The 60,310-nt window shown below is 47.1% G+C and overlaps 1 protein-coding gene across 2 annotated transcripts; it reads left to right on the top strand.

The window, feature by feature from the left end:
• The first annotated feature begins 6,280 nt into the window (after positions 1-6,280).
• On the top strand, positions 6,281-59,804 carry ARMH4 (armadillo like helical domain containing 4). Of its 2 annotated transcripts, XM_066321580.1 has the most exons (9): positions 6,281-6,298; positions 12,852-14,214; positions 15,085-15,297; positions 16,507-16,722; positions 27,142-27,396; positions 54,279-54,310; positions 55,424-55,528; positions 58,119-58,253; positions 58,445-59,804. In XM_066321580.1, the coding sequence occupies exons 2-9, from the start codon at positions 12,903-12,905 to the stop codon at positions 58,511-58,513; spliced, it is 2,337 nt and encodes a 778-aa protein (XP_066177677.1). In that variant the 5' UTR covers positions 6,281-6,298; positions 12,852-12,902; the 3' UTR covers positions 58,514-59,804. The 2 variants fall into 2 exon arrangements, with proteins under 2 accessions (XP_066177677.1, XP_066177678.1); XM_066321581.1 differs by lacking the exon at positions 55,424-55,528.
• The last annotated feature ends 506 nt before the right edge of the window (positions 59,805-60,310 follow it).

Here is a 60,310-nt window from a genome sequence, read left to right as displayed (position 1 = left end):
TTAATGTTGCTGCTCTTGAATAACTTTAGGTCCAAAAATTGGAGTAATTTAGATAATATATGATTAAAGTCTAAGTGTGATGTTTGCACGATCTGTTTTCATCCCCAGATCCCACCCATTTATGACATCTTATCGTAGTATAACTACATATTTACTGTACTGCTTATGTTTTTAATGTAATGTTTTATGTAAAATGACTGCTTAGATTTTTTTTTGCAAAAAATCAGGGGCCCTGCTTGAAATCCACAGCCCATGGCTTCCTCTTGAATGTATTATCCCTGGGTTAGAAATGATGAGTTTCCTGCTAATCACATCACCATCTTTATAGTCCATTGGAAATCTCCTCTTAAATTACATTAATCAATCACAGTTAACACAAATTCTGAAATGCAAGCTGCAGCTTAAAAGTGGCTTAATTTAATGGATGGGCTTTTCAGAGTTATTGATAATAGAAGCCAGAGAGTTAGAGATGTGCCAGGGTTTCATAACAAAATTCATCCACGCCGGGCTGGTTTAATCAAGGAAGCTGCTTGCATAACATGAAGAGCACTCACTCTCCCTCGAATATGTGACTGTTGAGGAAACAGATGGTGATGCTAACCCAAAAGAATCAGGCTATAAATACATTCAGGATAACAATATAAATGGAGATAATTATTCACAGTCTAAGGAGACGGTGGGACAATCAAGCCAGCTCGTAAGCAGAATGTCCAGCAGAGTGAAAAGCAGGATTTCCATAACATAATAAGAAATTATTCCCTGAGTGCAGCCAGTTCATGTAACTCTTGGGAGAGGTGCTCTCTCTGACAGGCAAGAAAGAGGTTGCATAAGGACATAAAAATACAAGAAATTAACAGCAGCCCATTGAAATCAGTGAAAACTCTTATATCATAAAATCATAGACTGGTCTGTGTTAGAAGGAAGATTAAAACTCACTTAATTCCACTCTCTGCCCTGGACAGGGACATCTTCCACTATCCCAGGTTGCTCCAAGCTCCATCCAACCTGGAGCACTGCCAGGGATCCAGGGGCAGCCACAGCCTCTCTGGGCAACCTGTGCCAGGACCTCACCACCCTCACGGCCAGGAATTTATTCCTAATAACCAATCTAAACCTACTCTCCCTCAGTCTGAAGCTGTTCCCCCTTGTCCCATCACTCCAGGCCCTGGTAAAAAGTCCCTCCCCAACTTTCTCTCGGCTGCCTTGAAGTAGTGGAAGGCCACAATTAGGTCACCCCAAAGCCTTCTCCTTTCTTTTCTGCCTGAGCAGTTTCAGTCCTTCCTCACAGCAGAGCAGCTCCATCCCTCTGCTCATCTCGGTGGCCTCCTCTGGACTCGCCCCAACAAAATTAAATTCGTAGCACAGTTCTTTTTGCCTAATGCAGTCCTTTTTCTCTCCCCCTTTTTTCAGGACTCTGTTGGTATTCAAGCCAGGGGCAGAAGAAAGCTCCCTTCTTTCGGGTGTCCTGCAGACACGTCATTGTCACAGCGCAGCGCTGCGCTCTGCTCCGGCGCTGCTGCCCCGAGGTGGCAGCTGCAGAACCCGCTCAGAGGGTTAACAGGGAACGTTTTTCATAAAGAAAATCACTTTTCTCTACTCGCCCCGAAACAGGCGGCTCTCAGCTGAATTAATCCCCGCGGAGCACTTGCAAACGCTGCGAACATAAAGGAATGTGTCCTGCAGCACAAACACTGCGCGGCGACAGCACGGAACCAGCACGCCCAGCTAGTACTCTGCTGCCTTGAAAGCCAAAATGCCTGCCTGGACCTCTGCAGAGACTCGGATTTCAGCTGGACCCAGGCAGAGTCCGACAGCAGAACATTATTTTTTTTTTAATTGGTCATAAAATAAACACTCTTTTGTGTCTCTGCATTGGCTGGCTTAGTCTGTGTACTCACTTCTGGGTCTCCCTAATCTCTACAGGCTGAGGCACGGACCCATCCCTTCCTCACAAAATCAGGGAATTGCTTACTTTGGGGCCAGCTTTAGACCTTCTGGAGATCACAGTGCTTCTTCACCTTTTCCCAGCACAGGGATTCAAGGGAATCCACATATCAGCTCTCTGAAAGGAGAAAAATGAGGAAAGCCCCCAGTTAGGGGTTCTGCTAACAGCTGAATTTGGTTCCCACAGAAAAATTTTGGCTTAATTGATTTGAATGTTTCCAAAACAAAAATGTGTATATTTCTCTGCTCTTAACCGTACTCAAGGGGAAAAATAAAAACACTGATGGTTTCTGGAGCATTGCTGTTTCACTCTAAAACACAGTACTCCTCCTGCGCAGGCATCCCAATTCCATGACCCCAAAAGTCTCTGTGGCCCCTCAGCCACTTTCAGCCCCTCTTTGCTATTTTAGAAAGGGAGGGATAGACTGGCAGTACTGACACTGAACTTCTTTAAAACCTGTAGATTTGATGGTTTAGTTTAATCTCAGGTTTTGAAAAGCAAAACAAAGCCGCAGTTTTTTAAGTCCCTCTGGGGTTTATGTGTGTAAATAACCATGTTTCTGACGATGTAGGCTGGACTCAATGATCTTGGAGATCTGTGTCTGATTCTCTGTTTCTGTGAATTTGTGAAGCTGAGGGTTTAATGTCAGAGCAGGGCTTGGGATCAGCCTGCTGTGGCGTGGTGGGTCCAGTGCTATTTTTTCTTGTCAGCCTAATTTTGTAGTGGAGTTTGTAGGATGGGGGGGGAAATACCCAAGAGAACTGACAGATGGTTCATGTTTTAGCTGAGACTCCAATATGCACATGAAGGGCTTCCTCAGCACTTTAACTCTGGGAAAATTGTAGTATGTGGTGTACCTTGGCATTAACTGCATTGATTTTGCTGAGGGATATGAAGAAGAGTGAGGACTGTGCAGTGATTCTGTTATGGATGTGAGCATTGGTCCTCCCGGGCTGCATTCCCAAAGCAACTGCAACGGATTCCAGTGACCTTGGGCCAGTCAGCAAAAGCCTGGTTCTACTCTGAAGAGTGAGTGTGTAAAAATGGCATTTCCTACTCAGCAGATCTGGGCTCTGTGTGCTCTCCAAGTCACATCTGCTGACTTTAGTGACAAAAATAAGTTCTTATGGCTTTCCTGCTCTGCGAGCACTTCAGAAACATGAGAGCTAGGAAGCAGAAGCTAGATCCTGTGCCTCCTTGTAGGACTGATTATTGTAAATCCCAGCCAGCAGTGGGGCTGTACTGGCACCATTTGGCCATGCCCAGCTTTCCTGTTAATGCCAGCAGGGAGATACATGGAAGAAAGGAACCCAAGTTGATTCTCCTGACTGAATTTTAACTGCAGTTGACATTTATCAGGCTTGCAGTTGGAGGAAGAAGAAATCTCTTCATCCATAACATGGTTACATTCAAAATAATTAATTGGTCAAAAACTTTTTCAAAGTGGAGTTGCTTTAAACAAACTTCCCTTTCTGTGGCAGGGGATGCTGTTCTCACTTTCCCTGAACTACTCATGGCTACTTCATGCCAGTGGCTGCTGTTCAACAGGAAGAGAGGGCCCCCTTAAAACAAATGCTACCAGCCGGTGTAAAGGTGAGTCTTGTGATGGAGATGTGCACTGATTTGTGTGCTGGATGTCCCCAATATTCAATTTGGGAAAGTCATTCAGCAGCAAAATTAACGGTAACTATTTTAAAATTGCCTTTACCTTCTGTGGCATGTCCTGACATACTTAGGATAGCTGATACATCTCCTCACAGGTGCCAGGAGTAGCATAAGATGCAGCATTCTGCTGTCAGGACAATGATTTTTTAGTTCATTCTATACAGGCAAAATATATTTCATATAAATTTTTATGTGACCTAGTCTCTTAATTAGGATGTGCTATTGGTACTTTTTGGGTTCTGCAATAAGGCTGAGACAGGAATATCACCTGTGAAACAAATCTGATGTATCATTACTTTGTACAACAGAGCTGGCCGCTATAATAGTACACAGATTTTATAAGAGGCTTTTACAAAAATTAGGTATTGTCATTTTACAGAAGTGGAGGCTGTGAGCAGTGAAATTCAGTTTTGAAAGTCCTCTAGAAAGGCAGAGCTGGGAATGAGACATGAGTCCCACTGTTTTCCAGCTATGCTGCCCGCATGGAAGAATGAGCCTGCTTACAAATTTAGTGTCTGAATTCACCTCAGGTGAGAAGTTCTGAAGGACAAGACCAATAGAGGATTGTACTGAAATGTCTCAACCCAGAGCAAGGGTGAGAGGGGAGAGGAATGGATGTTTCTTAACTTGCTGTGGAAGTGGGGCCAGTTTTGCTTGGTTACATGTATGCTCCATGGCATACTGATTTGAGTTAAAAATCAGTGTTTCCAACTAATAACCCTTGGAAAGGAATAACAAAAGAGTGCTCTCCGGTGATTTCTGCCTCTTTCATCATGCCTCCTTTTTTCAGTCTGCAGATATTTTTGTTGATAACGCAGAAGTCTCTGATTTTGGCAGGTTATGCGGGGTAGAGAAACTTGCAGTGTACAGGGAATGTGCAATTTTAGGCAAGGAAAAAAACCCAGATAACCAGCTATTTTGGTTCCAGTGCTTAGAAGTGAAATATTTAACCTTGAGAGGACACGGTGCCAATCTGGGTTCAGAGTTGATGGCAAGGGGGAAGTGAAAACCTCTCCAGTCTATTAAGTGCTCTGCATCCTTGGAGAACACTAAATCATCCCTTGCACACGCTTTACATTTTAAGCAACTTTCCCAGTAATTGTAAAGGTTAGATAGAAATGGGATTGAAAACACTATTATAGAATCACAGAGTGGTTTGTGTTAGAAGGAACCTTAAAAATCATCTCGTTCCAACCCCCTGCCACGGGCAGGGACACCTTCCACGTGAAGATCCCTTGTTCTGAATCCCAGGTCAGCTGTTAAGGGGGGGAACTGTGCAACTGCTGATGCCCAGCCCCTGGAATTATCCCTGAGGGCTCTGATTTCTGCTGGAGTGGTCCCTGTTTTCCTGCCCCTTTCCCTACACAGGGATGACTGAACAGCTTGGGAATCAATCCTAGACTCACCACAAGGTGCAGTGCTGCTCTTGAGAATTGATTTTGGTCTTCTGGAAAATTTGGCTCCCCATTAACTTGGGAGGTGGCATTTCCCGCATGGCTGAGCCACCCCCTCTTCTCAGCCAGAGTCCTTGGCCAAAATGAATTGGGCAGGACAGAAGTTGAACTTGTGAAGAGTTTTGAGTCTCTAATCTGGGAGTTAATGGTGTTTAAAATGGCATGAAAAATGCAGCCCTTGCCTCTTCTTTCCCTTCCTCCCCATCTCCCCTAGAGGAGAGAGGAAACATCCTTTCTTTTCACATATTTGTATTTTATTTATGAAGATACCACAGCACTAGAAATATTGATTAACGAATAATTTCCCCGGATTTTACAGTTTGGAGACGCAAAGCCAGAAGGGACTTTCCCCATCATTTTGAATGACCATTTCCTCCCCCAAGCCTAACTCTGAAGTTCTTTCTGATGCCTTTTGTCACTGGCTGTCTTTATTGCTGATACAGGCACTCTGATGCCTTATTTTCAACTCATGCAGGGGTTAGCAATATTTCCCTGACAAAAACTGCCCTAACTTGCAACAAATCTGTCTTTTGAAAGTTTTAATATTGGATGCACAGTACTACAACCAAATGAATTGGATTGGATTCAGTTTGGTTGAAATCCAGTAGAAAACACACTGTTTGTCTAAAATTAAACAGGCAAGACTTTGGGGTGTGTTTAGAGACACAAAGAGAGCAAATCACTAATATAAATGTTATTGCCAGTAGCACAGCAAACAGAAAAAATAATGAACAATTTGTTGATAAGGAATACCTCATTTTCTTCCACCAGTTAGGTTGTTTATTTAAAGAGCTGAGCGACCTGTGCCAGCAGGTTACATCTCACTTTGTGTGAAAAATAAGAAAAGTTTATTTTGTAGTTTGTTATCGTAACTGGACGATTCACTGATTTGCTTTATGTGGTAGGGCATATTTATTAGGAAGTCAAGATTTCAACTCCCCTCTCCTATACCTTCCCTCTAGCCCTTCCTAGCAATTCCCCCCCTCAAAAAATCTCCCCATTCCCAGTCATTGCCTCCTGTGAGAGATCATTATTTTTGGTCTCTCCTCACCTGTCTCTGCCCGGCTCGAACATCTCGCACCTGCTGCAGCCCTGCTCGGAATGAGTCAGTGCCCGAGGGGGCGTATAAAACCCTCTGTGTGCAGCGGAGACCTTGTCCTGTCCCTGACACTGGGCTTGGGGGGAGCAAGAAGAAGCTGAACTGCTCTCATCTTTTTTTGGGTTTGGAGTTGAGGTATGGGCTTTTGAGTTGCTCTTTGGCAAAGTGAATTGATGTGTGAGCCAGGACCTGATGGTCTAAAGCTTTTTCTTGTTAGTTATGGGGGTTTTATTGAAGAAAAAAAAAAAAAAAGGTGGGAGGAGGAAAGCACAAAGCAAGCTGTTTACCTTTCTCTGTACTGGCCAAATCGGTGCTTAAAACAAAGCATCAAAAAAGGGAAACTGAATAAAGCTCTTCTAATTTCGGAAGTTCTTATTTAAGAAGTTGCTCTCTTTTGTAGAGAGAGTGTTAGGGGAAGGTGACCTCTGCAGCTGAAAACACTGGAGGAGAATCTATAATAGATGGAAAACTACTAAAGGGTGCCGTAGGCCTTGTTTTTACAGCTCCTCGTAAGCAAAGAGCGGCAGCTCCTCGGGTCAGGCACTGAGGAAGAGTTGGGTGCGGCGGCCGAGCGCTCGGATGCTCAAACTTGCCTTTGGGAGAAGGAGCAAACAGCAAAGGCGGCTGCGGGCGGCCTCTCCCGGGGGCTGCGGCTGCCGGGGAGCACGAAGCCCACCGGAGGCAGGCGGGGGCCGGCGGTCGGGCGGAGCGGGCCGGCCCCCGACACCGCCCGCCGGTGGGCGGCCCGCTCCGCTCCGCCCGTGCGGCCGCGGGGCTGGGGGAGCGCGGCACCGGGCGGCGGCGGCGGCAGCCAGGTGAGGCCGGGACACACACGCACGCAGCCGGCATCGCACCCCGTGCTGCGGTTCCCCCGGGGTTACGCGTTTTGAATTGATTTGTGATTTGTTGGGGGTTTTTTATTTTTTTATTTTTTTTCTCCCGACGATGCTCGGCTGCCCGCGGGGCAGCGCATCCTCGGCGCGGCTCTTTGTTCCCGGCGAGCGGCTGGTCCCTGCAGCCCCGGGGATGGGGAGGGGGCAGCGGGGCGAGCGGGGGGTGCCGTCCCGCCGGGATGGGGGTCCCGGTGGGCTTCTTCGGAAAATCTTTGGGGGCGGGGGTGTGTTTGTCGCGGGGGTGGTTTGGGGGTGACCGCCGCTGTCCCTCTGTCCTGCGGCGGGCCTGTGCAGGAGGAATTCCCGAGCGGTTGTTCGCACTTGATCCCCTGCCCGCTGGGGTAAGAATGCACTTCTGGGGTGTAAAGTCACCTGTAAAATGACTAAGGAGGACGGGAGGATCGACCTGTGCCCGGCAAGCAGGCGTGCTGGGTGTAATCAAGCCTTGAGCCAGTCCTAATCCCATTCCCTAGACCCCACGCAGGTTTTCCCCACCCAAAAGGTGCGTTTAATCTGCTCTTAAACCTTCACCTGCAGGGACTTATGATCCTCCAGCTCTCCTGCGTGGTGCTGTCAGCGTTAGGTGAGGCGCTGGAATTGTGGAGCGTTTCTTGCTCTTTGGAATCCGAGTGTTATCCCTCTGCTCCCAGGCAGGCTGGGCAGCAGCGTTTCTGTCCTTCTGCCGCTTGAAAACTGCTATGCACCCTTTGGCCTCATTCTTAAACTCCCCCTCCTCCCTACCTTAATCCCTCAGGAATTTGGTGGACCTTAGACTTCTGTGGTGCTGGGGACCTGGCACGGGTCAGAAGCCACAGAGAACTATGCAGCTTTTACTTGCAAATCCAAATAGGGATTTCCATAGGAGGTCTGTGTGCTGTTCCGAACAAAGCCAGTGATCACTTGGTGGTTGGGGGGGGTAATGCCTGAAACATGTCATGTCTCTGGCTCCTCCAACAACTACAGCTGGAATGTCGAGGCTGGAAGTGGAGGTGATGTATTATGTATTAAGGTGCCTCACTGGGACTGGTGGGAAGCTGGCCTTACAGAATATTAATATCTCATTTGTTTGCTTTTAAGGATGTGTCCTCAAGGGTAGGTGAGGATGTTCCCCTCTGATGTGTGCTTGTCTCGACATCATTTTTCTCACCTGTGTTTGTGTTGGTGGCTGGTGTAGGGTCACTGCTGCGATCTCACTGAGCTGTTGGAGGTGCTCAAACTGGTCAAGGTCTGTTTTCCAGAAGCGTGTGCTGGGAGGGCATTAGCTCTCCAGTTCAATTGGTTGAACTGGGCAAGGATATAAAGCGAGATGAGATGAAGGCATTTTTCTGGGCTTGTGCACAAAAGTAGTTGGAGCTCTGCAGTGTATTATCTGCTGCCTTTTGTATTCAGTGCAAGTAATGAGGCTTGGATGGCATACATTAGGACCCTGTAACAGAGCACTTCATGGCTGGCAGGTGTTTAACTTGTATGTTTTGGCTAAATCTTCACATTAAAAGATTTGCAGCTTTTTTGTCTGGTTCCCTTATGAATTGTCAGGTGAATTGCAGAGCTTGAGCACAGCCAGGACTCTTCAGCCAGCCCAGCCTGATGCCAAGCTTGTGCTTGGAGGTGTGAGAAGGTCTTTTCAGAGACAAGAAGGGTTTGTCTGGGGCTGACCTGTTCATCTCCTGCTCTCTGGTTTATGGTGTATGCAGCCACTTCAGCGTGAGTGTTCTCCCTGTGTCAGAGGGATTGTTAGAGCAGAGTTATAAATTCAAGTGAGTTTAAAACTTGGTACTTTTGTCCTCATTGTTTGAACCATTTGGGTAGAATCATAGCTGTAACTTGCCAAAGACAGAAAATAACAGCTAGTCTTTTTTTTTGGTGGGGGGGTGGGGAGGGAGAGGGGGGTTGTTTTCTCTAGGTAAGCTGGCTGGGTGAAATGCTTAAAAAGCTCTGAGTGAGTAGCTGCACACAGCTGGGACAGAGGGGGAGCTTAATCCTTTGCAGCATGTCTCCACAAACCACTGGTCCATGCAAGGAACAGCTATTGAAGGAGAGACATCTGCTCTGCTCTGGTCCCCTGCAAGCCTGCCCTGCTGGAGTGACCATAACAGGCTGGGACTCCTTCTGAGCTGGCTTTTGTTGGGCCTCCCAAGAGCTGATCTCAAACAGGTCTCCAGACTTCACAGAGGTTAATGGTTTAATAACTACTGCAAGTGCTAATTGTATGGAGCAGGCAAGCAGCCTGGCTCAGAAAGATCCAACTGAGACTGCATCAGCTGGTGACCAATTTAGATTTATTGTCCCTCAGCTTCCTGACTTCCCCACTGGGGTAGGTGGTTCTTATTCTTGTGGGGAGCTCCTGGAGATGTCCAAGTTTGGCTGCTGTTTTCAGCCTAGCAGTCCTTTGTGTTATTTTCCAGCCTACCAGGTGTTAAAAGAAAAGTTATTATTTTCCATGCTAAAGATAAAGCTCCCTGGCTGCCTGCAGTTGCTCTGCCTTTGCGGCTGGAGGAACGGCATCTCCTGGGATTCGTTGTTATTAAGTGCAGGGGAAGTAGCTGGCACTGTCTCTTGCCCTCAGTGTGGGCTTCCTATTGGAAGCAAGGATTAGTTTTCCACGGAGAGCCTGGCCAGTGCTTGGCAGCTGCCTCCAGGGCTTCAGCTCTGAGGATGCCAGGTGAAATCTGGGGACGAGGAGTTCCTGCGGCATGAAATATTGAGTTGCTACCTTCGGGCTGGTAAGAGAAAAGCTCAGGCTTACTACAGGGGAGGTGCTTGGTTAGGGCAGTGTGCTCCAGCCTGCTGTTACAGCCTGGCTGGGGCTGGAGAGCAGGCTGACTATAAAAAATAGCCAGATGGGAGGATAAATGTGTAACTCAGTGTGGCTTGAGGAACAGACTGCTCTGCAGCCAGGTACCTGCAGCTTCTGCATTCAGTGGAAGTGCTTCAGCAAGGTGTCAAACTCTGCTTAAGGAGATAGCCAGGTCACTGCTGTTCATACACTCTCTAATCCAGCCTCTTCCTAAAGCTAAGTAGGTCTTAAGCCCTGACTAATCTTCTTTGAAGTGTGAACCTGTGCCATTATCCTGCAGCAAGCTCCGTGCCATTATCTCCTGCTTTAACAGAGTGTGAAGGTCTAGGTTAGTTTACATCTGGCTGTTGTGGATTGCCTGAGCAAATAACTCTCCAATATGATTTTTGCCCTATAGAAATGTAGGATTATGACCAGCAGGGCTTTTCAGACTGGTAGAAACAATATGAAGCTGCCTGAAGGAACCCAGGAGCTCTTATCTGGCTGGTATTGAGTGCCCATGTTATCTGCTACCCAGAAGGAGGAAAGGTTCTAGTAAAGATATGGAGTAAGCTTGTTGGGAGGAGATGGGCATTTTAGTTCTTCTCCTAGCCATATCCAGAGTGTCTTGGGCTATTTGAGAGCCTAGAGCTAGAAAGCTACAAAATATCTGTACAGATGTCTGTATACATTTGTATAATGTATATGACTGCAAGAGAAGTGCTGCTTTTCTAAGTTCAGCTGGAGTTCTGTTTGTTTAAGCACCGCTGGAAGCGTTTGTGCCACCTAAATGCTCCTGACTTCTTGAGAAGCTGTATTTAAAGTCAAACCATTTTATAAAAAGAAAAACCCAACTTCTTGTTTCAATATGCCTGCTCTTAACAGGTACTTGCTAAGGGGGTGTTGAGGTGAACATGATTTATATTCAGCTGCATGGTAAGGCAGATGCGTGTGGTTAGGCACTAACAATTTAACTTGTGTAATATATTCTTAGTGCTTTGTAATTACAAAAGTGCATAAGGATTTAGCCTGGAAGAAGAGCTAAAAACTGTCAGTTTTCAGCTATTTTTTGAGGGTGGGCAATAGAGAAAATAGATGGGTGGCCACCCATCTTCGGAGATAGAAGATGCAAAAAGTAAAGTGGAAGATATCTAGGCTGGTGAAGAGCATTTTGGTGGCTTCTGCTTGTCCCTGAGCACCTGGTGCGTGTGTGTGGCCTGTGATGGGGAATTATTCTAGCCGCTCCAACTGCTGGGATGAGGCTTCAGGGAGAATGGAAAAAGTGACTCAGTGTGCCCTAAAGGCTCAGCCAGATGCTGGAGCCTGCAGTGTTTGATTCTGAGCTGTGTTGCTGCACTCTGTGGGTACAAGTGCAAGATATATTTTGGATGTGCTGTTCGGGTGGGGAAATGAGGAGAGTGGCAAGTTCAGGGATTTATCCTGGTTCCCATGAGCGGGGAGACTGCACAGGGTGACCACTGCTGTTCTTTGGAAGACTGAGAGGTGGTTCTGGCAGCCCCAACCTCTTTTCTTACTGATATTTGTTATTCCTGCAGCCCAAAGGGAAGAGCAGTTCACTTGAGAATGACAAAATCTCACCTCATTCCATCCCCTTCCATGGGCAGGGACACCTTCCACTATCCCAGGCTGCTCCAAGCCCCATCCAACCTGGGCTTGGACACTTCCAGGGATGGGGTAGCCACAGTTTGTCTGGGTAACCTGTGCTGGGTGTGGGCCCCACCACCCGCAGCCAAGAATTTATTCCTAATATCTAATCTAAACTTACTCTTTGTCAGGTGAAAGCCATTCCTCCTTTCTCTGCCACTCCATGCCCTTGTCCAAAGTCCCTCTCCAGCTCTCTTGGAGCTACTTTAGGCACTGGAAGGTGCTCCAATGTGTCCCTGGAGTGTCCTCCAACTTCCAAGTCTCTCAGCCTGTGTTTGTAGCAGAGGTGCTCCACCCCTGTGATCACTTTGGTGGCTCTTCTTTGGATTTATCCTAGCAGGTCAAGGCCCTTCTCATGTTGGGTGCCCCAGAACTGGAGGAACCTGTGAGAGAAAGACCTTGAAGCTGCAGATGGCTAGAGGCCCTTGCAGTAGGGCTTGACTGTGCCCCTGGCCAGCTGCCTCCTGGAGCTGGGGGGAGGAGGAGCAGCACACCAGATCTGCTGTGTGACAGAGGGATGTTTGTTGTGCACATGGGACTTGTGTGACCAGTGAGTGGGGCCTTGTATGGGATGGTCTTCTGCTCTGGAGTGCTGGAGTAGCAAGCCCAGGACTGAGGCACATGCCCAAGGGAGCTGGAGATGTGTGCCTGGAGGCAGCAGAGCTTGCCAAGAGCAGGCTGTCAGCTGGCTGGATCACTGCTGGGCTCCAGGTTCAGTGCTCTTGGAAACCCTCAACTTGCACAGTGATTCTGGACATGAAACTTTCTGGAAGTGTCTCCATGGTGCAGTGCAGCACAGGCACTGTGCTAATGCAGCACTGCTGCTGTCTGGGCTGTAGCTTCCTCTGTGGGGCCAAGGACCTCAGCCAGGACAGGATGCAGCCCTAAAGCCTCCTGGTGTGGCTCTGGTCCTGTGTTGTCCCCACAGACTCATCTTGTTCTCTGTGCAGGTTCCTTGGTCTCCTCCTGTGCCAATGCACAGAATAGGGCTGGCCATAACAAACCTGAGGCTTCATGGCCCTGACAAGCATCATTTTTTGACTTGATTCAGGATGAACAGGTTGATCCACACTGTTGCTTGCAGGTCTGATGCCTGCTGGGTAGACCACAGCACTCTGCTGTTGTGGTGAGAGCTGGGCAAGGTCTGTCCTGGGCTTCAGATCAACATTTGGTTTTGTCTAGCATCTTCAGGTAGGCTGAGAACAGTAAAACAGATAGAGGAATTCATTGCTTGGAATGTGTAGGAGGAGTCTGCTCACAACTGGCCATAGACTTAGTCCCTCAGTTATTTAAGGCCCTGGGTCCGTGGTTGGTTATGGGTATGTGTAATCTTGGTTCCTTTTTCCTCTTGTAGGTCTTTGGATTTGTCAGCCTTGCAGGCTCCTGGACACATCTCCTCTTGGCCATGAGGAGATCAAAAGGATTTAATATCTGTGTGCTCATCTGCAGCATCCTGCTCTTGTCCTCTGGCTTGCCATGCCTTGCTCAGCCTCTGGAGGAGAGGGATGTGACAAAGGTCCAGCATGGCCCCTGGGCAGGGAATGGGCTGGAAGATGAAAGGACAGGCACGGTGGACTTGAAAAACAATCTGGGCCCTTCTGAGCAGACAGTTTCTGAAGAGCCATGTGCAGTGTCAGCAAATCCATCTGGGACACCCTTAGATGAAGCTTTCACTGCAGAAGGAGAAGCATTCCCTGCCAGCCTGAGCCGTGTTGTCCCCAGCAGCCAGGGCCTGGGGGCTCGCCCCTCTGCTGGGCAGGAGGAGGAGCTGGCTCCCACTGAGGGACAGCTGGAGGAGGATGAAGCACTCAGAGCCATGCTGACCACAGCTGTGACCACGCTGAGCCCTCCAGTCCAGGAGGAGTCTGGTGGCCCTGCTGCTGAGGCCACAACAGAGGGAGGTGTGGCAGTGGAGCCCAGCTCTGCTGGCCCCTCAGCAAACCCTCTTTCTGGGGCCACTGTGGAGGAGGAAGAAGAGAGCAGTTCACAGCCCTCAGCTGGACCCCAGCCCACACTGAAGCCCAGCTCTCCCAGCTGGGGAGCAGCAGGTGACCACGCTGTGATCCCAACTCCCCAGGCTGTGGGTGTGACCTCTGAGCTGGGAATGCCAAGAGCCCGCACAGGGAGCCCTTTGAAATCCCTGGCTCCACCAACATCTGTGGCTGCCAAACATCCCCTTGTGGCAACTGAGGCCTTCCTTCACCCAGCAGCAGGGACAGGTGTCACACAACAGGAGCTGCCCACCTCGGCTGGCACTGTCACCATCCCCCCTATGGACACTGTGCCGCCTGACTGGGATGACACAAAACTGGGGGACATCAGTCAAGGGAGAAGCGTGTCTCATGAGGTGGTGACAGAGGAGCTGGGGACAACAGAACCATCCCAGACCACCCAGGAGAGTGTGGGGGAGGAAGAGGATGCCACCAGAGCAGTGCCCTCCCCTGTGTCCCCTCCACCAGCACCTGAGCTTGCCAAGGAGAGCAACTGCACAGTGCCAGTGCAAGGGGAGGAGCTGCCAGCAGCTTCCACAGGCAGCAGCAATGCTTTCCACACTGGGAACCTGTCAGATGCAGACGCAGCTGATCTTGGCTCGTTGGAAAACATAAGTGCAGTCACAGCAGAGGAGGAGAAAAGTGTCCCCCCGTCACAGCCGGAGGCTGCTGTGGTGACAGATACCCAGCCTGAGCTCTCTCCTACTCTGGAGAGTTCATGGAAAGGTAAAACTTGCCTTTTACAGACACTTGCCTCTCATTTCTGGGATTTAAAACGAGCTGTACCAGCAGCCTGTAAGCCACTGATGTCTTAAATGCCTTTACAAGGGTGCTCAGTTCAAGAGGTCTGTGCAGAGAGCTGCTGGCCCTTGTAACAAGCTCCTGGTGTCGTCTCCTCAGTCCATAGTGAAGCTGTGGCTTGTCCCAGCTCTTACCTGCAGGCAGAACTCCTCCTGGACAGCCTGCCACAGGCTGGTGGTGTCACTCTGCCCTGCACATACCTCCAGAGATGGCACCTTCAGCCTCATGACACTATTCCTACTTAGTGTTTAAAATATAAATGAAATGCTTAAAAAAACCAAAAAAAAAACCCCAAAAAAACAAACACAAAAAACCCCAAAAAAGGCTGGTCAGGTGTAGGGCATTGACATGTTTCTAGGTTGATGAGGACTTTTTAATTGCTGGGCATCTTTATTCTTCCCTCTTCAGCTGCAGATGCAAAAGGATGATTTCCCTTCACTGCATTCAAAAGACCTAATTTTTGCTGTAAAAGAAGGGAAGCTAATTGCAGGCTGGTGCTGAAACCTGAGTGATTAATTTCTAGATTAATTTTTTAGCACTTGACTTGTCAGCATGTTCCTTCTCTGCTGTTTCCCAGATGTTGGGGAAACAACACTGTCTATAAGACTTGTGCAACAAAAATAAACCCCTTTTGCATTGCTGAGGTGTCACTGGGAGCTGGTCACTAAAGGCTGGACCTGCTGCTGGCACTGGAATTAATACATGGAATTATATTCCCTTTATATTGGTTCAGATATGTGCTCTGCTGCTGTCAGCTGTCCTGTGAGTCTGCCCTGACAGATGTTTTTGCTGTAGGTGTTACTCAGGAGGTGACAACAGCTGCCCAGGAGGCTGATGCTGCTCTGTCAGCTGTGACAGAGGTGCCTGGTACCACCCAGGGAGCAGGGGCTGCCAGCTTTCCTCAGGAGAACAGCGGGGAGGACACCCAGATGCTGACAGCCCCGAGTGCCACTGAGGTGCTGGTGGCAGCTGGTGCTTCCTCCACAGTGAACCCTGTGGATGCACAAGGTAGGGTTCTGCTTCAAGGATTTACTTCCACACAAGCTGGGATGGTACATCTGAAAATAGTGTTGGTGCCTGGATGCTCCAGTCTCGACACAATATCCTTGTTTAAGTGCCTTTTTTTTGCTAACTTTTTGCCCTTTGCCTCTAAACCTGGGCCACTACTGCTTGCTACATAAGCCATGAGATCCACCACATTGGAATTTGCCAGCATAGGGATTTTTTTGCCCCAAATAATGTGGTGTAGAGGTTAAAAAATGCCCCAAACCAAACAAGCCCCCTGTCTGTCCTTGCTATCAATCTGCCTTTAACTTTAAACAACTTTTTATTTATTTATGGAGAGGGAGTTCTTACTTCTGGAACCCAAGGCAGCCACAGATTGCTGGTGCTTAGTCCAGAGTATGAAAATGTTTCATCAGGGTTATGTAGGAGCTGGTGGGGAAAAGACACCCTCCTGCTTGAGCCTGGCAAACCCTTGGGTGTCTGCCCTGATATTCACTTCCACTGAGGAATGTGGGTTGTTTCCATGCTGATGTAGCTCATACAGAAATGCTTTAAGCAGTCATGTTCATGTAGCTGCTGCCTGCTGGTTCAGTGTCACCTTGTCAGGTACATGTTGGAGCCTGTCTTCCTGACAGGAGTGTAACAAGGGTTCCCTCCGCACAAGGCTGACTTTGAGCTGGAGTGTATTTCTGCAGTAGCGGGACCCATTGTAATGAAAATGCTGCTGGGCAGCTTTTCTGGTAGTTCTTGATCAGGGCGTCAAAAGAAAAAAGCTGTGTGCATTGTATCTCTAAATTTAGGGTCTGTTTGTAAGGGGCAGAAGGTTCTTCTGGCAGTTTCCACTAACTGAATTTGCTTCTGGGATTTAATTACAATTTGAACCAACTTTTATCTTTGTAATGAACTATCAGATCTGTCGCTTGGCTCAGTTCTCAGCTGGTGCCTTGGTGCTCTGATCTTGCACAGGTGTGGTGATAAGTAGTCCTTAAAGCAATGGAATTAAAACCTTTAAGGGTTCCCCCCTCTTTGAGGGGAACGTCATTTGCTGGCTGCCCTTGAGAACGCTTCATTACAGCAGAGTCACATCTCAAAGGAAGCAAAAGTTTAGTAACTTCCTTTGAGTTAATTTTCATTGAGGATTAAATTTAAAAATTAATTTTTTTAAAAAAAATACTGTTAGGCTGAATGGTTGCTTTTGCCTGTCTTCTGTAGATCTCACAGATGGGATCCTGGTCACCAGTGAGAAGGCTGTTCCAGCCCCTGGTGGGATGTCTTCTACCCCAGCGGGACAGACAGAGGAGCCATCCAGCAGAACTGTGGTCCTGGTAACTCCAGCATCATCCTCCTCTGTCAGGAGGACAGCTCTTCCCTCTGTGAGGAGGATCAGCACAGCTGTCACCTATGGGCTGGACCGCCTGGAGTCAGAAGGTACCCCTGAGCCCCAAGGACAGGTGGCCTCCTGTGGAGGGCCACACCTGCCCTGACAGCCCCCAGTTTGTTTGGCTCCCACCTGTGTGATGTGCACATCCTACTGCCCCAAATAAAGTTGTTGGATAACCTGTCCTCTCCCAGGAGGCACAGGAAGCAAGCAATGAGCTGTGTCCTGGAGGATGCCTGAAGTTCCAGTGGCTGTGCTGGATGGGGGTGGGTTTTTTCCTGGACAGGGAGCAGCAGTGGTATTGCTGTTGCGGCAGAGTCTGGCTCTGCACACCTGTAATGTTGGTGTGTGCCTCCACTGCACTAGAGCCAGGGAACACCCACCGAGGGGTGCTGAGGTAGAGCAGATCCTGCCCTGGAGGTGATCTGCCTTCTGTTCAGCTCACCCACAATTTTCCTGCAGTGAACTGTTTCTTGCTCTTTTTCCTACTTGAACTCCTCCCTGCTTGCTCATCCATCCAGTTCTCTGCTCCTGTGTCTGGGCTGATACCACCTGGCAGGAATTAATCTTTCCTCCTGTTTTTGCTCCCCCTTCCTTTATCTTGACCTTCTTTTGCCTTAGTATTTTACTGCAAAGGTTGGCAGCTCTCCAGGGGTGGCATTGCCAGATGGTATTTCTCCTCTGAGTAGAGGTGGGGTGCTGTAGACAACAGCTCATCAGCATCTTTTCTCTGCAGGAAGCAATAACTCTCCCTCCTGTTAAGTTTAGAGGGCAGCAGAAGCTGGGAGTCTTCCCCACTGCATGTGCTTACTGGCTTACTGCTGGCTTTGAAGCCTTCCCTGAGCTCTCTGGGACTCCAACTGCAGCATTCTCCCTGTGCCAGGATGAATCTTGGATGTCTCTGGCAATGCAAGGATGTGCTGCTGATGGGAGAGTGGCAGCAGGGGAAGGAAAGGTCGTGTGTGTAGGGAAAACCTGATCTTTCAGGCTGGGAAATGAGGTCTCTGCTTAGCAAGAGCAGTGTGATTCAGGAGGCTAAAGTGTTTTATAGCCCTCTGGGATCTCCTTTAGAAGCCTGGGCTTCTGCATGGGGAAGATAAGAGGGATTTCAGTTTCAGCTGGGCATTGGTCTCTCTCCATTTAATGAGACCTTCTGCACAGGCATTTAAAAAAAAATATCTTCCTGCTCCAATACAGGGACTGATGGAACTTTATTGGATTCCTACTGCACTGTTTTCTCTGCTCCAGGCTCCTCTAAAGGCAAATGTGGGCTGAAGTTGGGCCCAGGTGTCCTCAATGATGAGGACTCAAGTGGAGATCTGGGTTTCTTGGCTCTGCAGGTGCCTGTTCTGCACAGGACATGGGGCTCTTTGTGCTATGTGGAATTGACAACCGGCACAAGTTTTGTGGCCTAAATCTCTTCTGCTCAGCCTACACCTTTGTGCAGGGAGCCAGAAGGTTTCCTGGTGCTGGGGGTCACGAATCCACATCTTGTAAAATGGGACAATTGCAATTATTTGGGGAAAGGCTTTTTGCCTGGGGATGGTGCTGCCCCAGTTAAGCACAAAGGAAGGTTTTTGAACTGCAACTCTGCTCTCTCAACATCTTTTTCAGCTTAATGGCAACTGGGGGGGTATCACATCCTCATGGTGGAGTGGCATTTGAAAGCTTAGCTCCCAAAATTACACTTCCTGGTGTTTACTCTCAGAATATCTAGATGCTGCCAGATCCAAGCTGTTTGGGGGTGCTTTCCTTTAAAGCTACCTGGAGCTCCAGCCCAGAATACTTAGATTTTTGGGGGCTATTGTTGCAGGCACATGATTGAGTCCCTAAGGTGAGATCTTGGCCCTTTGGGGACAGGTTCTTCCTGGCTCACTGTTGGAAGAAGTGCAAGGAGCTGAGTGAGCTCTGCTGCCTTCATTGGGGTCCTGCTGACTTGTCTGACTGAAGGCTTGGCTCATCATTAAATATAAACCCCTGCTGCTCAGCTCACTCTGTTTCTTGGGGACCATCTGTGCCAAACTGCCTGTGGTTAATTGCATCTGTATATTCACCTGCCTAGCTTGGATTCAAAACTGTTTTAAAAATCAAATTGCACAGACAAAATGAAAATCTGTCTGGATGAGCTTATCCATCTCTCTTGTGGACTCTGGAGAGATGAGTTGGGTAACAAATATCCTCCTGCCTTGACTCCGTGGTGAGCTTGGTTCTACTTGCCCTTCCTAGTCAAAGAAATCCTATAAAGGGATTATAGGATATGGGGACAGGACACAGCAGAGGATAAGGCTTGCTTGTCTGGGGGAATTGATTGTGTATTTTGTCTCTGTGCCTAGAATTTGTGTGACTCTCCAGCAAGCTGAGCAGCTTTCTCTGTAGGGCTTCTGGGTAAAAAGAGTTACTGCTTCAACTGACTTACTGAGGACCACTGGGTGAGCCTCCCAACACCCTTCAAAAAGTGACTCTTTGGGAAGAAACCACACTCCTTTTCCGCTTGATTCCTGTGCTGTTAACATCTGCTATGGTAGGTCTTGGCAGAGATGACTGCACACCCCCAGCGTGGCAGCATTTGGCAGGTGGGGCTTTCTGAAGTGGCAGGACATGTGCCATGCTCCTTCCTCTTCAAAATCCTTGCAGTTTTCAGCTGAAACGACTGGATAGAGCGCACCAGACTCTGGTCCTGTTGCTTTGGGTGAGGGTGAGTCTGTATTTGGTCCTGCAGGCTCAAGATCTGGTTCTCTTGTGTGCCTGCACCTGGCCTGGCCAGCAGAGAATTGTGGCATCACAGAATGGGTTGGGATGGAAGTGACCTCAAAGACCCTCTCATCCCAACCCCCTGCCATGGGCAGGGACACCCTCCACTACCCCAGGTTGCTCCAAGCCCTGTCCAACCCGGCCTTGGACACTTCCAGGGATCCAGGGGCAGCCACAGCTTCTCTGGGCACCCTGTGCCAAGGCCTCACCACCCTCACAGGGAAGAATTCCTTCCTGCAGTCTGTTCTCCTTGCTGCTCCTGAGCTGCTCACACAGTTCAGGGGTCAGCAGGGCTGCTGGCTCTGGAGGGTGCTCAGAGCTTGATTAAAGCAGGAGCTGCTCTGCCTGTTGTGTGGTGTCAAGAACAGCCAGTAGCTCTGAAAATGGGCAACTTAAAATCAGTTCCAGAGGAGGAGGCCTTAACCAAGTAGCTCTTGAATGTGGAGTGTTCCCAATTAATTAGGATGGCTCTCAGCTGGCAGAATTTGGAGTTATATGTGCATTTGCAGCTTGCTGTGAACTATTTTGTCTACCAAAGAACAGCTTAGGTTGGAATAGACCTTCAGGATTGAGTCCAACCTTTGACCAAACACCTCTGTTCAACCAGACCACATCCAGTCTTTCCTTAAACATTTCCAGCCGTGGTGACTCCACCACCTCCCTGGGAAGCCCCTTCCAATGTTTAATCACCCTTTCTGCAAAGAAATTCCTCCTGAATACTTCAGAACTTGTAGCCATTTATATAAATTTATAAAATATACTTCAACCTCCCATTTGTCTTATGAGCTGTGTCACAGTACAAGGAACTTTTTTTTTTTTTTTTGGGGGGGGAGGGGTGTGAAAGGTCTTGTTCCTGGAAATTAAGGCTCTGAAGGGGATTGCTATTTGGACCCTGACTGTATGGATTAAGAGCTGCCTCATTAAATCTCTACAACCCTGTTAAAAATTTGAATTAGGATGCAGAGGTGTAAATAAAACAGGCACTTAACCCAGCATGGTTAACTAGCCAGGTCTTATAATTCCTCACCAGCTCTTTGGATATCAACTAAATTGGCAAAGAACAGAAGACTTAAAACAAAGCACATGCAGAATGAATTATTAAATGGTTTTGGTACACACTTTTCTCTTGCTTCTTGTTTATTGCTCCCACTGAAATGGGAACTGCTCTGTGTTGACCTCTATCTTCTTTACAGTAGGTGGTGGCTCATCCCTTATTCTCCTTTCTAGCAGAAAATGGTAAAAAAAGTGACAAATTTTTTTATCAAACCCAACTTTTTTTTTTTTTCTTCCTCTCCATTCTGAAAGTGTTTGATACAGACCCCAGTTTTTCTGTACAATCTTGGCCAGGCCCTCCCTCCACTCATGGGCAAGAATTCCTTCCTAATTGCCAATCCAGCCCTGCCAGGTTGAAGCCATCCCTCTTGTCCTGTCATGCACTGGTCCCAAGTCCCTCCCCAGCTCTCTTGGACCCCGTTTGAGCACTGGAAGGGTCTCTAAGGTCTCCCTGGAGCCTTCCCTTCTCCAGGCTGAGCACCCCCAGCTTTCTGTTCCTTGTGATGTTCTGGCACTGTTCTGCCTCCAGCAGGTTGGGTGACATTTCTTAGTCTGACCCACCTTGGTTCCTGTTCTGCCCAGGCTTTGTTTGAATCTTGAACTGTATTAGATTTTTAATGTGTCCAAAAAATGAGAGTTCACTTAAATATCACTTTAATGTTGCAGCTTTCTCATGCTTATCTCCAAGCTTGAAGGAAAACAACAGATAAACCCCCACAGTTGCTATTATTGAAATGTAATTGGGCTGTGTGAGTGAAAGTTTTTAATGAGTTTCTGTTTGTTTTAATCTGAGGATTAAGCAGTTTACCCTCATGGCTCAAGGGAGGTGGATTCAGATTAGCAGGGATGTGGCAGCAAGGCTCTGCAAGGACCAGTTTCTGCTGGAGTCCTTTAAGAGGTGGGAGATTTGCTCATGGGGCTTTTTTGGGAGCTTTGTCCAGTGAGACCAGGGGTGCTGCAGGAAGGGGATCAAGGATTTGGGAAGAAGCAGGAGCTTAGACTAGAAATGAGCTGGGTAGACTCAGTTATGCTCCCTTTGGCTCCTCTTAGTCCTCACAGGACTTGAGTTAAACTTTGGTCCCCTGAAGACTATTGCCCATAATAACACACCTCCCCCACAATATACATCCTCTGTGATGGTCCTTGTTGGGTTTGTTTAGAAACTAAAGCTGAAATCAAATGTGTTCTTAACTCTTGGCCTCTTGGCTGTTCTCTTTCCAGACAGTGGGGTTGAATTGAATTCTTCTGGAACAAAACACCAACAGCCTTTTCCAGTGAAAATGGAAAAGCACTCTGCTGGTGTTTTTTCATTAGGTTTTTTTTTTTTTTTTTTTTTTTTTTTTTGGTTGGGTTTTTTTTTTGTGATTTGGAGGGAAAAAAAAAAAAAAAGTCTTATGCCCACAACCTTTTTCCTGGGGAAAGCATTTTGTTAAGAGATGTTGTAAACTTTTTATCTGCCTTCATCTGTCTCGTTCTGCCCTGTCCACTCACAGGTCATAGTCATTAAATCTGGACTGATTTGACTGCCCTCACTTGATAAATCACCACTTTCTTGTCTTGGTTTTTATTCTGCTTGGTTCAACACTTGTACAGCCAGGGGCAGAAGAGCTGTTCTGCAGCAAGCCAGGGAGCAAACGTGCTATTGTACATGCAGTGTGTTTTGCAGCATTTTAGGTATTTTTCCCCTGTAAAATATTTTGTGTTGCTAAACTTAACTCTCTATCCTGGCTCAGTGTGAGAGCAATTTTGAGGTGAGTGCTGCTGAAGATACAGTTTGCTTTTGTTTTAGGAAGAAATCCTTGAATTTGGACAAGAGAAAACAACCTCAAGTTCCACCCGGGAAAATTCAGATTGGGTATTAGGGCATTTTATATTAGAGCATAGGGATTAAAATTGAATCACTGGAAAGGTGGTCAGGTACTGGCACTGCTGCCCGGGCAGTGGTGGAGTCATCAGCCCTGGAGTCATTTAAGAGATGTGAGGATGTGGCACTTGGGGACATGGGTCAGTGATGACCTTGACAGTGCTGGAGGAATGGTTGGACTTGATGTTTTGAGAGCTTTTCTAACCTTAATAATTTGATGTGTAAATTCCTCTTCTCTTGAAGTTTCTCTGGGTAGGGTTATGTTATCCTGCTTTGTGTAGTAGGATCTGACCCAACAGCTGTATTCCTTCCACCAGACCCTTTCCCTGTCTCTGTGCAATTGCCCAGATGCTGAGACTTCCCAAAAGATTGATTTTTCCAGAGCACAGCATTCAAGACAAATCCCACATCCAGCAAATACCTTGGAGGGCTTAGGAGAACTCCTCCCAGGGAGTTTTACCCTGATGTTTGGCAGAGTTTCTGGCTGTGCCTGGCTGTGTTGCCTCACCATGGCACAGCACTTTCCCCAGGAGCTTTGCTTGGTGAGAGCCTGTCCACCTTCCTACCAGCTCTCTCCTTCCAGGCTGTGAAAGGCTCCTGGCAGCATTTTGGAGCTGGTAGATGGTGACATTATGACTGATCACATGAAGGCAGCACATTAATAATAAAAGGGTTGTCCTAAAAAGGCCTTCCTGCCTTGACAGTCAGCTGTGATCACAAAAGCACTGCAGAAGTCAACCTCACGGGGAGAAAACACTTGTCAGAGTCTTCTTACTGCCTCTCCCTTCTGATCTGGCAAGAGATGGGAGTCGTAGACCTGCCCATCTCTAATCCTCTTGTTATTTACACAGCATTATTTACATATTTACATGGTGTTATTAGCACACAGGGGTGACCCTGCAGCACTGAACTCCACATAAAATCACAGCTTAAACTGCTACAGATCACAGCAATCCTCTGTGGTATCATTTAGACATCTTTATCCCCTGAGGTTTGGTGTGAGGGAGGCTGGGAAGGGAAAGGACAGAGCAAATGACAACTCCAGGTTTTTGCCTTGCAACTTTTTTCCTTTTTAGTTTGTTTTGGTTTGTTTAGGTTTTTTTTAATTCAGTTTATGCCTGTGAGGGAATCTGTCACCTTCCACTGAGAGCCTCTCATTGCTCAGGGCACAGCAAGATATTTCTCCTGTATGTTCAGCCTGACAAATGATGGTTTCCTGGCTCTCCTGAGGAATACAAGTGTTTGCAAACATTAATGGAAATACATCTAAATATAGAAACATCGTTCTTCAGTGAAGGTTTCTTCAGCTGAAAACCTGGTGTAGCTCCATTGCCTTCAGCAAGGTTATGAGCACAGTGGCTTCAGTTACAGCTTCTTTCAAGCCATCACACCCCCCAAAATTGAGGCTTTTACCTGCTGGCTGCTGGTGCTTGTCCAGTTGCTTCAGATTCCACAGCTTCTGGTCTGGGTCAGGGAAATGCTTCCCAAGGGAGGTGGTCCCATTTCTCCTGCCTAAGCCACAGAAGTAATTGTGGGTGTGTAGTCCTCTGGTGAAAAAACCTCACTTTTGGAGCAAGCACAAGGTGCTTTTGGCCCCCCCTCCTCAAAAAAGCAAATCGCATCCTCTGGATATCACCTGTGTCACTAATGGATCCATTCACAGTCCCATGATAAAGCTCAGTGCTGGCTGTTTCTATCAATAAAGCCAGAAACCACCAAAAACTCTGCTTAAAATGTGTTATTTTATCTCAGTTTTGTTTCCTTGGGGCTCCCCTGCAGCTTCCCCAGGTAACAAATGATAGGACAAGAATAAGCATCCTCAAGCTGCACCAGGGGAGGTTTAGATTGGATATTAGGAAAAATTTCTTTAATAAAAGGATAGTCAGGCATTGTGCCAGGCTGCCCAGTCCCCAGTCCTGGAGAGATTTGAACGATGTGTGGATGTGGCACTTGGGGCTGTGGCTTAGTGGTGGATTAACAGTTGGACTCAGAGAGCTTTTCCAACCCAAACCATTCCATGACACACAAAAATAGTTCACATTGAGCTGCAAATGCCCATGAAGCTCTGGATTACTTCTGGATCTGCTGGGCTTTGCCCTTCCACTCATTCAGTCTTTCCCAATAGTTTTCTTTCAATCTGCTGCTGAGGCTTTTTGGAGGCCAGAAGGCGCCAGTTTAGGAGGGGAAAATGTGACTTTTGTAGAAGGTTTTTGTGTGAAGCAAACCTCCAGCCTGTGCTTCAGCTGTGTGCTGCTCACTTCCATTTTCCATCTTGTGATCCTCCCAAGCCTTATGCACAGCCTGCCCACGGCTGCCTGTTGTGCCTGTGCTCCTGAAATCCCACACTTGTGAAATTTGTGGTTGTTTTTTTTTTTTTTTGGTGGTGCTGGGGTTTTTTTTAGTGGGTTTTTTTTTTTAAGTGTAGCTTCCTCCTCGTGACCACCAAGTGGTGCTCTGCACTGCACCTTGCAGTAAGGCAAGCTGTTGGCATTTCGGGATGGGGGTTCAAAAGCTGTTTTCAGATGCAGGAATGAGCCAGAGAGGAGAAAGGAACAAGCTCAGAGCCTTTTTCTTCCCTCTTGCTACAAGGATCTCATTATTCCACAGCTTTCTGCTGTGCCTGCCTGGTGATTGATGGAGCTTGGTGATCATCAGATGTGATAAGTAGTCTCAGCACTTTCAATTTGGGTGTTCAGCTTGGCTGCCTTTGAGGCTTTGGAGACAGGGAGATGGCTATCTGTGGCTTCAGCACTCGATCCTGGCAGGTGTGTGTAGTTTGGATTGCTAAAAATCACAAGAAGCTTCTAAAACCCTTGTCCCAGAGTAGTTTTTCAGAGATAAAAATCCCATGCTGGTTCTCTCTTGGTTGGTTTTTGCACCCAGTCTGGGGAAAAGCTCTGTTCATGTTCCTCTTCTCTGCTGTTCTAGTTGTTCAGAACTTCTGCTGTTAAGTTTTGGGATTGTTGATAGCTGTGTTACTGTCAGCAGAGGGAAAAATCCTGCCTACGTTAACTTGTCTTTGCAGGTTTCCTGTGAGCACTCTGCGGGTGCCACTCTCAGCTTCACAGTTGTGTGTTTTATATGAAAACGTGCATTTTGACAGAGAAAATTTCTGATCTTGATTCTGAATGCTGGGTACATTATAATACAGAAACTGCCTATAAAATGCAATGGGAATTTAAGGGGCTAACTGCATCCCTGTGAGCTCCATTAGGTGCTCTGTGTGGTGTCATTGTGGCAGGAATGATCTTTCCAGGTACCAAAAGCTACGCTCCAGCAGGATGATGCAGCTAAATCCCAGCAGCAGCTCATTTGTATGGAATACAGGAGCAGAACTGAAAGGGATTGTCTTGTCTGGTGAGCTGAGGAAAACGTGCAGTGTTTGGAAGTGAATCCTTGAATTGCAGGGGAAGGAAGTGCCACAGGACAGCATAGTGGATCAGTGGGTTTAGAACATGCACTGATTTCTCATATTGTCATATCTCATGTTGATATTCCAATCTGTGGAGGCCATTTAATCCAGGCTGGATTGCCAGCAACTAATATGAGGTACAACTACAGCAGAAATAAAGGGAAATTTGGATAACAAGGGGTCATTTGGCTGGATTGTTAGTTTTTAATGCCTGGATGCAGGGTGATGGGCTTCCCAGTCTGACTACATCAGGTGGGAATTTTTCTACAGGGCTGAGCAGAGTTGGTGTAAATTAGATAAGAGTTCATAAATACTACATTTCGATTCTCAGCCTTGAAAAACTAACTGTGAGAAATTCAAAGCATGCCATTGTTCCAGATATTATCTTTCCCTGGTGGGTGGCTCCATCAGTAGCAATTAAATAGCTCCAGTGCAAATTCTGGCACAGGATGTCCCTGAGATTTTGGGAAATAGAACTTGGGAAAAGAAACTTTGGGAAGACTGCCTCTGTATTTGCCCCGCTCTAGACTTCCTTCAGCATCTGGAGCCAGTTGTGGTTGGAAATAGGAAAAAATAGGAAAAAACCTTTGGTTTGATCCAGTACAGTGATTCCTGTGTTGCCTGTGTTTAGATTCTAGGGATGAAATATGGCTTAAATATTTATTTTTCCATCTGTTAACAGTACAGACAGTTTTGCAAAAAATGGGTATCTGCTGTAGGGAAGAAGTCATGGAATCACAGAACAGTTTGGATTGAAAGGGACCTTAAAGATCATCTTGTTTCAACCCCCTCCCCCTTCCATGGCCAGGGAAACATTGCACTAAACTCACAGTAATTTCCTCAAATCACAACTGTCAGCTCCCCTGTGAAGTGTTGGCTATGCTGCTTTCTTTCCAGCACTTTCCAAGGCCAGATTGGGATGGAGCTTGGAGCAACCTGGTCTTGAAGGCAGGGCCCTTTCCAGAGCAGGAAAGACTCAATAACAGCTAAACATAAGAACCAACTTACCGCTGCCTCCAAGATTGGAAATCAGGGAAAGAGCTCTCACTTGAGCTGTAATTAGTTAAGCAGGGAGCTCTGTAGTTACAGATGCCCAGGTGTTGGTACACATGCACATCCTTGTTTGCACCCTGCTGCTAGGAAGCAGATAATTACTGCATTTCCCACTAATTTGAGAGTCTGAGACAGCATCTCCTTGTTCCCCAGGAACTTCCAGTGGTGTTGAGCTCCTCCAAATGAAGCCCTGTGGGTGTCTTTCCTCTCAGAGGACAGGCACAAGTTGATTCAGCTGCCTTTGGAGAGGCTCAGCCTGGTACTCACCTAGAAGGATCTGGGAACCTTCTGCTGGTGGGATGTCTCCTGACCTTTCTTTCCTGTCTCTCTGGCCAGAGGGTGAGGAAGAGGAAGAGGACGAAGAGGAGGAGGAGGAAGAAGAAGAGGAGGAAGAGGAAGACGAGGAGGACAAAGACATAGACCTGATGGATGAAAGCATGGAGGGTGACACGGAGCTGCCAGGCTTCACACTTCCAGGAGAGACCTCCCAGGAGCCCCTGGCTGGCCTGGAAAACCCTGTGGCCCAGCTGGCTGGAGTATCCTACCAGGTTCCTGACACCATTGAGTGGGAGCAGCAGAACCAGGGTCTGGGTAAGAGACCCCCTTCTTCCTTTACCCTTCACATTTCCTGCTCTTCACTGCACAAAATAGTCCCTCCTACCAGTCGTGGCTTGGCTCTTAAGCGCAAAGCAAGCTCATTCATGAGGAAACCCAGTTCACCAGTGACAGCTGGTGGAAACTGGGATGTGTCCCAGGCAGCGTGACCTGACTTGTCATTTTGGGGAAAATAAGGATTCTCCAAACCTGCTCCTTCATTCCCAGAGCTTCATATTTTGCTCCAGGGGTGGACGATAAAAATAACTTCCAAGATGAGATTCCTGGGGAAATTTCAGTTCCCTTTGCCCAAGGTGGGTTGGTGCAGGTATATTTGTCCTGTGGGAACAAAGGAGTTGGGCATTTGCTCATCTGCCTGTTTGTTACTTCAGCAGCATTTGTCTGAATTCCACTTTTCTGGCATTTTAAGGGGTGCATGGTGCAGCCATGGGAACCTGTGCTGGCAGTATGAAGACAAACCTGCAAAGCCTCTGTAAAGCTTTATACAATTTATTCCTGCTGTGCATGTAGGCCCTGTGTTTAATCACTGGACTGACTTACTCCACCTAGGAGTCAGTGTTTATATGTGTGAAGTCCATGCAAGTCCAAACTGGTGTGGGACAAGGAAGATCTTAGAAAGGAACTTGTCCAGCTTGGCAAAAGGCTCTGGAATGATTTCCCAACACACTCAATTCCCAAGCCAACCCCTGTCAAACACAATGGGAACTTTTCAGGTGAATTTGTGAGAGCTGAACCACATCTAGACAGAAGGTCTTCATGTCTGACTATTAATGAGTTAGTTGTTCTGAGAAGCTCATCATATTAAAAAAAGCCCCAAATATAACCCCCCCCCTTTTATATGTTGTTTATTATGTTGTGTCTATTACTATATGGTTTCTGTCACTTCCCTTGAATGTGTAATCTGGTTTAACCTGGAGGTTCTCCTCTGTGATGCTGTTTCCAGCCTGCTTTAGGGATGTTGGCTTCCTTAATTGAATCAAAGACTGTGTTTCAGGAACTGTGTGGGAGGGCTGATTTTCAGAACCCAGTGGGAGGCTTTGAGGGGAGATTGAGTTTGCAGCAGGACTGATCCCTCCCTGTCACACTGGAATCCTGCTGGAATCCTGAATCCTGTTGTAAAAGCACCATGTTGGGTGGTGTCTGTGTCAGACCTGGGTTTTTTTTGTGTGTTTTTTTTTTTTTTTTTGAACAAAACAAAAAAAGCTGGGTGAAAGAGGTGTGTGGTGCTGTTGTAGATTACAATATTTGATGTGAACTTTTGGGGTTACAGAGGAGTTATTCTGTGCCAGGCACAACTCAGCTCATTGTTTATGCAGGTCTGGACTGGAGTCACAGCTGCATTTCCAGCTGCTGGAAGAAGAGGCTTGGGGTAGGAATTGCAAATCTGGTACAGAAGGCAGGTGAGAAAACAGTGACCAGGGGCTGATGCTGTTCCTCAGACCCTGGAAAGGGCATCTTTCCAAAAGTTTCAGACAAGGAATAAACAGACTGTGGTAAAAGGCAGGATTCTTCTCCTCAGCTTTGACTTCCATGCACATTGGAGGAGCCCTGTGAAGTGTGAGCTGGGTCAGCATCAGAGGGATGACACTGGGCAGGTGTAGACTTTGGTGTTCTCCAGAAGTCACCAGATCCAAGTAGTTTGGATTGCCTTTTGTTTTTAGGCTGTTGCAGTCTGTGCAGACATCCATGAGGGAGAGGATGAGGCTGTGGCTGAGCTGAGATCATTTTTAGGAACTGGATGGGACTTCTGTGTAGTGCTGTGCTGGCAAAAAAAGAGGGGACACAGTGGGATCAGCCTCTTTGCTTGTGACTCACCCCTCTGATTCTAGCAGGCAAAAGATAAAAATGTCTTTACACTTATGTAAAGAGCCATTTATTCTTTTCCTGTCTGGATGACCTCAGTGGCTCTGTGACACTGCTCCTTCCCCCTCTGCAGTGTGCTGGTGCTCAGCAGAACTCCTAAGAGAAAGAGAAATTATTTATGTTTTAGAGGCACAAAGAAAATGGGACTAGATGAGAAGATTGGAGCTAAATGATCTTTAAGATCCCTTCCAACCCAAGGTGTTCCATGATTCTGTGATTCTTTGAAAACCAAGGACTTGCATGAGCTCACACTGATAACCTAAGGCCGTGGAAGGAGCTGGGCCCAGGGGATGAGACCTGATTTCCTGGGAGTGAGTGGGGAATGGGAGATGCCTCTGCAGGGGTGTAGCCCTTCCCCTCTCCAGTTTGTGCCGGGTGTGAATTTCTGCCCTGGTTCCCAGCTCTGCATTCCTGGGCACACATCAGGCTACCTCTGTGTCCATACTTGGTCCTGGCTTTGTGCTTCTTTATGGGGTGTATTTGGGAAAACAGGAAAGGTGGAAAAAGCACACAGCTTGTGTTAAGAACAGAAGAAATCCCCCAAACCTGGCAGGAAGCTGGAGGAGCTGCTCCCAATGTTCTGCTGGAGCACCTGGAGAGACCAGACTCACTGTAAAAGACTTGTTAAGCTTTAGAGCTGCTGGATGGGTGCATGGGCTATTTTTCTCTGAAACTCTCTTTTTCTCTAGGTGATTTTCACCATTGAAAATTCCGTCCTTTTAATTTGGGAGCTGCTTTGTAACTGGTCGCCATCCCCAGAGGGCTTCTGTGTGTCTCTTCCTTCCCTAAATAGTGCTGAGATGTGAAGAGTTTCCTTATTGTGTAAATTAAGCAGGGTTTGGAAAGGGAAGTTGTTCTACTTCACCTGAGATATAGCACTGGAAAGAGAGACCTGAAGGAAGGTGACAATACCCAACAGAGAACAGGATGAGGGGACAACATCCAACACCAAACTTTTCCAGTTGGCATTTTCCATTTTTAAAATACTTTGCACTCTTGTCCTCCTCCTGGGGATGCTTCTGTCCTCTAGCCTTTGGAATTTTGACATTTAATGCTAAAACCTATCGTGCAGAAGAGGCCACAAGTGTTGGAATAGCTGTTCTGGTGTTGGAAGAGCTGTTCTCAGGTCAGTTATTATCGAGTTTGTTTGCTCAGATGGCTGACATGCTGCAAATCCCTGGAGAACAAGGAGCTTGATCCACAAACCAGCTTGGCAGAGCAAGAGACAGTTTGGATTTTTGTAGTGGTCAATGAGAAGGCGCTGGAGGAACAGAATCATTAAAAATGTCAGTTCTGGGCAGTCAGATGGTCCTGCATTAACTCCAGCTGAGCAAAAGCCATTTGTAAGCACCAGTAACGAGACTGACAGTTTTATAGCCCATCAACTGGCTCTCTAATCAGCAGTATGTAGACAAAGAGTAAAGCGGAAAATGAGAAAAGCTGTGCATTTATAAAATAGAATTTCACCCTCCAAAAGCCGTCCTGGCAGCCTGCAGCCCTGGGGAAGCAAGAATATGCTTAATTTTGAAGCTGAATATGATTTGGGATCTGGTTTGGTGTCCTGTTCAAGTGCTTTGCTTTCACAGGTTGCCAGTGAAGGACAGAGCAGCACTTTTGGACCTCTCTGCATTCTCTGTGAAGTGACTTTGGTGCCTCTGTACTTGTTTCTTGACTTGTGTATAGGTGTGTGGTAGCCAGACACTAAATGCCTGCAGAGTGTCAGAGGAACTCAAAGACCAAGTGTGTAGCTTGAATTTTCAGGGAATAAATAAAAATACCTGTGATTTCCCCTTGCTCCCTCTTCTGTGGTGCATTACCAGGAGAACTGCAGTTGTTTGAGGTGTGTCCAAACCTGGTGAACAGTTTATGGTCCTTTAGTTATTCTTCATGCATCTTAGAGCAGGTGGTCTTTGCTGTGCAACTCCAAGGAGATCAAACCCCTCTGCTTCTGTTGGTGGTGCCTTCTTCTCCACAAACACTCAAGAGTGTTTATCCTCCCAGTTCTGTGGGAATTCTTAATTTAGCAAGAATGAGCCAAGAGGGAAATGGCCTTAGACTTCCAAGGCTATTTCCTGGTGCCTTAGTGCTTGCCTTTCATCCACACCCCAAGGTGAATAACTTTTGCTATCCACAGCAGGGAACAGCAGGAGATCTAGGGCAATTTACTAAGCCTTTAATTTTATCACATTGGGGCATGCAGTAGTTTGCTTAGTGCATTTAAAACGTGTAGACTAGGCATTTTCTTCTTTCTCCATTTAGGGCCCACTTGATGTAATTTTTCTGTGTTTGCTAACATGGTTTTGCACCTTTGTCTTCATCAACCTGCAGTTCCATATTACATCTGAATTTACTTTCTGTGGTGGCTTGTATGTATGGTAGGTACTTTTTTTTTATTCTCTGTTTTAACCTAAATCCATTTTGTCCAGGTCTGCCTTTCTTTAGCTGACCCATTGGTGTGTTCTTTGCATCCGCCTGTTTATGGCAATACCACATTGCAGGATTTTAGCTTGTGAGAAGTCACCTGAGTTGCCTGGTTCCACAGCATTTGTTCTGATTTCCATCTGCCCATGGAGGAATTGTGCACAGGGGAGTTTAGACCGTCCTGTGGATAGGATTTAGAGAATAAAAAACGACTAGAAAACCAGCAATTTAGGAAGAAGTTATGAAGTGTAACAATATAATTCTCAACACGTAGTTTCCAAAATATAAACCATGTCTGTGTTTCATGTATTTTTGTGAGCAGGACATTAGTTCTTACCATAATGGAAGGTTGTATAACTCTCTCAGGTAATGACAAGGCACTTGCACAATAAACACACTTTTGGGATATGATTTCTTTTTTTAGTATATAATGGATAAAAAAATTTTGCAGCTCTGAGCAGCTACTGATAGAGAAAATAGCTCTCATTGTATTGCAAATCTGTGGTCACAAATTACACAACATAAACCATATAACAGATACCTCTGGTTAATGATGGTGAGGCAGAGGAGCAGAAGGACAGTAGTGGAAGATGATGAATGTTTGAAATGTCATTTTTACAGGAAGATAGGATTAATGCTTTTATGGGCAAAAATAACCAGCATTAGGAAGGCAGGAGCTGAGACTCAGAAATTAGTAATATGTTCTTTAATTTCTGCCACAAATGGATCTATTTTAAGTACTCTTACAGCTCGTGGCATTGGAACATCAGAGTGCCTTTTAATCTTTAATGCATTTGTCTCCTTAATCACCCTGGAAAGGCTCATCTGTGTTTTAAAGGTGGTGAGCAAAACCACAGAGAGGCCCAGTGACCCCTCTGGTTTCACAAGGGAGCCTTTGGCAGAGTGGGGATTTGAAGGAGGGGAATTAAATTAGCACTTGGGCTTTGCCTTTCCCTTCTAGAGGCAGGGTGTGCACACCTGCATTTCTCCCTGGAATGGGAGCAAAGGATCACTCAGAGAGTCACCATCCTAAGAGTTCATAGGAATCCCAGGTGGGAGAGCTGGCAGGAGCCAGGATAAGCAGCAAGTTTTCCTTCTCTACATACTCCAAGTGCAGCTGCCTGCAGCAATCCTGCTCTCTGTGGCCTTGCCCTATCCATGGTATTTGTGGGAGTTTTGTGGCACCAAGCACTGGCCATGCAAGGTCTGGGTTCCAGACGGCTGCAGACAGAAATGAGCAGTCTCAGGAACAGAGATGATTATTTTCCCTGTCTTTCTGAGTGCTCCAAATAATTTATACAGTTCCATATGTTCCTTGCTAGCTCCCCTTCCCTCTCCCAAGCAGCAGTGAAGCTCCCACCATCAATCTGTGCCTAACTCAGGTTTCAGTCCCTTGTGAGGGATGTGCACTCCCTTTGGAATTGCTGCTTTTTTACCTAAGAGATTGTTCATGGTTGCATCTCCATCCTGGAGCAGACTCATATTTAATCAGATTTGTCTTGTCAAAGGGAATTCTGCATCCTGTCTGTGAGCAGTGATGATCCTCTCTGCCAGCTCAGGGTGACATTCACTGTTATAACAACAGAGCAGCTCCCAAGAGGGGACAATTCACTTCAGAGATGGCTTTTGCTCCTCATCAGATCTAATTCCAAGGTGTTTGGGGGAGTGTGTCTCTCTAATATTCCTTCTTTCTTCAGCCTGCTGGCTCCCTGCATGGCCTTGTGCTGAGATCTGGGTCACTGGGACCTTCCAGGAGACACAAAACTTGGACAAGTCTGAGCCCTGTGGTCCTGACCTGTCACCCTTTTGTGCTCTTCCCTTTTTCCATCCAGCACAAGGCTGCTGCGCCCTTGGGAATGAGGCCAGTGTGTTTCAAAGGGAAAACGGGAACAGTGTGTCTGCCCTGTGAACTGGGGTGAGGAGATTCCAGCCATGGAGCACAAACCCCTAATGAGTAGGAGCCAAGTCCTTCCTCTTGGAAGCACCTCAGCTCTTGACCTCAAAGCAGAAATCAAGGCTAAGAGAAGGGAAAATGGATGAGGGAAGTGGTTGAGTCACCATCCCTGGAGGGATTTAAAAGCTGTATGGATGTGGTACTTGGGGATATGTGTTGGTGGTGGCTTGGCAGTGCTGGGGAAATGGTTGATCTTGATCTTTAAGGGGCTTTTCAAACCAAACAGTCCTGTGATCTTAGGAGTAAATCAGAAGATTGGAGGGTGTCTTGGTGATTCCCAGATCAGCTATCAGAAACAGGTGACACAAAGCTGTTGCTATCAGTAATCAGGCTGATATTTTACCCTGACTTTTTTGTTGGAGTGTATCGGGAAACAGTGGCACTAAAACATCCTTGGATACATTACTTTGAAATACCAGCCCTTCCACTAAGTTTATGCATCCTGTGTCAGGGGAAGCCTAAGCCCATTTGTTACCAGCCTTTAAGTGCTGCCTCCAGGGGCTAGGGGAGGATTTAGAGGCATTTTTCTCAGTTTTGGCTCTGCCTTCCCTCTCCCTGCCCATGGAGAAGATGGAGCCCCATCAGACAATGTATTAAAACGAAATTACTGACTCTTAAAGGGAGGAGTGAAGAGATCTTGTCCATCCATGGCATTTCTGCTTCTTTTCCTGCAGTTTGGAGAGAGTTGGCATGAACATATGGAGAAATTGTCTGCCAGTTTGTGGAGAGAGGGGACTTTGGTCATAATGGTTGGTGTGAGAGGTCCCAGTGACTGGGGAAAGTTTCTAATGGACTCTGGGATACCTGGGTGAATCCAAGTCTGAGGGCTGCTGCCAATCCTGCCTACCCTAATCCGCACTACTCTGCTAGGCAAAAATTCCCTGAAATACCTGCAAGGAGGATTCAGCAGCTTCTCTGGTGGAAACATCTGTGGAAGACTCCCCTGCACAGCTCAGGTAGGGGAGTCTTGGGTGATGTCTGTGTGCAGAGAGCATTAGGGAAGGTTTACTGAGGACAGCCCTTCACCAAGGATTGTCAAGCTTTGGAACAGGCTGCCCAGGAAAATGATTGTGTCACTGGCCCTGGAAGTGTTCAAAAAACTTGTGGATACGGTTTAGTGATGGAAATGGTGGTTGGTGTTGGGTTGGTGGTCGGACTTGATATTTGACATCTTTTCCAGCATTAATGATTCTGTGAAAATCTCCCTTCTTTGCTTGCTGGGTGGCACAGAAGGGCAGCTGCAGCAACAGCTGTGCCTGGCCTTTCCCAGCACAGGAAGACTCCTTCTAAAAGACTTTCTGCTGCACCTCCAGTTGCTCCTGCCAGCCCATGAAAGCAAAGCTGGAAAACTCAGGCACATGTCTGAGCATTTCTGACCTTCCCCAGCTGTCTGCCTCTATCCATCTGTTGGGCACATCCTTTAAAGTTAGGATGTGTCTGCCTTGGAGCATGACTTTGCATTTGCTGCACCAGGTGATTTATCTTGGGGTGTTGTTTTTTTTTTTTTTTTTTGCCTGGATTCAAGGATAGGGTCCATTAGCCTGCACAGAGCTCCGTGCTCTGAAGGCTTGGCTGCATCTGCTGCCCGAGCACCATCTGGGCTCCTGCACAGCACGGTGAGGCAGGAATCCTTCTGGGCTGTCAGCTGCCTTGGATTGCCTGTCCCCTTGCCTGTCAGCCCCACTGGAATGTAAATCAGAGTGTCTTTGCTCTCTCTTTAATCTGCAGTAATCCTTGTTCTTTCCGATCCCTGCAGTTTCAGTGTACACATGTGTCACTTCTCAGCGTGCTATGCCTCTTGTCCCACCCTTCAGTTTCTATATGTCAGAAAACTTGGCTCCATTTAGACAGAGGAGCTGGTTTTGAGCCCCTCTCTCCCTTTGGATTTTAGCAGTCACTTAGCTTGATTGAAGATCACAGGCAGGGTGTGCTTTCCCTGGGTGAGAGTTACTCATTTTTCCTTTGTGTGCCTGTCCAGGTGGCCTTTGCCATGTAAAAAGAGGCTTGTCCTTACATTGGAGGAATCACATTTATTTTCTAATAGTGATCTATACTGCAGTGCAAAAATCTGTCTGTTTTCATGGCATTCAAGAAATGGAGAGAGGGGAATGTGAAGGTTCATCAGCCTTGAATTGCCTCTGTCCTTCTGGGGATTTACATCAGAGCTGATCTTTGGGGTTCAGATGGCAGAGCTGGTGAGAGAAAAATGGAGGAAAAGAGCTTTTTGCAACAAGTAGCAGGAAGAGAGAGGGTAATTTATTGAGAGGGTAATTTTAAAATGTTCCTTCCTAATGAGAATGTAGATGCACTTTCTGCTTGGACAGTGCAAACCACAAATGACTGATGCTAAACCTGTCTCCCCTCTGGTGTTCACTCAGATTAAGACCCCTTGAGAATCAGAGGAGATCCAAGTTATTTCCTGGAAGGATGCTCTCTCTCTCTCTCTCTCTCTCTCTCGCTCTCTCTCTCTCTCTCTCTCTCTCGATATATATATGTAGAAGTTCTGCTCTGCCTGAGAGTGAGTTAGGAACATATATTAGAAATAAGCAAATTGCTCAGACTTTGTCTGACAATGAAATAATTACCTCAAACCTCCAGCAGTTGTTGTTTTGCAAAGATGCTGAGTATCAACATTAATCACAGACAGGGGTCGATATGGTGAGAATTATTGGAGGCTTTTGCATTCTTTTTTCATTTTCCCCCCCCTTGTTTCTGAGTAATTCTAATCACAGCCTCGTCCGAGCCTGGGCTGTAATGAAGGGTTTCAGCCAGGCTGCTCCCTGATAGCCTATCATTTATTTTAATATACCAGCAGCACCATCTGTGCTTGAGGCGTTATTAATGTGAAGTGAGGCCAAGAGGTTCTCCAGTCTGAGTCCTTTTTGAGGCTGTTTCTCCCAAATCCCCCTTTGCCCTCTGACCATTCAGGCTGCCTTTCTCAGTCAGGTGTGGGAATGGTTCTGCAGGAGTGGCTGCTCAGCCTCCTGTGTCTTGTCCCCAGAGGAGCCTCTGTTTTGTTTAGCAGTGTCACATGCTGTGCTGCCGTCACTGTTCCCTTAAGCTGGATGTGCTGCTGCACCCCTCAAACCAGCTTAGGGATGCCCATGCCAAGGTGCTCAAGAGGATGCTCTGTGTTATGTCAGGAACACAGCCCAAGAGGATTCTCTGTGTTAATGTCAGGAACACAGCCCAGGAAGCCACCCCTGCCACATGTGGCATCTTGGTGACCCTCCTGTGCTTTTGCTGTGTGTGCCAGTTATTCCAGTATTTCCTTCTGCACACTTTGGGACAGCTGTAACACCAGCAGAGGATTTCCAAGACCCCTCAACGGCTTTGGTATGTGGTTTGGGACTGAGGAGAGATCTCAGTGCCTTCCAGTCCCACCAGAAGCTGTTTCCTCCTGTGAGTGAGGGAGTGACTTTCCCCTGCTCAATCCTGGCTGTCCTTACAACCACCCATAAGCAAATTCAGGAAAATGGTAAGATAGGGTTCAGTATAAATAGCCTGCCAGGAACATAACTTTCTTGTGGGTTTTGTAATTTTCTGTATCTGTTGGGACTGGTTAAATACAGTCTCATGATTTTTTGGTTTTAAGGAGTGTTGGGTAGAGGGTCAAGTATTATGTTAGACCCAGTGAGTATCCTAAGGGAAGCAGTGTTTTCTGGTTATATCTGCTCTCCCACAGCCAAAACATGTTCCTGTGAGTGCTGTTTCATCTCTTAAGTCACAGTTTGCAGAGCCTCCATGGTGAGTCAGCCCTGCTCCAGTACAGTCGGATGGACTTTTCCAACCTAAACAATCCTGTGGTTCTTTAATTGCAGTCTGGAGCAGGAGATGCAGGGAGTTAATTTAGTTTTTGGTAGACAGAGGCAGCCAGGAGCATGTTTCGCTAAGGTGCATGTCATAATGGAGCAGATAAAGTCAGAATCTCAGCTGATGAATGCTCTGGTGAATGCTCTGGTCCCACAGTCTTGGAGCTGCAGAGGGATCTGTGATCTTCTCCAGGACCATGAATTTTGGGCTGCATCACTGGCTCCTCGTGTGTGATTTCAGCCTTTGCATCCTGACAAGCTCAGAGCAAGAGCCGCAGTGGTTGTTTGGCCCAGGTTTAATGTCTCAAACCATGCCAGATCACCCCTGCCTGGCTGCAGGCACGCTCTGACAGCACCAAGCAGACAGAAATGCCTTTGGGGCAGTGCAGGGCTTGAGGTACAGCTCCATGACTCGTTCCAAAAGCTCTGCAGGGGATTCTGTCCCCAGGGATGTCCCTGCAGCTGGTGGGAGCTCCAGGGACTGGGCATGGACATTGCCTGGCACAGACAGTAGGACTTGATGATCTTAGAGGTCTTTCCCAACCCCAATGGTTCTATGAGCACCATCCCTCCAAACCAGAGCAGGCAGCCCTCAACTGGAGTCACCTGCAGGAGGAAAAGCACATTCAGTGGTACTAATTGACAGCAGCAGAGATTAGTTATTGAGGTTTGGTTAGTCACTACTGTGTGGGCTCTGAAGATGAATAGGAGGGTTTAAAGAACAGTGGGACTTGGTGGGTTTTTTTAATATGATCTGAATGTCTTCAAGCTCCTGCCAGCAGTTCCCCTGGATATATTACATGGTGTGGGTGGGCAGGAGAGTTCCCCTATCCTCATCTCCCTGGGATGAGCCAGGAGAGGTCTGCAGCTGCCTGGATTGCTCCTGAGGGTGCTGGAATCCCCTCTGATGGCCTGACAGCTCATGTGTTTCCCTCCTCTGCTCTTCACTGCAGAGAAGTTAGTTTGGATATTATGAAAAAATTTTTCAACCAAGGTATTGTCCAGCCCTGGCACAGCTGCCCAGGGAAAGGGTGATGTCCTCATCGCTGGAGGGATTTAAAAGACCCTGTGGATGTGGCCTTGGCAGTGCGGAGGGAATGGTTGGACTTGATCTTGGAGGGTTTTCCCACCTAAACAATTCTATAGTTCTATGATTCTAAAAGCAGATTTCACTAACAGGGTGATGAGTGTTGGACCCATCCTGCTCTATCCCCAGCCCTGAGCAGCGGTGCAGAGATGTTCCCCATCTGAGATGTTCCCACAGTCCCTCTAAGCTTGGGATGGGTGGTGTTAATGCTCAGGGTAAATACATGGGGGGAAATAGGGCATATTTAGGCCTGGGTAAGTAGGAAAGCTTAGATACTGTTTCTGAAATCCTGGAGAAAATCCTAGGGACAGTCAAGTTCCAGGGGGAAATTTAGGCTGAGAGTTGTTTTTTATTGTTAGTCCTGTAACCACAAGAGAATGAATTTGAATGGCAAACTGGGGAATCGTGGCAGAGAGGAGAAATTAAAGCAAAGCCTCTGTTCCAAATTCTTATGAGAGAAGGGGCAAGATGATATAGTAGGAGCACTGTCCTGGAGGGATGGGGGGGGGATTAAGGAACAGAGAGAAGAATAACAACCAGCATTTTAACTCTGAATCCTCTGTGCCATTCTGCCCCTCTGTGCATCTGGAAAGGGATACAGCCGAGAGGAAAGGGAATGAGGAAGAAGGAGGATAGCCAAAAGGATAAATTAACACTGGATAACCAGAGAATAAATGGGATCCTGTGCAAGGAATGACTGCAGAGATCTTGTCTAGTGCCCCAGAGTGCCAGGAGGATGAGCAAGGGGAGTGTTGCTGTGTGCTCTCCCATCCATAAACTTCTCCTAGAAAAAAAAACCAACTATAAACATCTTCTAGAAAAATGCTCTTGGTCACTGCCGGCCTCACTAAGGCAGCCTGATCTTTGGTCTGGCCCAAACTGCATCATCTGATCACAGCCAGTGTTGCTTTTTCATGAGAGTCCTTGAGCAGATCACTTCCTCACCCTGTGCCTGAGTGCTGGTGTTCATAGATGGGACAATTCCAATGCTCTGTGAGGGCTAATTCTTTAAGATTCTTTTGGGCAAGTTCTGACTCTTTGCATGTTTGTAGGGCATTTGTCACGTGTGTTTGTGTGTGTGATTTCAGGTGACCTTTCAGCTCTCACAATAACAGAAATTATTAACAAGAAATGCAGTTTCTTCCTCCTATATTACAATTTGCTCATTAAATGTTCACAGTTGCTGGGACAAAAATCTGTATTGAAGCCTGCTGAAGGGGAAGGCTGTGAATTGGTGAATTCAGCAGTGAATTGGTGCAGGCAGGAGAGTGAGGAAGGGAAATATGAGGTCTGTGTTTGCCTTTCTCTGAGAGCATCTGCCTTCAGAGATGGGATGTGGGGCTCAGCTGATCCAGTACACCCATTCTTAGATTTTCTTTCTTTGGCATGGGATTCTCCCTGCAGCCCTTAACCACGTGCCAGGGTCAGAAAACCCAAAAACTGTCTGCTTTTTGCAGACTGGCGGGGAGCTGTGACTCAGGAAGGGAAAGCACTTTCAGTGTCTTTCAAATTCACCAGGCTCCAAATAAAACATTTTAATACTGAAATCAGAGATGTGACCTTGTCAATAATTTATCTGAGGGACCAAAGACAGGCAGCTGAGTGCAGACTTCAGTGTAAGTCTGTGTCATCCCCTTCCCTGGATGAGGACTTTGCATGTTTTCTTTTGTGGTCAGGCTGCCTTGCAGTTGCTGTCACTGTTGGACTGAGCTAATTTCCCTCTTGCATGATCTTATCACCAGGTTTGCTTTGCTCAGCTTCTCAGGGTCTTGTTTGCTGTTCACAGATACCAAATGGAAATTTTCCTGGATGTTTAAATTACCTGTGGATTCCCAGAGCTGGCTATGGGTCCAGCAGCTCACATGGAAATATGTGAGTTGTTGCTCTTTTGGTTTTGGTAGATCTGTTCATCTCTTTAAATGGACTTTAAAGATGAGACTTCAGCTCCTGTATCCCTTTGGGTTCAGGTAAATGTGGACAAATGGCATTTCTCAGTCAGGAGAGATTGATAAATCAGGATGGTGTGATGAACTGGTTTCAGTCAAGAGTTCTTCGGGTCCGTCAATCAAACCTGTAACTAGGCTGGATCAGTTATTGCCCAAATCTGTCAACTGATTGACAATGTTGTAGGGTAAAGCCAGTAAACTGCTTTTCATGTTTAGGGCTAAATTTCAGAAGTGCTCTGCAGTTTCATTGTTTTTTGTACCTACAAAAAAATTCAGATTTCAGGTGGCCCGTAGAGGTTTTGTTTGTGCTGTAGAAAAAGCAGCTTTCCCCCTGGGAATTCCCTGTGCAGAATATTTGCATTTAGAAACAACAACAAGAACAAAATGCAGCTAATTTTTTTAGAAGACTAAGGGGAGATTTTGACAACCCCAACCTCTTTCCTTACTAACATGTGTTAGTCTTGCAGCTAAGGTAAGAGCAGCTCACTTGTGAATGATAGAATCTCATCTTGTTTCAACCCCCTGCCATGGCAGAGACACCTTCCATTAGCCCTTCCAGCTTGCTCCAAGCTGGATTTGAACATTCCAGGAATGAAGCAGCCACAGCTTCTCTGGGCAAGCTCTACCAGTGCCTCACCGCCTTCAGCATCAAGAATTTCTTCCTGAGATTTGGTCTAAATATCTTCTCCTTTAAAACCACAGTGCAATCAGTCCAGTGCAAAAAAATGAGTTTAAAAAGTGTCCTCGGCTTATCTCTTCCTTTTGCTTTGTCCGTGACTACTTTCTATGTCTCTCTCTGCAGAATTTGTCTTCCTAGAGGGCTGAGACCAGTCTTGTAAAGCCAGCAGAAAAATTTCTGGCCTATTTGGTGGTCTTTGGAAAGCAAGCAGTACCAAGTGGCCCTCAGCACTGAGATCATAAATACTTGCTGCTGCTTTAAAAGCAGATTGACCTCTGAGGCTTTATCCAGATAATGTTGTGAAGGTTCTCTTGCATCAAATTGTTTCTTCATTAGTTGAACAGATGATGGCAGCAAAATCAGGAGTTCACTCAGAGATACTCAAAATATCTTCTTAGAGCCACATCATATCACTGTCCTTATCAGAGAGTGGGCTCTGGTCTGTTCCAATCAGGGTAATGTCCCTCTTAGGGTAAGTGAATTGTTACTGATTATCTTAATCTGCTTGGAGAAACTCCAGATCTGTTCATTTCTGAGCAGAAGGGGTGGGATGGGAGAATGCCACAGCACTGGATGCCTGTTTGGGGCAGCAGCAAACCCCACAGAGACTGGAGTCACACAGGGATTCTGTGCCATGTGTGGAATAAATGGGAAGTGTGGATAGCAGAAAATCTGAGGATAAATCAACCCTTTTGATACCTTCGGAAGACTGACCTGGAACAGAGACTGGACAGAGCTAGAGAATAAAGTGGATATTTATTGAAAGGCCTTTAGGATTCACCTTGGGCAGGACAAGAGCCTGACCAGCACTGCACCCAAGGTGGACCCAAAATGGTCACAAAATGGCTGACCGGTCACGAGGTCTCACACTTTTATAAGTTTTGGTCCATTTCCATATTGGGGTTTAATTGTCCAGTTACAGTTGCAGATTGTGAGGTCTCATTCTTCTTGTTCCTCCCTTCAGTCCACCCTTGTCTGTGCTTTTGGGCCTGAAAGTTGTTCTTGGTCTTCGTCAGGGAAAGGATTTGTTTCGTCTCCCTACTCTGTGAAGAGAACTAACTAACACTGAATATGAGGCTCAGAACTAAAGCCCTAGGCAGCACAGAATCTGAAAACATGAAAGCTAAAACTTAAGGCATCATTTTCCTTCTCATCATTTCACTGCAGGGCTGTGCAGAGCTTGTCTGGGAGGTGATGGTGTTTTTATAAATGATTATTTATTTATAATATTATAAATTAGACTATTATAAATAATATAAATAAATTATTCAATGGATGGCAACAAACTTCACCAAGATTTCGGGATATTACTTTGTCTGCAAATCCTCACTTGTAACTCTTAAAAGGTGCTGCAGAGAAAAGAGAGGTTTTGCTTCACAGCAGCCCCTGGAACAGCCTCTCCTCTGCAATGAAACTTAATATATGAGGAGCTAGGTTGGAGGTAGAAGACCAGAGGGATGTGGAGTTTGGTATTTAGTTTGGTGTTTACTGTTGTCCCTCAAGCCAGGGCACCTGTGTCTGGTATAGATAAAATCTGAAGGGGAGCCAGGAGCTGCAGACTCGAAGTGATGGCCAGGCACTGCTCCAGTTTGCTGCTGAGTCCTACTAGAACAGTTTTGCACCATCAGCTCCATGGAACCAGGTTTGCTTGTCTGGGGGTTGAATATGGCCTTGTGCTCTTTTGAAATGCGCATCAAAAGAGGCCAGGTCCTACCATAGCCCACACCTTGAAGCTGCCCATCTAATCAAATTAGATTATCAATTGCCCGGTAATCAAAATTTCCTCTCTTCTTCAAAGCATTTCCATTCAGTTTCTTTAAAGTGTTTTAAATCAGCCAATATCCCCCATGCAAGCTAAAAATGGAGCTGCCTTCTCCACCTTTTGTCTGCCCAATGTATTTGTAGCTCCTTCATTTGGATAGACTAGCATAAGTCACGTTCTGCCTGCTGCAAGAATTTCTGTCTGTCAAACTTGCTTTCTCCTCAGCCAGCACAGGCTCAGTGAAACCTTTTTGTTTGATTGCCATCATCAGGTGTCTGGGTTGTTATTACTGAGGAATACCCATGGAATTATATCTTTGCTGAAGATATTTGCAGGTTTCCCTTCTGTTTCCTTTGATGGCTTTGGGTCTCCATTTGGCTGTAAATAGAATCAGAGAATCACAGAATGGTTTTGGTGGGAAGGGGCTCTAAAGACCATCAGTTCCACCCCCCTGCCATGGACAGGGACACCTTCCACTATCCCAGGTTGCTCCAAGGCAAATCCAGCCTTGCTTGGAATCCTTTCAGGGATGGGGCAGCCACAGTTTCTGTGAGTAAACATATGCCAGGGCCTCACCACCTTCACAGGGAACTTTTTTCTCCAGATATCTAATTTAGCCCTGCTCCCTGTCAGTTTGAAGCCATTGCCCCTTGTCCTGTCCCTCCAGGCCCTTGTAAAAAGTCTCTCTCTGCCTTTGCTGTCAGCTCCCTTCAGGTCCTGGAAGGCTGCAGTGAGGTCACCCCAAACCCTTCTTTTTTCCAGGCTGAGCAGTCCCAGCTCTCCCAGCCTTTCCTCACAGCAGAGGGGCTCCTCTGATCATTTTGGTGGCCTCCTCTGGACCCACTCCAACAGGTCACTGTCCCTCCTGTGTCTGACACCCCAGAGCTGGATGCAGCACATCCTGTCAGTGCTGTCAGCTTTGGCTTCCCAGTCAGCAGATGAAGATGTTTGTTTATATTAGAGAACTGTTGTGAGTGCAATTAATAAAGCTGCGAAGCTGAAAAGTAGTTGAAGAGCTAAATATCATTATATAATGAGACCTCCTTCCCAGTAAATGATGTGAAAAATGATTTCTTGTGAGGAATAACAAATTGCCGTGGCTTTTTACCCTAATTGTAGATGCTTGATTCTAATTTGTTGTTTGTCATTTCCATGTAAATGAAGAGTTTTAGCTATAATTACTGCATTTATGGCAAACAAGATATTATCATTTTCCAATGCTCACGAAGCACTGGCATGTTCAGAAATAGAAGAACTGAATAATTATCCCCCTTGTGCAGCTCTAGGGAGGGGTCTACAAGTTGTAGTCTCCAGCTCTGTGTGCTAAGCAGGTCTTGCACAAAGGCAGCTGATCCCATTAACCCTCTTATACATTTGGGGAGCCAACTCAGAGACATAAAGTGGCTTTACCAGTGCACTCAGTGCTCCAGGTGCCCAGATCCCTCTAGACATCATCTTCTTGTCATCTCTCTCACAACACAAAAGACAGCAGAGCCATCGTTTTGGTTGGCACTGAATTTCCTGAGTTATCCCAGTTCAGAGAAGCTGTGGCTGCCCCAGCCCTGGCAGTGTTCCAGGCCAGGCTGGATGGGGCTTGGAGCAACCTGGGATAGTGGAAGGTGTCCCTGGCCTTGGCAGCACAGCTGGAACAAGATGGTCTTTGAAGGTCCCTTCCAACCCAAACTGTTGTGTGACTCTGTGGTGATTCTCTGCTCCACTAGAATCTGCCTTTTCCCTTGCACAGTTTCCAGTATCTGAAGTTATAAATAAGAATGCTGAGGTTTCTGACCATGGGAGGCTGCGCAGCACCTGACCTGACCCCACACCACTGGCTTGGGGTGAGCCCACATCTCTGTGAAGGCCTCGCTGTGACAAAAGCCCAGAGAGTGTAATCTGTCATTCAAACATCAGTCCCCAGACAGAAAAGAGCTGCAGGATGTCACAGTGTCAAAATACGAGGACTTGTAGCGCTGGTTTTCATCCCAGCCCAGGCACTCTGCTCCTCTGGTGTTCAGGCTGGTGCCAGTGCTGGGCACAGCATACAGTGAGGCCAAAGCCTTTGCCTGAGAGGTGGCTCCAAAATCACTTCAAAATATTCCCCAAGCTGAGCCTTTTTCCCTGGGAAATTGTTTTGAGGCAGCTGCCAGGTTCTGTGTGGGGCCTGCCAGCAGCAGGGAGTGAGCACGTGTCCCCTGGAGGGGCTGATTTCTCCTGGGAATGGATCCATCACCCTGGTGCCTGTGGAGGGACAATTGCCCAAAGCCCCTGTGGCTCCTGTGGGCACCAAGCAGCCTGGCAGGACAAGAACCGTGTCTGACTGACGTTTCATTTCAGCCAGTGCTGTAGTAACCCTTCTGGTGCACCAGATCCTGTTGCTCGAGCCTACTCTTACTTCATCGCTTCAAGAGACGTGCCCAGAGTGCTTCCCTGTCCCAGTGCACATGCTGCAGGGTGGCAGTGTTCATTCCAGGAGCGCTGTAGGGAGGGGAAGGCTCATTCCCACCCCTTTGGCTCCATGCCCTGTGCCTTCCCTCCCTGTCTGCCTCACTTCCAGGCACGGAGCGTTTCCTTGCCATCGCTTTCCTGGAGCTCAGAGCCTCATCAGCAGTCTGCTGACACTTGGCTCTCTGGTGACCTTCTTGCCCTCCAAGGACTGCTGTAATTCCTGGAGTTTTCCTGGGTTTTTTAAGGGATAAAATCTGCCACTGACTCAGCCATTTGTAGACAGAGGAATAAATCACTGCAGTGTAAATTTACAACTCATCCTGCTGTGTCTGTGTTCTCTTGGTTTGCTTTGCCCTTTGCTCCAATCCCTTTTACCTCTGTGATTTTCTGAGGGCCCATTCCCACAGGTGTACCTGCAATGTTAAAAGTAGTTGGGAATAGTTTTGGGAAAAATGACAGAGGGCAGGTTTGGCTGGGGAAAAATGGGAAGAAATTCTTCCCTGTGAGGATGCTGAGGCTCTGGCACAGATTGCCCAGAGAAGCTGTGGCTACTTCATCCCTGGAAGTGTTCAAGGTCAGGTTGGATGGGACTTGGAGCCACCTGGGAAAGTGGAAGGAGTCCCTGCCCATGGCAGGGGGTTGGAACAGGATGCTTAAAATAATGGCATCCTAAAGAACATTTGTTTCCCAAAAATTTCATTTTACTGTGATTTAATATTTGTACTGTCTTAGCTCCCAGAACATCCCACACAGATGGAGGTGTTCCAGTAGGGTCTGTAAAACTATGAAGGAGGAGGCTCTGGCACAAGGAAAAGAAACACAAGGTGATCTATTAGACATGATCTATTACATCTTTAATATTCCTGTAGTAAGGATGGAAAATGGAATATGAGATCAATTTACTTGCCCATAGTTACACAAGAAGTCAGGGACAGGTGTCAGGAACTTTAAGGCCCCATTTGGTGTTTGATCACAAGAGAATCCAATCACAGTGGGAATTGATGCTCAGTTCTGGTTGCAGGAGGAATGTGGGATAAGACTTGTCCTGTTAGCAAACATAAGCAAGTTCATTTTCCTTTTGTGACTAACCCTGGACAATGCTGCTCATCCCAAGTATTTGCAGGAAAATGAGTCTCTGTGATAATCAGATCTTATTTTTAGCATCTAATCGATGCTCAGGGCTTTGTGGTTTAATTACTGGAATACTGTGAAAACACAGTCTGATACCTGTTTTTTCCTTCAAAGGTCAACTCCATCATTTTTGTTTCCAACCATTTAGTCCTTTATTGATCTTTATGTCATTTCATGGGGAGTGCTGCATCTTGACAGATGAAATAAAGGCCAAAACTTGAAATAAGAAAAATACATCCTTTTTCTTAAACACAAAAATGGAAAATCCGCTATTTCAGCCCTTGCTGCTGGCAAATCCTTCATACAGTGCCCCCAGGAAATAGGATTCTGGAAATTACTTTTGTTCTTTATGGAAGGAAGAAAGCAAACCAAGAATCTTTTCTGAGCCTGATTAATACCAGACATAAACTGAAGCACAAAAAGAAATTTTGCAGTGTAGCTGCTGATTCTTTAAAGTAGATGAGGCCATGGGCTCTGTCAGGAGGGCAGAAAGATCTCTGTGGTTTGCATTTAGAGAGGGCTGAATGAGAAATGCCCTCTCCTCTCAGTATAGGGGAGTATCACGTGGCTTCAGCTGGAGATCTGGAAGGTATTTAATCGAATAACAGCCCACCACCGTTTTGCTGCTGTCCTCCAGCTGAAATGAGGTGCTGTTGGAGCAGAGGGATCCATGAGGTGCTCCTCACCCACAGCTCCTCCACCTTTTCCACTCCTCCCATCACTGCCACCTGACATTTAGTTTTAATTTGCAAAAAATCTATTCTGTCTTTGCCAGACTGTGGGAGAGGCTGCTGGGTCATGGAGTGAAAAACAGACTTGGAGAAAAATGCGCAGGGACCCAATTCCATCTTGCGCTCTATTCCTGTAAATACAGAGGGTCAAAGCCTCCAGTCATCCCTCAAAACCAGCAGTGGTTTGAAGGGAACTTGGTGGCAGAAGGAGCTCAAAGAGCTTGGTGTAAGGACAGAGATCCCCACAGTGTTTGTGCAGCTCAGCTCTGGGCTCTGGGATGGGCTTGGCACAGTTTTCCCCATGGGTACTGAGCGTCCCCATGCCCATGTATGACCTGCTGCTTTCCTCTGATCCCTGGGGGCACTTGGGCAGACTGAAGGCACAACACAAAGCCTGCTGGCAGGAGGAGGGATTTCTGTCCCAGGATTTCTCTCCCAGGGCTGCATCCTCGGCTGCTGTAAATCAGGAGAAGGGAAACCAAGGATTGCAGCGCACCTCGGAGCTTCTCCAAAAATTAGCCAGGGAGATTGAGATCGTGGAATCACAGGATGGTTGGAACTGGAAGTGACCTGGAAGACCCTCTCTGTTCACACCCCTCTGCAGGGACACCTTCCACTAGCCCAGGTTGCCTCAAACCTGGCCTTGACTGCACTTGCTGGGGAAGGGTAATGTTTCCTGTCAAGGTGCTGCCCTGTAAGTTTGCACAAGCCGTGCCAATCATTAAATTTGTTGCATTTATATTCTGTTTTATTCTAGTTCTTGATAACTTTACCAAATTTTGACTGTTTGGCCCAAGATTTTTGCACGTTCTTGTCCCAGACTAAGAAAACTTTGGCTGAAGAAGTTCACCTGCTCCAGTGAATGAATCACAGTAAGAATAAACCAGTAATAATTTTTTTTGCTGGGGACCTCTGAGGAAAAAAATAATTGTATGGCAAAATTTTAGATTTGAGAATGCAAGGATCAGAAAAACTCTGGAAGAGGTATATCAGTGCTCTGGAAAAAGCCCTGGAAAAGCCTGGAAAGCTTTCTTTCATAGAACCTGGCTTTTTCAGCTGCTGCTTCTGGGTAGTTCTATTTGGATAGTGGTATATAAACAAAACAGCACACAAATCCCACCTTTAAAAGGTTATTAAAGCTGCACAGTCAAGGCTCATGAATAAACAAAGATTTTTCATCTTCAGCAGGACACAGCTTTGATAAGGAGCCTCCAGGGAGACCTTAGAGCCCCTTCCAGGGCATTGAGGGGCTCTTAGAGAGATGAAGGACTTTGGACATAGGCATGAAGTGACAGGACAAGAGGGAATGGCTTAAAACTGCCAGAGAGCAGGGTTAGGTAGGATATTGGGAAGGAATTCCTTACTGTAAGAGGTGAGGACGCCCTGGCACAGGTTGCTCAGAGAAGCTGTGGCTGCCCTGTCCCTGGAAGTGTCCAAGGCCAGGTTGGATGGGGCTTGGAGCAACCTGGGATAGTAGAAGATGTCCCTGCCCGTGGCAGGGGCTTGAAACAAGACTGTCTTTAAGGTCCTTTAACCCACAGCAGTCTGTGATTTTCTGAAAGCTGGTGAATATGAACATTTTCAGCATGCCATGAGCTGAGGCAGGATGGATTCTCACTGCTGGTGACTCCCTGTGTTGCTGCAGGATCTGTGCCAGGGCAGAGTGAGGGAGAAGCTGATCCCATGTGTGCTCCAGCAGCGGCGTTGCCATTTCCATAAACAAAGTTTGCATTTCCTCTCCCAGAGCAGACACAGCTTTTGAACACAGTGTGATCCAGTAAATATTTAATCACACAACAAATTGTGACAGCCAGTTCACAGCAACGTCCTGCTGATGCGTTTTAGGATAACGGTAGGTTTTGTACCTTGGCTTGGTTTTAATATCTTGTGTCTATCTGGGGCCACTGAGGGTGAAATAAATTTTGTAGGTGTCAATATGTGTTTTGAATGCCTCACAGAAGAACTGAGTTCACAGAGACACGCCAAGGCACAAGGGCAATGCCTTTCCCAGTCTCAGCAAGGGGCTACTCATGGTGGACAGATAACGTGGAAAACAGCTTTAAAAGTGCAGGGGAAAAGGAGGAACCAGACCTAATGCCATGGGGAAGGGAGTGTCAAAAGGTTGATAAGGTCAGGGAAGGAGTTGGGAAGCCCATTTTAGTTCCTACTTTCTGGGTGAGCGTGGTGAGTTGTCTCTGCATCTCCATTTCTCTTCCAAGAATTTTGGGCAGGTTGTGGCAGCCTTGTGTTGCAACCAGGCATGGTTTGCAGCTGGACAGGCAGGGAAAAGGGTGTGGACAGTACAGTTCAGGGACCAGACAGTGCCATGGTAACTATTAAAGTTCACTGGGTTAATTCAAAGTTCATCTAAGCAAAATTTTTATCTGAAAACATAAATGGTAATTGTCAGTTTGACATTTGTTTGATTATCCAGCTGTTCAAAGTCTTCTTGAGTTGGGCAATTCATGCATCAACATTCCCATCAGGTAGGTGTGGTTGTTCTGGAATTAAAGATACGCTGCCTTCCAGCCAGATGCCATTTTCTTTATTATTTATTTGGGCTAGTAAGCAAATTGAAAATTGTGCTTTTTTAAGGGAAAGGAGCTGATGCACCCTTGTGCCATTAAGTTGTCAGAGCTGAGCAGATGGAGCACGAAGCACTTCTGCAAAATTGTTCTCACAAGTCTCATTTGGGAAAAAAAGTTCAACCTGCAAGAGAAAGGGATGAAATCTGTAATGAAACAGGACAGGTTGCATGGTATATACAGACTGATTGAAAGTAATCAATCTTTTCCTTGTTTTTTACACTGTAACCAGTTCTCCTTTGCTGAAAGAGTCCAGGTTTGGATTAGATATTAGGAAAAAATCTTGACTGTGATGATGGCGAGGCACTGGCACAGGTTGCCCAAAAAAGCTGAGGATCCCCCATCCCTGACTGTGCCACATTTTCACCACTGGTCTGGGGGTCGTGGTGGAGAGTTATTAAAATGTGATGGATGAACCTTCATCAGTAGCAAGATGGAGTTCTGGAATGAAGCTGTAAGTGCTGGATTTGAAAACCAGGCAACATCTGCAGGGATGAGTGATAATGTGCCATGGAAAAATAGAATTGCTTTAACTGATGATTTAAAAAGAGTCTATGATTAAAACAAGCTGATTAGATGAAACCAAAGTGACAAGACAAAGCAGCAGGGCATCCAAGAGGGGAAGGGGGAGACACAGCTGATGGCAGTAGGGCATGAATTATTGATTGAAATCTCCACCAGAAGTCTTTGCATTTTCTTATCTGGGAAGGGAGAGAATGAATGAGAAGCAAACAGAAATATTAAGCAGCTTTATCATTGCATTGGAGTGGATAATTAGGCAATTAGGATTACTAAAAGTTGGCAAAGCAAGAGGCCCCGAGGACCTGTGCTCCTGATTTCAGAGGAGGGTGGGGAGGGAAGCAGGGAAAAGCCTTTGGTGAGAGATTTGATGGTGCCTTGTGGTGAGGCTGAAAGGCAGAGCCAGGCTCTGGCACCCAGTCCCCTGCAGCTGCCAGGACAGAGGGCGGCACAGGAGACCTGGATAATGAAAAAGAATTTGACTGGAGATGGAACAGCAGCAGGGAGGGAGATCAGGAGTGAAAACCTCAACATAAAAAGGATCTGGGCCCAAATGAGTCCAGAGGAGACTACAAAGATGCTCTGAGGGCTGGAGACAGGCTGGGAGTGTTCAGCCTGGAGAAGAGAAGGTTCTGGGGAGACCTCAGAACACCTTCTGATTTTGGGTATCCAGTCCCATAGACCCTCAGGTGTCACCTGCTGTCCCCTCCTGAGCCTCCTGCCAGCATCTGCCAAAACATGAACTTCCAGAAGGGTTTTGCTGACAGGGAATTATGAGTGTCCCTTTGGGCTAAGTCCCTCCAAAAATGACCAGGCAGACACGACAGCCTGCTGCTTACCTCTGCCTCACTTCTTTAGCTGGCACCAGAGCTTCTGAATAGCTTTGAAGGGGAAAGCTGGGTAAAACTGACTAAAAATAGCACATTGCATCTGTAACTGTCTGAACTCATCCTGGGCTGCACTGAGGCCAGTGCCAGATGACCATGCTCCTCCTCTGTGCTCCTGACTGGCTTAATCTTTAAGCTATATGTTATTTAAAATTAATTTGTGGAGATGCAGACATTATATAAATCACTGAGGAGATGTCAGATTATGTATGTAATTTGCAGAAGTGCTCTAAACCCATCTTACTTAGCTGCCCATGAAACCAAGGGATCAAAATTAAGCTGAGGCAGAGAGTTTGGACCATCCTGAAAGTGCCCTGGAAGATGAGCCAGCACTGCAGACACTTGTTAGTAATTCACACCCAGAGACTCTTGTAATTTCTTCAGGACATTCAGTGAGCAGAGAAAGGAGGATTAAAGGGGATGGTGAAAAATACATGGACTAGAGTATTTCTTACTAATTATTTGTTTGGCCTCATTGGCAAATCACCTGGTCTTTTTGGAGAGTGCTTCGTTTTCATGGGAAGGTGCCAGCCGCAATGTTCCTCTCCCAAGACCAAGCCAGAATATTAATTATGGATTCTGTTGCATAATTAGAGTCTGAAGCCCAGAATTAATTGATGGTAGCTGCTTAGCATAGATATCAATTCTGCCTTGCAATAATGCTATGTCTCCTACCCACAGTCGTGGAGTCCTCAGAGGGGTAAATCAGTGGAGCGAGTGCTTGGTTTTGGTGACACAGTGGCTTGTAATTTCCTCCCAGTGTTGAGCATTGGTGACATGAGAAGTGTTTGTAATTCACGGTAATCCAGTGCTCCTTGACTTGTCCTGGCCCCAGCCTGACAGGTCTGGGACCTTGGCTGTGACTCTGCTCCTTCCCAGTGTGGTCCTGCCAGGACCTTGAAGGGTTTCTGACCTCCTGGTGCCTCAATCTCATTAATTTGGCGTCATTGTTTTCCTCTAGCAGATGTCAAAGGCTGTGGCCGCATTAGAGCATCCCCTGGAGAGGGACCTAGTCAGAGAGAAATCACCTTGGGTTGTTTATCCTGTGACCTGGGTTGATTTCCAAAGGCTCCTGAGGTGCTCTGCACGGCTGGAAACGAGGCTGGGTTTAATAACAAACAAATGGGAAATAGCAAATAAAGATTTGTACTATCGAGTTGGTGGGCCCCAGCGGGCGTGCTGCTGTTGTTCTGTGGAGCAGAGGGGAGCAAAGCCTGAATCTGTGTTCATTAAAAACAGGTAATAGAATATTCTTAGCTCAGACTAGAATATTCTGCCTTGGCAGAAATACTCTGGAGTTAATTGCTGCCGTTGTTCAGCTGCAGGAAAGTGGGTCGGCTATTGATGAGATCACTGGTCCCGTGTAATTGTTGTGAAAGGTGTAAAAATAGGCTTTGTGCTCAGCTGGAGCCTGGGCCAGCTGAGCACAGCATGCACACACTGCAGGGGCACGTGTGGCTGTCCTGGTGTGCACACTGTCCCCAAGCCCTGTGGGTCTGCAGCTGTGTGGCTGAGCCACTGTCACCACTCCTCCTGGCAGTGTCACACCTGGAAACCCAGCCCAGGGTAGCCATGGGTTTCCTTTCCCTCTGGGATTCCACTGGGAGTCACATCCAGGCCATACGGGCTTGGGCTGGCAGAGGAGGACTGTGGTGGCACCTTCATAAATTGAGTTTTTTATGGCTTAGCCTATGCAGGCCAGGAGTAGTGGTGGGAAGAGATCATAAAATGAGACCTCTCGTCCTCTTCTAGTGCTGTGTGTGTCCCTCTCCTGGACAATTCATCTTTTTTCTCAGCTCCCCGTCAGAGATAAGTGCACCTGTGCCTCTTTCACACGTGTTCACCTTCAGCTAATTTGGGATCCTTGTGTTTGGAAGGTGTTGTGTTGCTAACACTTCAAATGGAGTATTCAAATCACTTTGAACTTGTGTTAAATCTGAGACATAAAATAGCCATTTGCTGCTGGCCCTCCTGTGCCCCCTCCCCACTCACAGAAAGGCTCTGAGTGCAGGTGCACGTGCAGACACTGATATTGCAAATTCAAACTTCGAAGGGACGTTTTATAACAAAGCAGGCTTGGAAATCAGGTCTAAATCCATAAACTGTGTGTTACATTTGGGATTTAATGCACCCTGGAAGAAATATCCCTCAGAAGGACATTGCTGCATCCAAGAGTCCCCTGTGCCTGTACCATTGTTACCCTGGAGAGATGAGAATCCTTGAAAAAACACAGTTGCTGAGCCCTAAAAAAACCAACATTTAACTGTTTATTGCTTCTTACCTATGAGCAGGATTTGTTAAAATCCTGGTGGATCCTTGTGGGCAGTGCAGACACACCCAGTTCCCTGTGGTGTCAGTGACTCCTGCACCCACTGCTGAGCCCTTGCAGCTCTTTGAGGTCAGTGAATATTTCCTCCCAAAGCACCTCCCATTACAGAATTTTAATTCTCAGCTGTCACATTTCCTGGGACTTAACTGTTAGGAGAGGAAAGTCACAGTGCTGGCAGTGTAAGGTTGCTTGGTTTAGTGATTTAGCACCTCCAGTGCTATCCCAGAGCAGGCAGTGGCTATTCCAGAAAAGCGGGGGAATTAAAGACAGAGAATAATACACTTTTAGCCATCATTACAGGCTATGCAAAATACAGGGAAGATTATCCACAGAGAGGAGGCCAGTGGAAGGGGGATAACTGCACTGTAAGGTTTTCTCCTGGTCACACAATCCAGTGTGTGCATGAAAAGTGATGGTCAAGAACCCACAACCTGAAATACTCATTTTTATATTCCTTTTTAAATCACTCTGAAGATGTGAATTGCTCAGGCAAAGGTGAGCTACTTGCCTGCCAACTAACTCCAAGAGTTTCTTGTGTTGATTTGCTGCATTTGCTTTTTCTCATGAATGAGAAAAGAGGAAATCTAATGTTCAGCCTTATCAGCTTGTCAATTTAATTGCTGTCTATTTTAATGTTATCACTATTGTTTGTTACTAATTAATAGAAGTTACATGATTACACCTTTTATTTTTCCCTTATTTTTCAGTGAGAAGCTGGATGGAGAAGCTGAAAGATAAGGTAGGAGGCTCAGTGTTTCAGTTCCTTTCAAAGCGAAGCCACTTACTTGCAGGAATAAATAAATTCTTGTCAGTGCAGTTCTTTAGCTCTACACAGACAGTTGAGAAAGGGCTTAAAATTTTCTCAAGGAGGCAAATGCACCAGATGCTGCTGGTATAGAGTGGTGTGAATCCACAGTAAACCCCTGATGGGTTGTAACTAAGGGCAGGAAGGACCAAAGTGTTTGATTGATTTCTCTGCACCAGAAAATGACCTTGTCAGATAATAAACCGTCACTTTTTTTTTTTTATTTCCCCTTAACTTATAAAATAGTTTTGGTTGGAAAGTCCATCTAGTCCAGTCCAACCCCTCTGCACTGAGCAGGGATGTTGTCCACCAGATCAGGATCAGATTGCTTAGGACCCTGTCCAACCTGACCTAGGATGTTTCCAGGGACCTCAGGGTAAAGAACTTAGTTCCACCCCTTTTCTCTAAGTGCTAAGCTGTTCTGGATCCAAATCAAGAGGGTCTGGTGCTGCTCTCTGGTGGGAGGCTGCATGCCATGCCATTGCCTCTGGATGAGGCCTTTCCTACCTCCACGTGCTGCAAATCCCTGGAAGGAGAATGATCAAACACAGTAAACCTGACAAGGTAACAGACCCTGATCATTCCTCCCTGACATCACAGGGGGCTGGTCCATGGAATCAGGAGTTGTGCCAGCCACAGGCAGTGATGGCTTTTTAAGCTTTGCTGCCCTGAAGCAAATATTGACATCTCAAAATGGTTGTGAAGCCTTCCAAGTGTTGTGTAGCTGACAGCAGAGCCACGAAGCTGGAAATGAGGCGACAGCAAGAACGTTTTGTGACTCAACAACTTGGAAATTCTTGAACAGGATCAGAGTCAGTAGAAATAAAAACCATCACAAGGAGTGGGGGTGATCTCTGAGCTTAGGCAGACTCACTCAACCAGCCCAGTCTTCCCACATGGTCCACACCAAACTTCAGCAGCACTTTTACCATCAAGTCAGAGCAGAGAAACAGGGTCTGGGTGTCTGTTTTCCAGGACTGGGGAGTGGGAGGGTTTAAGGTGGGTTCCTGCCCAGCCCTTGTTGAGTTGCCTTTCTGCCTGCACTAGGAAGGAGGCAAGTCTAGAGCAAGCTCTGCTCATGGCAGAGCTCCTTGGCCTGGGATTCATCCAGAGCAGATGCTGAAAGGACAGAGAATGGTTTTCCCAGCGAAGGTAAAGAGTAGCCATGGGGCTGGTTGTGTGCCTGGAGGGGTTGCAGCATCCACAGGTCACCTGCTCATGCCAGCACATGGCACAGCACGAGCTTGGGGACATCAGGGTCTTCTCATTGGAGCCGTAGCACTCACGTCTTTCCTCTTGTCACCTTGTTGGCCACCTCTGTCCTTCCCTGTTGCAGAGGGGCTGCATGTTCCTGTCTCCAGCAGAGCTCTGGAGAGTCTGAGCCTCGTGCAGGGAGACCCTGGCACTACCCAGGTGTCACTGAGGATCCACTGGTGTCCACTTCAAAGCGAGACTCACTCCTGAGCCACCTCTCTCCTTTGGGGAACGGCAGATCTTTCACCTGGATCACATTTATCCTTAGAAAAGCCCAACAAAAAACACTTCCCCCTCACTCCCAACCAGCTGCTGGTGTAGCAAGTCACTTGCAAATAAACCTGTTCACCCCATTCCCTCCTCTTCCTAGCTGAGTTTATCAGCACCACTCTTATGTGCTGCTCTCATTTGCCCCTGTCCTCTGTTTTATAATCCCACCATCCAGAAGAGGATTCCAGCACACAATGCCCCATCTCTGGGAAATATGTCCTTCCCTGTCCCTCAGGGACTGTGGCACCAGCAGCACAGGGTCAGGGACAGATTTATGTCTGGTCTCCTGCAATCACTGTGCAAATGCTGCATTTGGTGTGGCAAATAATGGACATGAAGTTCCTCTCAAGTTCTCTTGCTGTTATCTCAAAGCCCAGCAGGGCCAGGAAGGTCATGAGCATGGACTGGGTGTATTAAAAGCGTCCCTAAAGAAGCTACATCTTTCCACAAAGGGATAAAAATGTGGCTTTGACCTGTGAAATGGGGTTTTCTGTCAAGAAAGTGCAGAAGCCCCCAGAAGTTGGGCTGCAAGGCACAGAAGGGCTGGATTTGCATCATTTTGCAGGGTTTTGGGGTGTAAAACATTGATCTGGGGGAAACCTGTAAAAGGCCATGGGCTGGTTATGTGTGATAAAGGCTCACAGACAGGCTGAGGAGTTCGTTGTGATTTCTGACATGGAAGCTCAACTGGGCAGCAGCTAAAAGCCATTTGCAGCCTCCCCTCACTGCCCATGCCAGCAGCAAAGTTCTAGAAATAGAAAACCCCACACTGCACTAATTAGGTCACCCAATTAAGGCAGCTTAATTGCCTCACAGAGACACAGCGTTCAGCTGTGTCCTGACTAACCTTCTTTTTTGGAAGCTGGGCTTTGAGCTCCCAAAAAAGCCAGCCCTGTTCAGCTCAGGTGCTGGGAAGGGGCAGGCTTTTTTGGGAGGGTGTTCAGGGAAACTGAACGATGTAGCTGAAGATCCCTCAAGCTTTGGGATCCAGACACAGAGCTGTTACTATTTAAAGCACTAAATAGGATCTGGAGGGGCTTAGGGGAGCAAACCAGCCCTCCTTGGCATCGTGCTTTGCCCCAGGTGAAAGTAATTATTTTCATTCTCCAGGTAAGTGTACAAAAGCAGGGTAATGCAGCTGAATAGGGTTTTTTTTTTCTTCTTTTCCCCCTCCCACTGAGTGGATTATGGAAGAGAAGTAATTATGGTGTGTGTGCTGTGTTGTATTTTGAGAGCACAGATGAAGACAAGCGATTGTAAGCAATGGGCTGAGGCTTGCTAGGAGCTGTCTGATAGTCCGCAGAATTGGTGCCTGTCTCCCTTGGTAGGTGTAAAATCTATTTTGGGGGGTGTAGCAGGCAAAGGATGAAGCTGTAGTGGCACAGCAGAGGACTCTGGCTGCAGTGTGGGGAGAGGCAGAGCTACAGAGGGGACAGCCAGGCTGTATCTGTCTTCCTTGCAACACTGAGCCCACCTGCCCAAATTAGGTGAGGATTCTGAACAAATCTGTCTGGCACTTTAAAACTTAAGTTCATTTTCATTTCAAGCAGTAAAATATAAAATATCAAGCACTTTGAAATATTTTCCTAAGGATTGAAAGCATTTAGATGTGTAATTTTAGATTATTCATGATGTCTGTATTTTTTTGTTTATGGGCAGTGGAAAAATACAGATCACAGAGATTGAATTAGGGCTGGTTTGCTTTTGCTGTGCTCCCCTTAAGGGCCAGCTGAAAGTGTATGTGCCCTCCCTCTCTGTCATCACCCTGCTGCCATGCGGGGGACCCCTTCCCATGCAAAGCCAAAGTGTTTGGCTCAGAGATTTTGAGTACAAAGCCAAGGACGCCTTGGAGTGGCTCAAGATGACCTTCCTTTGGCAGCCAAGGTTTTCCTTCACACCTGCATCCCTATTGAGACACTTCACCCCAGAACTCACCCAAATTATTCCCTCTGCTAAAGTCAGGCAAGCACGGCAGAGTCTCAGCTATCATCAGTAAATATCTGTCAGAAAAAGCTGAGTTGCTCCTGCAGTGGGGTTCATTGGGGCTTGCTTAGTCCCTGCAATCAGGAACTATCCTGTGCAGGCAGGTGATGGGGGCTCAAATCCAATACACTTTGAGGAAATCACTGTAGGGATATATTGGAGTCCTTGGCTGGTGAAAATGACTCTGCAAGGGTGGTTTGGGGAGTGTTGCTCTGCTCCTCTTTTTCCCATTTAGGCAGGATACATGTCGGGGATGCTGGTTCCTGTGGGAGTGGGAATAGCTGGAGCCCTCTTCATCCTGGGAGCACTCTACAGCATTAAGATCATGAATCGCCGGAGGAGAAACGGCTCAAAGAGACACAAAAGGAAGGTATGGAAACTGCCGGGGAAAGGTATGGAAACTGTGAGCCCTTCTGGCTGTAAAGCTAACACAGCCTGGGTAGGGTCTGTGTGAGCTGGAGTGTCCGGGGCACCTCGGTTACAGGATGGGGGCATCTGAATTCTCTTTCTTTTGTTCCTTTTGGCACGTGGATCTCTCTGACGTTTGTTTTCCTCCCCCAGCAGAGGGAATTTAACAGCATGCAGGACCGAGTCATGCTCTTGGCCGACAGCTCTGAAGACGAATTTTGAGTGGAACTGCAGTGCCCTTGGGAGAGCCTGTGACTTTTCAGAGGAGGGAGGGAGGGGAAGAGGGGGAGAAGAAGAACAAGTGACTTTTCTGCTGCTCCCTCGGCTGCCCCGGGCAGGGGTGGTGTCCCCAGCCGAATGACAATGACAATGCTATGCTCTACGTGTGCCACCCGTGATGTTTGTTTTGATACAGTAGTGGAGATCTCACACTCGCCCCCGGCGCCTCATTCAGAGCTGGAGCTGACCCATGTGGATGATTATTTTCCCCCGGTGTACTGTTTTGGTCCTGGCTGGCAGTAATCTAATCATAACAATAGCTCTCACCCATCCCAGGAATGGAAATCTTAACTGTGAATGACTTCTGTCCAACTCATTTTAAATGTTACATTACCTGAGCTAGAGTTTGTTAGTGCTAAGATTAGCTGCTCTGCTTAATTAATGAGTTGTAAGCCTGAACTGTATCCCTGGCTGCCTGAGAAGTGCCCATGTACAGGGTTCTTGGTACAGTTTGAAGCACATTTCTGCCCCCACTCACTCCTTTCTTCCTTCAGCTCTGCTGCACACTGCTTGGAGACACACAGGAATGGCCTCAGCACTTGATTCCACCACAAAATTCCTTGTCCATTTTCAACCAGCACTGTCTGTTACAGCACAATAAATACCAGCGCTCACCTACTGACGGGTGGTCTTGCCTGGATCTCTTGGCTTTTCGTCAGTGTGCGAGGAGGTGAGAGAAGAGGCAGGCCAGAGACTTCCCCAGCTTCTGCCTCCTGCTGGAAGGACACTAGCTCCAGGTTAATCTCTTTGCAAGGCTGTATTCCCATAGGGATGAGAGTTGGAGCCTCTGGTACCCCTTTACCCCACTGGAAAATGCATTTTCAGCACCTGAAAGCTGTGGGAACAACAGCACCTTTGAGGGTTCTGGATGGGTCTTGTCTCACAGAATGGTTTGGGTTGGAAGGGACTTTCAAGGGACCTGGTTCTAACCCCAACACCTTCCACTAGACCAGGTTGCTTCAAGCCTCATCGAGTCTGGCCTGGAAAACTTCCAGGGATGGGGCAGCCACAGATTCCCTGGAAAACTGATCTCCAAACGAGGGAATACAGAAAGGCACTAAAGGTTGGGGAGCAGGTGGCAGTCACTGTTGAGGGATTTGTGGCTGATAGTGGGAAAACAGCAAGAGCTGGAGGGATGTCAGCTATGGGGGGTGAGATGACCACACTGGGAACCCTCGGCTGTAGGGAGAAAGGTGGATTCACAGCACAGATGGATGCAGGGGGTTGTGGAGGTGCCCTGAGGGAGACAGTGCTTGAGGTGTCACAGGCATTGAGCAGGGGAGAATAATGTAGCTTTGCCCAGAAATGCTGTCAAAATAGCCAGGAAAAGGGCTGCACTATTGATCTCTGCTTCCCACTGTGGAATTACTTCAATCTGACATGCAAAACATCCACGTTTCTGAGGTGGGAATCGCTGTTCTGTGGGGAATCATCCTTCCTGCAAGGAACAGTGACTGTTGCCAGAGGAGAACTGATCAGAAATGTAAGGGCAGACCACACACCTGCTGAGATTAAATCCCGCTGAGCCTTTGGAGAAGTGGGAGGGAGGGGCGGGAATTGTTCCCTGTGAAGGTGGACAGGTCTGTCAGATGGTGGGCAAATGTCTTGTGGAAGTGTTAGTAGGATGGCAAGGCAAAGAGGACATTCAGAAGACTCTCCTGAGGTGAGCTCTCTCTTGAGAGGGTCACAGCCTGCTCTGGACATTAAATCATCAGATGTGATGGTCAGGTCTGAGCAACC

This window comes from Sylvia atricapilla, chromosome 6, assembly GCF_009819655.1.
Source record: "Sylvia atricapilla isolate bSylAtr1 chromosome 6, bSylAtr1.pri, whole genome shotgun sequence".
NCBI lineage: Eukaryota > Metazoa > Chordata > Aves > Passeriformes > Sylviidae > Sylvia > Sylvia atricapilla.
This window is presented reverse-complemented; position numbering and strand designations above follow the sequence as displayed.

Excerpts from the sequence above, each read along its gene's own strand:
- ARMH4 (XM_066321580.1), top strand. The coding sequence starts at position 12,903 with ATGAGGAGATCAAAAGGATTTAATATCTGTGTGCTCATCTGCAGCATC. Across the intron at positions 54,311-55,423 it reads TGGAGAAGCTGAAAGATAAG|GAAGGAGGCAAGTCTAGAGC; the intron begins GTAGGAGGCTCA and ends TGCCTGCACTAG. Across the intron at positions 58,254-58,444 it reads CAAAGAGACACAAAAGGAAG|CAGAGGGAATTTAACAGCAT; the intron begins GTATGGAAACTG and ends TTCCTCCCCCAG.